General features: G+C 44.0%; 2 protein-coding genes, 1 long non-coding RNA gene and 1 pseudogene across 4 annotated transcripts in view; 1 reads left to right on the top strand and 3 right to left on the bottom strand.

The window, feature by feature from the left end:
• Positions 1-4068: 4068 nt before the first annotated feature.
• Positions 4069-8676, bottom strand: LOC114896238. The gene is made up of 2 exons (XR_003793748.1): positions 8502-8676; positions 4069-5730 (listed from the first exon to the last, which is right to left on the bottom strand). It is a non-coding gene; the product is annotated as an uncharacterized LOC114896238 (long non-coding RNA).
• Positions 8677-45862: 37186 nt separating this feature from the next.
• Positions 45863-54964, top strand: CUNH6orf203 (chromosome unknown C6orf203 homolog). The gene is made up of 4 exons (XM_029223305.1): positions 45863-46168; positions 48498-48979; positions 50603-50675; positions 54679-54964. The coding sequence occupies exons 2-4, from the start codon at positions 48510-48512 to the stop codon at positions 54856-54858; spliced, it is 723 nt and encodes a 240-aa protein (XP_029079138.1). The 5' UTR covers positions 45863-46168; positions 48498-48509; the 3' UTR covers positions 54859-54964.
• A 12401-nt stretch (positions 54965-67365) lies between these two features.
• LOC114895884 lies at positions 67366-71598 on the bottom strand (annotated as a pseudogene).
• A 312-nt stretch (positions 71599-71910) lies between these two features.
• BEND3 (BEN domain containing 3) overlaps positions 71911-72089 on the bottom strand; it is a 51389-nt gene continuing 51210 nt past the window's right edge. For both annotated transcript variants that reach the window (XM_029223450.1, XM_029223449.1), the window contains one exon: positions 71911-72089. This exon is cut by the window's right edge and continues 2298 nt beyond it. The gene's annotated coding sequence lies outside the window, so the exon portion shown is untranslated.

Consider the following 72089-nt stretch of genomic DNA (forward strand, 5'->3'; position numbering starts at 1 on the left):
CCTCCCCTCCCCCACTGACTTACTCTGCTACTAAGGTACGGCTACTGGCTGTTTTACTAACTCAGTATTAACTTAGCACCTACTCTCAGGAATCCAGAAATGAAATATGAAGCACAAAATGAAATGTGCTTCCTGCCTTCAAAGAGCACAGACAGGTCAATGCAATGTCCACACATCCATAAAAAAGAATGCTGACAACAAGGTCCTACTGTCTAGCACAGGGAACTATATTCAATATCCTGTGATAAACCATAAAGGCAAAGAATATTTAAAAAGAATGTATGTGTATAACTGAGTCACTTTGCTGTACAGCAGAGATTGGCACAGCACTGTAAATCAACTATACTTCAATAAAAAAAAATTTTTTAAATAAAATTAATGTAATGAAAAACAAAAAGAATGCTGGCCAATGTTTATCAAGTACTAGCAATGTACCACTCTTCTAAAACTTTGTGTATTAACTCATTTAATTCTCCCAACAGCCTTACGAGATAGGTACCATTATCCAGTGCCTTTACAGACAAGACTCCTGAGCCACAGAGAATTTATGTACATGCCTGTGCTCCTTTCACTAGTCAGAGCTGGGCGGGGAGTCAAACTGAGGCAGCCTGGCTCTAGCATCCATGCCTTTAACCGCTACACTGAGTTGCATGCATGAATGCGTTCAAAGCCTTGGAGGCATAAAAAGACATTGTTGATTCAGAGAATGGTGGGCAATCCAGTGTGGCTAAAAATGGGGCTGAAAAGTTGGGCTGGAACCAGACTATGAAAAGCCTTATGGTCTGTGAATGGGGGTTTCTCTTCTATCTTCTGTGGGCAAAGGGTAGCCAACCAAACTTTTAAAGTTAGGAGCAAAATGATCAGATCTACATTTCAAAGAATAGCCACTGGGTGGAAAGACTAAGGGCAGAGAGGCACAGCTTTGACAGAGGATGCAAGTCAGAGGAAGGCAGGCAGATGGGAAAGAGAGGCAGGATGCCTAGACATTTCTGACTCAGAAGTGACAGGATGCTGTGGCTGATTGGAGATGGGAAGAGAGAGGAAGGAGGCTCCTAGGTTTGTGATGAGACTTGGCAGGTAGGTGCTCTGAAGAGAGAAGCAGTGGGTCTGTGGAGGGAAGGTAACGAGTTCAGTTTTGGACATTGTTGGGTTTCCGCAAACCGGAGCATCCTCCAGTTGCTAAGAGGCCAGTTACACCACCTCAAACCCTCTGAGCTCACAGAGAGATTTCTCTGCGATATCATAGATATGAAAACTTCCTAACGTTTCTTAGAAATGCATTTGGTTTTAAATCGACATGTAATTTGAAGAGAAACTGAGGAGCAAATCATGATGGTGATTGTATTGTTTCAAAAAATGCCATCCTACCAAAGTTAGAAAAAATACTCTCTTTATACTAAGGAAGGAATCCAAAAATATTCACACTAACCCCAGATAAGGTCTATGAGAAACGGAAAACACATACTTTTCAGCTACCTAAGTATTTGAGTTCTATTTTAAGGACAGTGGCATTGGGTATGGGTGTTTAGAATATGTTTAGTTCTAAACAGATTTTTCTCGTCTTAACGTTATGGCAAAGCAGCTATCTGCTTTTCTCTAAATTGTCTTCTTTTGTCTATTAAGGCTCAACTTAGCTGAAGAGACACCCATACAATGGCCACCCGTTACTCAATCTAGCCATTAATTATATGACTAGTATTTCAGCGTGGATATTTAAAGTATAACCCCCAAATCGAATTTTGAGTATTTCTCTAATAAATTTAAAACAGCTCATATTTGTTTAAAGCCATTTCCAAAGAATAGTTGAAAAAGTAATTATATAATAGTTCCTCCTCCATGAGCATGGATGATTACTTTTGAAAAGATATACCCAAGTTTGGGGGACTTCCCTGGTGGTCCTGTGGCTAAGACTCCAGGCTGCCAATGCAGGGGGCCCGAGTTCAATCCACAGTCAGGGAACTAGATCCCGCATGCCGCAACTAAGAGTTCGCACGTCTCAACTAAAGATCCTGCACGCAGCAACGAAGATCCCGAGTGTCAAAACTAAGACCCGGCGCGGCCAAATAAATAAGTACGGTGTTTTTTAAAAATAAAAAAAAAAAGATATATGCAAGTTTTTGGTTGCTTTTCTATAAATTTATATTAGACCAAGGGTTGGCGTCGATTGTCTGTTTTCAGATTTCAGAGCTAAGCCCTGCCATCCTCTGCAGGCAGCAACCCTTCCTTGAGAAACAGGCTTTGGCTTGTTATTGGGCTTAAGACTGAATGCTTGACCACGGACTGCCATGCAACCTGAGCTGCCCATCATGACCTGGGTATGGTCTAACCACCAACCCATAAAGTTGGATGTGCACATCAGCACTCCATTGTCAAATGAAGGTGGCATGAATGATACTGGGCTTGAGCAGGCCCTAAAAATACATACGCGTAAGTTACAGGAGGAAGTGGCCCAAATGCCCATGGGCCATATTCCCGCTACATTACCATCTCTCTCCCAGCCTGTACCTATGTCTTCACGGGGAGTTCCCTATGACCAGTTGACTGAGGAAGAGAAAACTTGGACCTGGTTTACAGAAGCTGCCGCACAATATATGCAGGCCACACCCCGAAGTGGACAGCTACAGCCACACAACGGCATTCTGGGACATCCCTGAAGGACAGTGATAAAGGGAAACGCTCCTAGTGGGCAAAATTACAAGCAGCGCTCGGAAGGAGAAATGGCCAGAGATTAAGTCTATACCAGCTCCTGGTCTGTGGGCAACAGTCTGGCTGAATGGACATGGATAGAATATGATTGGAAAATCGGTGACAAGGCAGGATGAGGAGGAAGAGGTATGTGGAGAGACGTCTTTGAACGGGAAAAGAATGTGAAGATATTTTTGTCCCATGTGAATGTTCACTAAAAGGTAACCTCAGCAGAGGGGGATTCTAATAAAGTGGATAAGATGGCCTGTTCTGTGGCTACCAGTCAGCTTCCTTCCCTGCCCATCCCTGTCATCATCCAATCGGCTCATGAACAAAGTGGCCACAGTGGCAGGGATGGAGATTATGCATGGTCCCAGCCAGTAACGTCGGCTTGTGTCAAGGCTGATCTGGCTACAGCCACTGCTGAGGGCTCAGTCTGCTGCATCAGAGACCAATACCGAGTTCCCTATATGGCTCCATTGCTTGAGGTGATCGGCCAGATGGAATGATTACATGGGACCACATCATCATAGAAGGGGCAGCATTTTATTCTTAAAGGAGTAAACACTTATTCTGAATATGGATTTGCCTTCCCTGCGTGCAATGCTTCTACCAAAACTACCATCCGTGGATTTACGGAGTACCTTATCAACCACCACGGTGATTCACACAACATTGCTTCTGATCAAAGAACTTCTTATTCCCAAATTCCAGCCTTTTTTTGGCTAGAGCTAGGAGTCCAGGACTACACTGGAAGAGTCAAAGAAAAGAACTCAGGACTACTAAAGGAGCAGATGGAAATGACAATCTCAGAAAACCAAAGTGACTTGTGGCCCTCTGTGCAGATATGAATACACTGCCAGTGACTACACAGACTGAGGGACCTAGCACATGCTGTTCCCTCCACCAGGAGTTCTCCAGATCCTCCATAACATAGCTCAAATGTCAAAGACCATCCATCATCACTCAACCATAGCCCACGATTCTCGCTACCCTGGCCTGTTTCCCTCACAGCACTTGCCAGTATACTGCCTATTTGTCATATACACACTCTTTTCCTCAGCTATAGGAAAAGGCCTTGTCCAGCAAGTTCAGCATTCAATCGAACCTTTAGTAACCTGACACGTAGCTGGCATTCAATAGTTGCTGAGTAAGTAGGGATGCCCACTTGAAGGCCTAAAGATGTCAAATTTCAGATGGATTCTTCAGCCAAGACATGCTGCTCGCTGCCAACGCAAAATAGCTTAATTGTAATGTTCTGTTTAATAGGAAAATACTGAGGTATATACATCCCTAATGGTTTAAGTAGACTCACACAACCATGGTAACCCACAAAGAGTTCCTTGCATTGGAAAAACATTCAATGGATTGCTTTCAGCCATCTTTTTATTTACAGTTTGTGTTTAATGCAAATCAATTCCATAACAAGAGAAGTTACTATGAATCAAAGCATAAATACACAAACACAATATACAATCCAAAATAGATGTACAGCATTCAGGCATGAAACAAAAGAGAATGTTCATTCACACACACAGTAGCTTGAGATCTGTTGGATATGGTTGTTCCAGTGTAGATTTCTAAAGATGGAAAAAAAAAATGACTGGTTATCAAGACTACTGTGGCCATATTAGATTTCGGAACATCTAAGCATCAGTGTGTGACCATGCGAACAAAAGACTTTAGGGAGTGTCTATTTTTAAAAAGGTTTCTGTGCATCAAGGCAGTTGTGAAAAGATTTACTTTCCAAAATCAAGCCCATTTTAGGCTTAGGACCAGGTTCTAACTATCTAAAAATATTGAATGATAACATAAAGTGTTCCAAATGTGGCTATTCTGATTCAGTTTAAAAAGAAGTATTTACAGAAAAGAGTACAAAAGTTTTTCTGAGTTTAATGTAAGCAAGCTTCCAGTCTTCCCTTGCCAAATACATTTGATTTATAGTTTAGCTCCTTCACATATTTGCCTTTTTAATTTCAAGATTTGTCAATCTTCAAAACAGATCATTTTTTAAACTGTAAAAAGTATCCGACATACGCAGAAATAAAAAGCATTTTGAATTAGTTGAGATCAATGTAATTCTACTCTTTGTTATCTGTTTAGCTAAATGAATCTACTGCTCTTTTTGAATAAGAATAGTTGATAAATATATAAGCAAAATGTACTCATTATGCTTGGATTTGGGGTAGATTCCAATCCATCATTGCCCTGGTACATATCAATGACTATATAAAAATTCAAATGCAATGTCAAACCCAAACCCCAAGGGAAAGAAAGAGTTCAGTTCCCAAGAGAACAGCGATAGCTCAACATAAAATTTTCTCTAGAGTACATCAGCATTAAATTAGTACTGCTGAAACAACACATTGAGGATTTACAGTAACACCTGGAAGTTCCTTCTAATGTACATATAAATAGAATCACAGAAGCTTTGTTTTACCTCATTGTTTTATGGCCTTATAAATTTAATGAACAAATGAAAACTGAATCTCTGTTCCACATCCCATTCTTTATCTCTAGGTAAGATAAAATCTATTCTCACTTTCAAGGTAGAGTTTTATGTGTCCATACTTCTTAAGCCACATTTAAGGAAATCATCTCTTAACTAATTTTGGATGTCGTCTCTCTTCATCTTGTACAGGAAACTCCAGCAGATTTAATATTGGCATTCGTCATCTAGTCAAACCCTTCACATGCTCTTCAAACCAATCAAATTTGGGATCCTCAACAGTTTCTGTCAATAAAATAAGGTGTGGAACTGGCAGATTCATTCAATGAAGACCTGTTTTTTTTTCCCCTTGTCACACTGGATGTCTGGATGCCATCTGAATTGGGTTTAGAGGATGGGAAGTATAGATGTTTCTTGGCCTGAGTCTCTTAACAGTAGAGATGTAGAAGGGAGAGCGAGATCACCAAGAGACCGGCTGTTGACTGCAGAGTACCGGCACTTGCCTTGGTGGTGGCATTCGCTGGATTGGGGGCAGCTGAGGTATGCTGGGAGGAATTACTTGAAGGCATTACAACAGTTGTTTGATTTGAATAAATCTAAAATATATAAGAAGTTACACTGATCAATTTCCAACATCACAGTTGTCTCCACATACACTTAATATGCAATTAAGATAGATGATATATTCTCAGATTGCTCTGTTCCCATTATTCCCTTACGCACATCATTTAATTCTGAATTTTTGCTTAGTCCCACCAAGATCTTTTAGTTTCAAAACCCACTACCTAGAGATACCTAATGACTGCAAGTAGCAACAACAACCAAAAACAAGCAAACAAAAATGTTCTTCAATAACTACATAACTCCCAAGAGTATGACTTTATCCTTAATTCTTTATAAAGTAATAAGTAACCAAGTTAACTAATCCAGTTTCTGATTATATTAACTGGCATTGCAAAAAAGGTTTCCTCTATTTTCCCAAGAAGGGGAGATTTTAAAGTTGCACAAATAATTTGGATTTTAAAATATGGTAATTTGAGACATGTTATGAGAATTGAGTCGTCTATCCTGGATTTGCTGGGTAACTTTCACATACCCATCTAATACAGCCTTGCGTTTAACTTAAGGGGCCCTGCGTATCTTATCTGCTCCCTTGAAATCTTGAAAATTATATATAACCCATCTCAAAAATGGCCACGATATTCATTTTAAGTTGAAAAGTATAATATAATGAACCCCTGCCTTAAGGCAAAATGATTTCACCCAAAGCATCGTTTAGTCGGAATGACTTCACAACAGATGAGAGGGTTTGGTGTTGTTTTCACCAGCTGCAGCCTTCCTGCCTGGTCACTAAGCTCACCACTGTGGCCAAGGACCAAGGTCCCCCCCAGTGTCCCAGCGCCTGAGTGGCATTATTCACCACACTATTTTTCGAGTCACTAAATGCACAGTCCAGCGGGGCACGTGGTAATCTCTCCTTTGTCACGGAACAAAGGCAGTCGGGAGATTTCAGCTCTCACTGCAAGAGAGGGTTTACAAGGGCTTCTGATTACAGGCGGGACCAGGACGTGGCACCAAGCAGGTCTGGCCACATGTACGTTTGGCTGCCTTATCAATCCAAAGATAAAACCATTCTACCTTTTGTTGTAAACCCATAAGGTAAACCCAGCTCCTTTTGTTATAAAACCCATAAGGACATTAAGCAAGCATTGATTTAAAAATTGGTAAATCCTATCTAAAATAGACTAATTTTTAAAATCTCGATCAAGTCAAATATATTTATTGGAAACCTACCCAATAGCGTGTGCTTCCAGGAAAAAGCACTTCCACTAAAAGGAAAGCATTAACATGGTACATAATTTAAAACAGGGCTCGCTGTTTGGGGGCAAGACTTGTTTTGGGATCCCTGAAGGTAATCTGTTCTTATTCAACAAAGCTTTGGTGCATCAGGTGACTTTTTTACTAGAGCCCAGTGCAGCAATAGGAGAATCAAAGGATCCTCCACAACAACGAAAAAAACTGTTAATATATTAAACTGACATTAAACAAAATTTTCCCTACCAAACTACCAAAGATTTATTTGCATAACTATTAATAAAAACCCTCAAATTTGGAGGTGGGGTGGAGGATCTGGTTGGAAAGGTGATGGAGTGGGCGGGGGAGAGCAGCGTTTCTGGTGGCCGTGCCCCTCCCCCACCGAGGAATGGTGAAAGGCTCGCGAGCGCAGCCGACCCGCAAGACAACAATAGGGTACAGTTACGCAGCCCGCGGAGCGCAAGACGAGGAGCGCTCCGCTCTCAGGCTGCGCTCGCAGGTGAGCCCGGCGGCTGGGTGTCTGGGGACCTGGCGCACCCAACTTTTCGGACGAAATGCTCAGCACTCAGAAAGCCCCAATGGAAGGCGATGGCGAGCCACCCGCTCGGTCACCTCTACCTACCCTCCAAGCCCAAGCTGCTGGAGACAAGTGCCCCTTCTCTCTCTCCCAGCGCCCCCCCACCACTTGGATCTCCCAGGCTCAGCCCCTGGCCTCCCTCGCGGCCGCCGCGCACCCACCCGGCCGGACACCGCAAGCGAGGTCGGTTCCCGGGACAGAGGATCTGGAGAGGAGGCATTGGGGACAGGGACAAAGCCTTGCGGGGACTCGGGACAGAAATGTCCCACCCACCGCCTGCCCAGAGCTAGTCAATCTGGCTAACACGGGGTTCCGTGGTGACGAGATGGACCTGTAAAGTCGTCCCCGGGAGAGCACAGGGTCAGGAGAGGGTCCCCGCCCAGGCCTCAGCCCCGAAACACGCGGGACTGAGGTGGGTTGATAGGGCCAGGTAGCCGCGGCTTCCTCGGGATCCACGAACCAGCTCTGAATGGAGAACGGACGAGAGCAGCGCCCCCGAAGGGTATCGTCCCCTCTCTTTGTGTGGTGCGCTGGGGACGCGAAGACACTCGTAGAGGGAAGCGGGGTGTTCATGGGATCCAGGGACGACCTCCCCAAAAGGCCTGAGGTCTCCAGGCGCTCCAGAGGTGGGGAGCGCACCTTCTCTTCCCCGCTAGCACCTCGGACTTCTGGGTGAAAGCAGGCGGTGGGCGTCAGGCTGCCTGGGAAGGGCTGCGCGGAACCCGGGGTGGGGCGGAGTCCTCCCAGCCCACGCGCGGAGGTGCTTTGTTTCCGGGGCCGCGGAAAGGGTGGAGGCAGCCGCCACGGAGTGGAAAGTGGGCTCCACATTGCCGTCCCACCAGGTCAGATTCTACTAGATTCTCTCTCCGAGTTCGGGCCCGTGGCCCGAGGTGGGGGGCGCAAGCCAGTCCCCAGGGGGCGGCCCCACCCCCCTAGGGCGCGGACCCCAAGCCCCAGCGTGCGCCAGGACCTCACCTGCGTAGGTAAGAGCAGTGCCAGAAGCAGCAGCCCCAGTCCGAGCCTGGCCACCATCGCTTTGCCCATGTCCGCTCCGTCGGTGCGCAGCGCGTCTCACTGGATGCGGGGTACGTGAAGGACCGCTGGCTCCGGGCGGACGCAGGCAAGGTGGGGAGGGCGGCTGGCGGGCGGGACCTTATATACCGGGACAGCCACAATAGCCGTGACGTGGCGCCGCCCGCCCACCCGCGCTCCCCTCCTCCTCCTCCGCCGCCGCCGCCGCCGCCGCCCACCGCGCGCGCCCGCTGGCCGCCTCTCCGCATCCCGGCCCTCGCCTGGCTCCCAGCGCCCTCTCCCTCCGCCGGCCCCGGAGACCTCCGGGCGGCAGGTGGGCGGCCGGCGCTGCTGGCTCCCGGAGGGATGCTTTGTCTTTCCCCGGGCAGGCAGCGTGCAGGCTGGCACAGGCGCCCGGCACCTCCCATACACGACCCGGGGCGAACTAGCGAGCCACACACGCCGTTCCCGGGGCCGAGCCCAAGTTTCCTTTGTTTCCCCGGACCTGCCATCTTACCCCCCAAAAGAAAAGTATGAGCCTCCCGCGCGGCGGGCAGCCTCCAGTCCCGGCTGTGACTACGGCGCGGACCCCGGGGCTCCCTCGGCTAGGGTTTTCTCCGATTTCCGCCCCAGAGGAAGGGGAACCGTGCGGGGTTTGTGGGCGTCCCGGACCTGGCGACGGGAACAGGGCGCCGGCACGCGCGTGCCCTTCCCAGGCTGGTCGGCCGGGCTGGCAGGAGGCGCCCGCGCTCAAAGCAATGTGTGTGTGCTCGGCCCCGCGCCCGTCACGCCCGCCCCTTCCCCCAGCCACTCGCTTTGTTTTTGGAGCTCCTCGTGTTCGCCTGTGAGAGTTCTATGGGGCATCCCAGGTCCCCGGCCCCCCGAGAGGTGGGAGCCGCCCGCCGGGCGCGGACACGCTGCCCGGACACTGGTGACGACTGAGTTTCGGTCCCCGGCGCTCCTCCCTGCCGCCACTGGCGGACGGGGGCGAGGAGACGATAACCCACTCGGAGGGGTGATTTCCCCTCCCCAGCCCTAAAGGCCCCGCCGGCCCTCACCACGCGGCTTTGCTCCCAGGTCCTACCCAGGGAGCGGGAACCTCCTTGGCGGTCCCATTAGAATTCGCTGCCCCAGTGGAATTCCTGGGGACATGCTTCTTTGGTCTCTGTTGCAACGTACTTGCTCATTATCCTTTTAAAGAGCAAAAGCTTTCGGGATAAGGCTTTTACTTTTCCATAGCTGCCATTAGGCGATTTAACGAACTGGTGCATGTAGGAGATTAGTCATTATTCTGCAGATTTGAGTGGAATATATTTTCTAACCATCCTATTGTGAAAACTTTCAAGCACACAGTGAAAGTAGAAACTCTTTTACTGGTGGAAGGTTTTTTATTTAATTTGAGTTGCGGGACATAATCTTTTTAAAGTTTGCCCAAGTGGTTTGCCGTCTTTGAAGCAAACAGAGACCAAACATAGTAGGGCTGTAAATTTGTTTAAATTTTACTTTTGCAGAGCAACCTGGTTAAACAAGGTTTGTTTTACGGAAGCAGAGTGGCAATGGAATCCACAATAGTTGGTCTGTGACTGAATGGGCCTGTGCCTTACTGGTCAACCACTTTAACTCAGTAACTTTCCACGTTTAGTATGTACTGTGCAACACTTGAATTTCTGTCCTGCACCAGCGGATTTTCCTGTTTTACAGTATTATCACCTTGTATAGAAATAACCTAGCCCGTTCCAGGACGTGAATGGTCTGTGGCCCAGAAGTGCCTCGTCCCAAGGCAGGGCCCATAGGAGAAGCTGCTTGTTGAACTAAATGGTGGTATTCATAGGATGCATTAATTTTGTCCTGTATCTCCTTTTTCTATTCCTGGTCCCCTCCTCCTCCCTCCTCCTTGTTATTAATTTGAAGAGATTAACTAATGGAGTGGTTAAGAATAGATTCTAGAGCCAGACTGCCTTCGTCCAAATCCCGGTTGTGCTACTTTTACTTGAGGCAAAAAGCCTCCGTTTCTTCATCTGTAAAATGGAGATAATAGAGCCATTATGAATTAGTTATTAAAGGGTTGTTGTATATAAAGCGTTAGAGCAGTGCCTGCGTTACCCTGGGAGCTCTCAGGTGATATTTGCTCCTGCACTGAAGGTCTCAGGAACCTTCTTTGCAGCTGTGTGATTCATGAAAGACATATCAAGCACCAAATAGTACCCAAATCTGGTAAGGCCCCTCATCACCAGCTAATGAGACTGCATAATTCACGAAGCAAGGCCCTTCATATCTGCCTAGCAGTTCCCCTGGGCATCCTATAAGGGGTGTTACCTGGGGCTTTGACAATTCTGTACCCTGGAGGCTTAGCCCTCCTAGGGAAGTCCTCATTACAAATCCTTCATGCCACTCTATTTCCTATATGGCAAGAAACTCAAGAAAACTGCCTGAATCTTTCTTCTAGTTTTCTTTCTGTGAATTCCTTCTTCCTGTTCATTCTTCTCTTCTGGTTTTCCATAGTCATTTGTTTGCTTTTCCCTTAGTCAATAATAGCTCATGCTCCTAAGACTATACATTGTGAATCTCAATAGTCATCCTAGAATTTTTCTTAAGACACATTGCCAATTTACATTTTTATGAAGAAAGTATTTCATGGAAGGATCTTGTAACTGATGGATTCCATACATTGGCATATGTGTGGAAAGTCATAGCTTTAAGTTTTAATATTTTTTCCATGAGATAGCATGTGACCCAATTTTTTGATGCTAGTTCTCTTATGAGTAAAATTAAGGAAGCAATATGTACAATTTCTTAGTGCAGAACTGTGAGGAGTGATGAAGAACCAAACTAAAGATCCAGAGTCTAGGTAGACTCTGAAGTCAGACCTGGACTTGAAGCCTGCTCCATCACTTTCTAGGGGTCTGACTTTGGGAGAGCTTCCCAACCCCTGACACCTCAGTTTTCTCATCTGGAAAATGGGCTAATAATACCTGCCTCACAGGGGTATGATCTTCACTGAGATAATGTGTATGGTTAGCAGAGTGCCTGACACATAGTAGGGACTCACTAAGCTGCCACTTCTGTTGCTGTAGGATCTATTCATTATAGTGTGGCTTTTGAAATCTTTCATTTGTATAGCAGTTGCTCTTTTTCTCAAGCATCTTTGCAGGTGGTATTTTGTATGTGCACCTATGAGGTCAGTAAGGCAGACCTCATTTCTGAGGCACAGAGAAGTTAAGTAACTTACCCAAAGCCACATAGCCAGTTATGGTACCTCACCTAAAACCATAACCAAAGTTTCCTGACCAGATCCCAAGTGTTTTCTGTTTTGCCAACAAGAGCAGAGACACGTCTTCCTACACCATATCCTCTTCATCAAGCACTCAATCAATGTTTGCTGGCTGAATAGGCTAATGTTAAGGGAGCAGGTCAATTTGCTTTTTAAGGTAAAATAGTAAATCCTATTTTTAGGGGAAGAGAAGATATTACTTGACATTTTTAGAACGTCAACAAAATGGGTATGAAATATATTAATCCAATAACGGATGTTTCTTCTGTGCTTTATAGCAGAAATGGTGGCTGGAATAATTAAATAATTCGTTTAAATTCTATTCTGCAATATGGTGGTGTTTATGTTCACAATACTCTTCCCCCTTATTCCGTACCACCATTAAATGCATTAAATTCCATGCATTTAATATTTTGATCTATCCTGGTTTTTTAGCTAAGCTTTGTTCCAAACCCAGGAACTCCAGCCTGCTCCAACCATGAGATGGCAGTGAAGGTGACCAAGTGAAAGAGCGTTTTTGACTGAGTAGGTTCTAAGTCCTGGGGCTGGAGCTTGTTGAATCAGCAGATGGAGTCGCAGCCTGACTCTCTGTGGGGACGTGCTGCCCTCTGCTGACCATAGGAACCCCTCAGCTCTCACTGTCAAAAAATAAAATAAAACCCCTCCTTTGTGCCGACTATAAAAGCCCTGAATTTTTGAAGCCTTGTAAAGCTAATAAACCGCAATGAGCTTCCTTGACTATTAGTTCCTTTTTTCCCTCTAGAGACTCAAAGAAATTCTCTCAGGTCTTAGGCTTCAATCAAACAAGAAAACAAATGTAAAGTGTAGGAATTGTATTATTTTCAAATGCAAATTGGTAGTAGGATGCCTGCCTCTAAGCATCCTGGGGATTTTTTTCTTAAGGAAATGAAACAAAAAGAAGTAACTCTTAATCTCCTTGGCCAGAATTTAAATTCAGTGTCTCCATTGTGTGTTGTCAAGGATGTGAGAAAGCCAGTCTTCTCATCGACACTGATGGGATTATAGAATGGAATTTGACATCTATCAGTATTAAAAATACATATCCCCCTTAGACCTAGCAGTTCTAATTTTAGTAACTTAGCCTACAGATATACTTGCAGAAATGCAAAAGGGTTTTTGCAGCACTGCTTGTAACAGCAAAGGATTGGAAATCACCTAATTATCCACCGATAAAGCCCCAACTAAAGAAATGATAGCATGTCCGTATCACGAAATATTATAAATCATTTAAAAGAGCATAATATATACTACAAAGAAAAATAACCAAATAAATTCTTCAGTGAAAAAAAGTAAGATACAGAACACTGTGTACACTAAGGTACTATCTGTGTTGAAAGGAAGGAAGGAAGGAAGGGGGAAAGGAAGAAAGAAAGAAAAAGCTAGATAGAAAAAGAGATTATTTCCAAAGGGATACACAAGAAATTGATAGCGGTACTTGCCTCTGAGCAGGGAGCTGGCTGGGCTAGGGCACAGAAGAAGTAAGAGCCATTTTTCATTACATACTGGTTTGTACTCTTTGAATTTTGTACATTACTTATTCACAATATGTACATTATCTATTCATTTATCACAATAGATAAAATCATTTAAATAATGTCAATACATTCTGTGGCTGACTCCCATAAAGCAAATGTGTGGAAAACGGATTTTTTCCGGCCCCCGGGGAAAAAAATTCATTGTACCCCACCCCCACCCCGCCTACTCTCAGGAGCCCTCCTTCCATCATTCACAGGTTCTTGAACAGAAATTATAGTTTTGCCTCAGCTCATCCATCCAATGACAACTGTGAGACCAATTCTCTCGAGTCCAGATGGTACACACACAAAAGCTTTCAGGAAAAATGAAGAACGGAGCTGAAGAAATAATAATGAGAAATCACTTGGCAAATCATCTATTTCATCATTTTATTCTCCCTGTGGTGTCTTGAGCGGCCGAGGCTGTTAGAGGAAGAAGAGCTTGGGGTTGGGGGTTGCTTCACAGGAAGGCCTGAGCTGGGAGGGGTTAGTCCCTTTAAGGGAGCTTTTAAAGATTCCCCTTCCACTCCTGGGCAGGAGATGGAGGCGAGGGCTAATTCGGTAAATCCTAGCGTGGGTGAAACCCTACTTCATCCTCACAGAAATGAATCTTCAGGCCACAAGAGTGCTACATCATTTGCCATTTACATGTGGACCCTAAACGATCCTTTGCTTGGGAATAATGAAACTGGAAGAGTGGTAAAGTATATATACATTTTTCATGCTCCTATGATTTTCAGTCTTATTTCCATATCCTTTGTTTGTCCAGGTCCTTCCTTTTACGTTAGGTTTCAGGCAAGAGGGTCCCTTATGCTACAAGAGATTAGTAAAATTTTAAGTGGCCAGGAAAATTGGATTAAATATTTTTACAAACCTAAATAATGTTATAACATGTAACACAATGGTCCATTTCATAAAATGTGACATTGTGCCGGAAAGAGGAACCACATTTTCAGACTTTGTGAAATAACAGTCAGCCATTAAAATAAGATTAAGTGAATTTTTTTTTTTTTTTTTTTTTTTTTGGCTGCACTGCACGGCATGTGGGAAAACTTAGTCCCCCAACCTGGGATCGAACCTGCACCCCCTGCAGTGGAAGCACAGTGTTTTAACCACTGGACCGCCAGGGAAGTCCTAAGGCTAGGTGAATTTAATAAGCTAGGTTGAAAAGGGATTTCTCTATTGAGAGCCATATCTATATATATAGATCTTTGAGTTTTAAAGAAAAGTCCTCTCAACATTCTTTTACATATTTTTTTCTTTTTCAGATTTTAAGTGTAATATTTTAAGGCCCAATATAGAAAAATTTGGAAAATACAGAAAAGTATAGTAAAGAATATTAAAATTACTCATAGACCCCTAACCAGAAATAACCACTAATAATAAATTTTTTAGTATTTTCTTTTTGATTATGTATATACTTATGTATTTAGAGTTTGCTGGCTTATTTGTTTTGCTGAATTAGGAGCAAATGTGCATAAAGTTTTCTATCTTGTTTTTTCCACTCAATAGAAAACAGTAAAAAAAATTTAATCATAAAATTTGAGGCCACATGACAAGATTAATGAAATAATGGGGTGACCTGTGCAAGCGACCAGCTAGGGTTTCTGCAAGATCCAAATTCACCCAGGTCCTCCTGGCTTCAGTCTGGTGCACTGGTGGCATTTATTTGCTCCAAATATTGATGGGGGTGATTCAGGGTTCAGGGGTTGGCAGGGCTTCCAGGACCGCAGGGTCAATTTCTGGACTCTTTTGGAGCTAGGAGAACACTGGGTCTCTGCATCCCTGCTTTCCAAGAAGGGATGCTCTGTCCCTTGTCCTCCCTCTACATTCCCCACACCCCAGAAGGCCTTTAGTGCAGCCTTATTAGAATTAGAAAAGGGGAGCTGATAAGGATGAGAGCCAATAGCATTGTATCTGAATTTGTGTTATCTCAGGACGTATTTTTGGCAGCCTTTACTCTATTTTTCTTTGTCATTACATGTTCTTCAAAAACATTATTCATAATGACTGTACAAAATTCTTTCTTATTGAATGTTTGTTCCTATTGTAGATAACCTCATAAACATCCTAACACACATGTTTTGTTTTCATTCCTGGTTATTTCCTTAATGGTACATTCCTAGCTTGGATCTTGAAATAAACAGCCAAATTGTCATCTAGAAATGTACACTCACAACAGCAATGTGTGAGATTGCCAAATCCACAAACCTTTGCTGAACGTGAGAATTATAATAGAAAAATATTTTTAAATTTCATAGGAAAAAAATCTCATTTGGACTTGCATTTTCACTATCAGTGAGATGAAGCTGTTTTCAGTTATTTATTAGCCATTTGGATTTTTCTTTTTATGAATTGTTCTGCATACATTTTGCATATCCACAGAAGTGACATGTGTCATGAGTGTGCTCAGGGTGAGGAGACAGTAGACTCAGATGTCATTTGGTTAGGTCACATAGAACCTACATATGGAAAGGATGCAGAAGTAAGTCAGTGCAGTCAGCCGGGCTTCAAAGCAGAGAGATCTACAGTATTTTCCAGGCTAGTCGGAACATGTTTTCAGACCCTGAAATCCTCCTTGGGGTGCACAATTGCAGACGATAAAATCTAGGTGAATGAGGGTGAGATCAGTACTTCAGGAAGCTTACTGGTCTCTCTCAACACCCAGTCTTACATACTTGAGGCTAAAACAGTTCTGTACATAAACTCTAAACAAGTACTACAGGCCACCACCACTGGACCTGGAGCACCTCTTCAATCTTGGAGTTATCATGCTTCCTGATTACAGGGTATGGTGCCCTGAGGCATGAACTGGGTCCTCTTAATCACTTTCAGCCTCAAAGGAGAACACATCCTGGTTCAAGTACATTTTCAAAGTTAGAATATTTACTATAGGTCTTAGTTGTCCACATACCTGTGGGTGTCAAACTAATACTTTTTTTTAAAAAATATATTTATTTATTTATTTTTGGCTGCATTGGGTCTTCGTTGCTGCGCAAGGGCTTTCTCTAGTTGCGGTGAACGGGGGCTACTCTGCATCACGGTGCGTGCGCTTCTCACTACGGTGGCTTCTCTTGTTTTGGAGCATGGGCTCTAGGCGCGTGGGCTCCATAGTTGTGGTCTGTGGGCTCTAGAGCGCAGGCTCAGTAGTTGTGGTGCACGGGCTTAGTTGCTCTGCAGCATGTGGGAGCTTCGCAGACCAGGGCATGTCCCCTGCATTGGCAGGCGGATTCTTAACCACTGCGCCACCAGGGAAGTCCCTAATAAGTTCTTGAACCAGCGAAAAGCCTCTTCCTGTTGTGTTCTTATGTATTGTAAGAACTCTTTACATATTAAGAAACATTGGCTCATTAGAGATTTGAGTGAGGCTTTTGCTCATATGCTTATATCTGACCAGAGTCAAATTAAGTATAAGGACAGCCAGACAGTGCCACGTGTACCAATCTACAAGGGACCCTACAGCATCATCAGAAGTGAAATGAGGAAGAAAATATTTTTTTTTTAAGATTTTTGTTTATTTTATTTATTTATCTTTGGCTGTGTTGAGTTTTTAGTTGCAGCACGCAGGCTCCTCGTTGCCGTGTGCGGGCCTCTCTCTAGATGTGGCGTGCGGGTTTTCTCTTCTTTTGTTCAGACGTGCAGGCTTAGTTGCCCCACGGCATGTGGGATCTTAGTTCCCTGACCAGGGATTGAACCCGCATCCCCTGCATTGTAAGGCGGATTCTTTACCACTGGACCACCAGGGAAGTCACGAAAATCTTTAAAAGTCTTTAAAACCATCCTCTCCAGAGAATTCCATATGTGTTTAGAAGCAATATTTGATATACACTTGGGGAAGTACTTGAATGAAGTAATATCCAAACTGTTAACCTGTTTTCTTGCTTGTTTTGTTTTGCCGGTTAATTTGCTTAAGATAACGGAGGACACGTTGAATGGTGCTGCCATTCCTCTCTCTTCTTTAAATTTCTCAAACTCTCCTCTAAAGAAAGGTAGAAGGGAATTCGCCAGTGGTCCAGTGGTTAGGACTCCACGCTTCCACCTCAGGGGGCACGGATTCAATCCCTAGTCAGGGCACTAACTTTCTACATGCCACATGACGTGGCCAAAAAAAAAAAGGTAGAAATATTTTAAAATATTGAAGGTACAACAATTAGTTACCGTACCCAGGGTACCCAAATGTCTTGGTTACTTTTTACTTATTCTTAGCCCTTTTTTTCTGCCCCAACATGCTAGAGGATGATAGCAACCTACATTAGCATCAATATCTCTGGACAGCAGCAATTCCCAGGGGAGTCATTGGGAGCGCAGGTCTGCTGGGAAATCAGACCCTTCAGAGGGGGTGTGGTTTGAAAGAGTTTCCTAGAGTTTAGAATCACTAGTGATGGCATTATAGCTTTATTAATTAGCAATAAAGGGTGTAGCATAAGTTGTAAAGCGTTAATCAGTAAAAAGCACACATATGACACAATGAGTAAACAAATAATTTAAAATAATTAGTATTTATTCCCTGACTGTGTACCTGCCATCGCAAATAAGGAAGTTCAGAATATAGTGCTTAATCTGCAATTTTTTCCCTTTAATTGCATCTGCCACCTTTTGTTAATTTGAAGCAAATTAAACCCTGAAGGCAGCATCCAAAAGTAAGAAGACTAAGCAGATTTCACTTTTCGGCAAAAATTATACAACAGCTTCCCCATCTTCAAAACAGTGAGTCATTCTTTTCCAGATGTGATAAACTATTTTCTGTTTCAATAGCATGCCCCAAGAAGTGACACGGTGATGCCAAGGATATGACAACCAACTCCCTTCTGCATGCTGGGCTACATAAGCTACATGAAACCCTTATCTCTTTGGGGTTCTATACCAGTGCTGTCCAATATAATTATAATGCAAGCCACATATTTTAAATGTTCAATTTTCTAGTAGCCACATTAAAAAAGTAAAAAGAAACAGGTGAAATTAATTTTGGTAAGGTATTCTATTTGACCCAATAGATCCAAAATATTATCATTTCATCATGTACTCAATATTAAACAATTATTGATGAGATCATTTATATTCTTTTTAGGTTCCATATTAGTTATCTATTGCAGCATAATAAATTACTACCAACTTAGTAACTGACAAGAACACATTTATTATCTCATTGTTTCTGTGTGTCAGGAATCTAGGCATGACTTAGTGGATTCTCTGCTTCCAGGTCTCTCAATCAACAAGGCTGCAATCAAGGTATCAACCAGGGACAGGGTCTCATCTAAGACTCAGCTGGGGAGGAACACTTCCAAACTCACATAGTTGTCGGCAGGATTCAGTTCTTAGTGACAGTCAAACTAAGGGGTTCACCTTGCTGCTGGCTGTCAGCTGGAACCCATTCTCGGTTCTTTGCCACATGGGTCTCTCCATATGGTGGGTTACTTCATCAGAGCCAGCAAACAAGAGTCAATAGAGTCTACCAGCAAGATGGAAATTACAATCTATGTCATATAATTGTGGAAGTGGCATCCCATCACCTTTGCCGTATTCTGTTGGGTAGAAGGAAGTCACAGGTCCCACCCACATTCAAAGATTCCAAGAAGGTGTGAGGCAAGGATTATTGGGAGCCATCCTAGAAACTGTCCACCACAGTACTATCTTTGAGATCCACTGTGTATTTGTGACCTCTCAAGTCAGATCAACCACATTTCAAGTACTCAGTAGCCACTGACTAGTGGCTACCATATTGGACAGCAGTATTCTGTAACAGCTTAAGCCCATACATCTGGGAATTACAGGATACCTGAAAACCGGTGTAAGCAATCATGTGTTTATATGGACAACTTAAACTCAAAAGAATTGAAAGTATAAAATATAGAAGGTTAAAAACATTTTGTTACTTTTAATAGGTAAAGAACTTGGGACTTCCCTGGTGGTCCGGTGGTTAAGACTCCAGGCTCCCAATGTAGGGGGCTCGGGTTGCATCCCTGGTCAGGGAACTAGATCCTGCGTGCCACAACTAAGAGTTAGCATGCCACAACTAAAAACAAAAAAAGATCCCATGTGCTGCAACTAAGACCCGGCGCAGACAAATAAATAAATATTGAAAAAAAAACTCTTATTACTATCATTTTAAATCTGGATCCTCAAAGCAACTAAGGCCAGGAAAACAGTCTTGCATTTGTTTTTACAATTTTATATTATCCTTCGCACTTCCCCTGGCTTACTGGCAAGTCCTATAGGCTGAGAGAAAGAGCTAAACAAAGGCAATTTACAGAAGGGTTAGGTAACCATAATATCAGAGGGCTCCCAGAAAGATATCTTGGTGAGTAATCTTATACTTTTCCCCTGCTTGATTCCTAGCAGGACCACTTTAGCCAGTCAAAACAAAGAATCGATCCTTGCATAATATTTTACCAGAAATAGGAGGCTCAGAGGAGGGATGAAGATGGGGATAGTTTCCAAGCAATTCTCCAGTTTCCCACTTGACCCCTGTGCGAGGCAGCCCTGTGTGAAGAGGAGCTGATCCCTGATAAATTAATTAAACAGGGAGGCCATTAGACTGAGGTGGCTCTCTGCCTTGGCAGCCTACATAAAAGCACACCCAAACCTAAGCCTGTCACTGCCTCAAGATTATGAAATTGAAACCGAAGGACAGCCCATCACAAACAGCCAAATAGGCTTTCCCAAATAAGGCAAACACTTAAGCTCTATAGCCAATCAAAAAACTTCTTTGCGGGCTTCCCTGGTGGCGCAGTGGTTGAGAGTCCGCCTGCCGATGCAGGGGACACGGGTTCGTGCCCCGGTCTGGGAAGATCCCACATGACACGGAGCGGCTGCGCCCGTGAGCCATGGCCGCTGAGCCTGCGAGTCCGGAGCCTGTGCTCCGCAATGGGAGAGGCCACAACAGTGAGAGGCCCGCGTACCGCAAAAAAAAAAAAAAAAAAAAAAGCTTAAAAAACTTCTTTGCTTTGCTTCCGCATCTGTTCTCTAAAAGTCTTGCCCCAGCCCCTATCAGTGGATCTCTCTTAACCACTTCCAGTTTGGTGTTGCCCAATTGGAATGGATGTTTGCTGAAGTAAACTCTTCACAATTTTAATGTGCCTCAGTTTATCTGTAACAACCCCGAGCATGAGCTGGTAGAGGAGTTTGCAGATGGACTGTTTTTTTTACTAAAGCCTAGGCATCCCACATGCAAGCCAATGGGCTCACTCTAGCTCCTCCGAGCTCTTCGTGCCACACAGCACTCAGTTCAAGTGTTCACTCTATATGCAAATGTGCGCTTGTTTCAGCTGTTCACATGATATGTTCATGCATCTGTTCTCATGTCTCCCTCTGTCACCTCTCTAAAGACAGCCCCAAACCTACCCTGACTTCTTGTGGGAATTTCCAGTCCTACCTCCCCAACTGCCTCCTGGATATTTCACTCTGAATATTCCCCTTTCATTTTCAGCCCAACATATCTATCAGCAAATGTCAAACGTTAAATGCCCCTCCATGGGCTACACAGCCTCAGCAGGGGCTGGAGGCATTCTGCAGAGCCAAAGGCAAGGTGGGGAGGTGGGCATCGAAAGCCATATAGCAGCACTGCCCGGGTCAGGGCTGTTTCCACACAATAAATAGATCCTATGAATTTTAAAGAGTTTAATCTTCTCAAGATACATAATCATATAGGTAGACAGGAATGAATCAGAGTTATTTTCCCTTTCTATGTCCCAGAAAGTCCTTGACTCTGGAAGGGGAAGTATTTCCATTAGTGTGCCTCAGTGCGACCCTAGGTAATCCCTGCCCGCATCAAACACCAAGGCTACAGGGGTATCCCCAGTCCTGGGGAAATGGAGTAAAAACCTCCCAAGTCATGGTTCCCCCGGTGACCATAACTGGTAGTACAAAATCATTCTAAATCTTCATCAGTGACTCACAGTCAGATGAAATATAAGATTCATAAAATGTATACTGGAGCCCAGGGCGGAGAAATGATAGCGCCTAATTTGACTTTATGTGACTTGTAGGTAATGAATGGGAAGGATAGCATACTTACACAAATGTCCTTACTCATTAAATTCTTGTAGTAGAAAGAGTAACATCATTTTACGAATCATATAAAACAAAGAGTATCATGATGGTATGACACCATCATTCTCTCCTACTCACCTTTTACCAAACAATTCTGAGGCTAAGATTTCATCATCATCAAGATCTGAGCTAATATATATATTTTTAAATTGAAGTATAGTTCATTTACTGAGCTAATATATTTGTAATAAACAAAATTCCAGACCCGGGGTGCTATAGACTGAATGTATCCCCCTAAAATTCATACTGTAGGAGAGGAAAAAAATTTTTCCCCATCATTCTAAGTTCTTGGCTGGGGCCCCTGTAACAAGACAGATTAACATGAAAAAAATGAGTTTTTTAACATGTATACCTCATGTACACATGGGAGATACCCAGGGAAAAAATCGGTAACTCTCAGGGAGAGTTAGATTTTAAGCTTAGAATTCAGGCTTAAATATCATTTTTCAGGTAAAGCACAAAAAGAAAAGGTGTAGGGGAGGCCAGTTATGGGTTGGCGACCAGGAAAGCTTGGTGCCTTCTCCATTGCTGAGTCTTTAGTGATTTAGAGTCAACCTTTCCTTCCTGGTACAGAAAGGGAGTCACCCTTACAAATGGAGATTTCCTTTGTAAATACAAATTTCCCTTACACAAAGGGAAAAAGGGTAACTTCTACTCTGTTTTCAGAGGTTCTCCTGTGTCTGTTTCTCAAAATAATCCTTATGCCAAAGAGGCATATTTTGTGGTGGCATATTCTGCCATCCTTCAATATGTTGAAACCTAATCTCCAACATGATGGTATTTGGAGATGGGGCCTAGGCAGTTGATTATGTGATTAGGGATTAGTGCCCTTAATAAAGAAACCCCAGAGAGCTCCCTCACCCCTTCTGCCATGGGAGGACTCAGTGAAGACTCAGTGAGAAGAGGACTGTTTATGAACCAGAAAGTAGGAGAAACTGAATCTGCTGGTGCTTTGATCTTGGACTTCCCAGCCTCCAGAACTGTTAGAAATAAATGTGTTGTTTATAAGCCATTCAGGCTATGGAATTCTGTTACAGCAGCCAGAACTGAGTAAGACAAGGTGTAGGCACATCTAGACGTGCCCTTAGACCCAAATTAGGGGGACGTTAGACCCAGCCTTCGCACCTGAGCCTCTAGGATGCATCCACTCTGTAACTAATGCCAAATGCTTCTCCACATCTCTTACCCTCTGTCTTCAAAACAAAGGCAGGGGACTTCCCTGGTGGTGCAGTGGTTAAGAATCCACCTGCCAATGCAGGGGACGATCGCTCATCCGGGAAGATCCCACATGCCGCAGAGCAACTAAGCCCGTGTGCCACAGCTACTGAGACTGCGCTCTTGAGCCCACGAGCCACAACTACTGAAGCCTGTGCTCCACAACAAGAGAAGCCACCGCAATGAGAAGCCCACGCACTGCAACGAAGAGTAGCCCCCGCTCACCGCAACTAGAGAAAAGTCCGCGTGGAGCAAGGAAGACCCAACGCAGCCAAGCATACATACATACATACATACATAAATTTATTAAAAAGAAAAACACAAAGGCAGATGGTTGGTGGTTTGGGCCACCGCCAAAGTGGAAGATGGACATTGCCTTGGGCTGTGGGAAGAATGTGAATGGCACAACCACTTAGGTAAGAGAAAAACTGAATTAATTAACTTGTCAATCCTTCCCTGAGATATGCGAATGCAGTAGGTTCTCACATGATGGATTACAATTTCTCTGGTGTCAGAAGCTGCTTCTCTTCATATTTGTAGTTTGCAATTCTGGAGGGTCTTATGACCGTCCGGAGGGTCATGGAGGGTGGTATTCAACACAGTTGCCCACAGCTGCTGAGGAACATCTTGCAATATGAAATATAAATTTTCATACACATAAACTTGCTGTAACATGCATGAAACATGATGTCAATTCTTTACAATGGAAACAAGATGGATACTGAACACAAGAATTTAAATTGCTTTGCTTTTACTAAACTATTAAATAGTATTTAAATACTTAAAAAATAAGTTCAAGATGTTAGCTTTAAAGAATTTTGATTTAAAATATTGATATTCATTAATAATTTGCTCTTTTTAATTTTAGCAGATAATCTTGACTATTTTAGAAAGTTTTAAATACATATATTAAATAACTTAAAATTTTGTATTGTTTGTATTAATTTTAATATACAGTTTAATGAGACACACTATTATGTATAAAACAGATAACCAACAAGAACCTACTGTAGAGCACAGGGGACTATATTCAATATTTTGTAATAACCTGTAAGGGAAAAGTATCTGAAATAGAGTAAATAAATAAATAAATATAAAACCAAATCACTTTGCTATACACCTGAAACTAACAGAACGTAAATCAACTATACTTCAATTTAAAAAATAGATAAACATACAGCCTGCGTAGGCTATGTAACTGTAAATACACACACACACACACACACACACACACACACACACACACAGAGTTTAATGAAAACCTATTTGAATACAACTATATTTTCATTTTTAATCCTCTAGTCCATTGCTAAAAAACTTGATAACATTATTAGTAATTTTGCTGAAGTGAAAGTACGAAAAATAGATTTACAGAAACACTTATAAATTATGTATGTCTTTTTTGTCTCACCCAGACATCAGTAGCCATCAACAGAACACTGACATGTGCACTAATAATTAGATTTAGTCAAATTTCACCCACTTCCTGTTGTATAAAAACCATCTCTTTAAACACGCTTTATTTTTGTCATTATGAAAGTATATTTATCAATGTAGGAGGTCAAAGCATACTTTATTTCTCAGCTGTTAGCTTGATTTATAGCTTTTAAATACTTAGACACTTGGAATGTGCCTCCATTTGAATGCTTGCCCTGCGTGTTAGTGACCTAGGATGAATCAGGTACCTGTTATCAATCCATCAGAATTAAGAGCAGTATCTGTCTGGCACCTTTACTCATAACTGAAATCCCTGCAGCCATTCAGAAATAAGAGAGCCCTTTTAAAAATGAAGCTATTCCTGAAAATTGTCCATTTATATTGCTGTCTTATGATAGGATGCCACGGACAGAAAAAGACCAGTGACATCTTTTGTAAAGTCATATGCAGAAGGGTCATATATCACAAAGCGACAAGAAAACCTCAGCAGGAGAAAGAAGGCAGATAAACTGAAGGAGACATTTTAACTGTTGTTGAAAGGACCGTATCAATGAGCCCATAATAGATAGGAAGGTGAGATTTTGTCAGACTTAATCACCAGGGAAATGAGAAATCAGTCACTCTTAGAGACTGAAATATACTGTGGACAAGTTGGTAAGAAGCAACTTAAGAGAAAAAGGAATCAAGATTTCTTGAGCACCCCCCAGGAGCCAGGGCCAGTGCTAAGCACCTAAGATACGCTGATGCCTTCAGCTACATGACACACCAGAGTTTTTAACAGGATTTAATACATTAAAGCTATAGAAGGGAGACTACTTAACCCTTAACGTAACCAAGCTATGTGCTCGTGTGCCCACGGCACAGAAAGCCAAACAGCAGCTGTTTGCAACAAAGTAAGGGCTTACTGCAGGGCATCAAGCAAGGGAGTGGGAGACAAGCCTCAGATCCACTCCAGCTTGGTCTTTGAGGTGGGGGTGTTTTAAAGGGGAGGAACAGAGAAGCTCAGGTTAATCATCACCTCGTGATGGTTCTTAACCGTAGTTTCAGAGGTCAGGATACCTACTGTTGATGAGTCTCTGCTCTGGTGATGCATGACCCAAGGGTCTGTGAGTTCATCTTGCCCTGGAGAAACAACCTGAGTCTGTGCATTAACAACGTTATCAACAACAGCAATTTTAGTCCTCTGACTCTGGTTTAGTGTTCAGCTAGCATAGGATTGGGGTCAGAGGGGACAAGACAGGGAATGAAGTTTTGGATAGAGAAGTTAATCATAAATTCAGCAGGGGAATTCGGCTTTAGAGGGTTGCATTAATGCCCGTAGGGCAAAGTTCAAACTTGTTAGTAAGCTGCTCCCCACCTGTGCCCACCTGGCCCTAATTAGCCACCCAGTCTCCCCCTCCCCCAGCATATTGCCCTTCTCACTCTCCCCAGCACACCAGCCATTTCATGCCTCTGTGGCCTTTGCACATGCTGTTCACGTGGCTGGGGGTGCCTTAATCCATTGGCAAACTGCCGCCCATCCTGCAAGCCTCAGCTTGAAACCGAGCAGGACCCTGTGGGACTCCTGGCCATGGAAGCCTTTCTATGTCCCCTGTTTCTTGCTTGTAGGAAATAGGCTTCAGCCTCCATGACCTTCCCTGAGTTCCAAAGGGCAGGTTCAAACAGTTGCTAATCAGGGAAGGGAGGGGATGCAGAGACAAGGGAGGAGCAGTGAGAAATAGTGAAGCCTTGGGACAGGATCCTGGTTCCCCCTCAAGGGACACACATGACAATATCTTTGAGCTCTTCTGCAGAGCTAAAACCCCCAACAAATGGAAGATGTTAACTCCTTGATGAAGCATTCTTCATTCCAGAGAGAAGGTCAGAGTTTGAGAACCACAGGTCCTCAGGAGACCAGCTAAGGCCAGATTAAAGGAATGCAGGCCCTGCACACACCCTGATCCCAATCAGCAACCCCACCCTTGAACCATTGCTAGAAAACTCCTCACCAAATCCCCCCTGGGTTGGGACACACAGTTTTGAGGGCATGAGCCCACTGTGTCCCCCTTTGCCTGGCAAAGCAATAAAGCTATTCTTTTTTGTTTCACCCAAAATTCTATCTCTGAGATTCGATTCAGCACCAGTGCACAGAGGCCGAGTTTCAGCATCAAGCTCAAATGTCACCTTCTCTGTGATGTTTTATCAAATTCTTCCAGGCCCAGCAAGTTTATTTCCTCTGTTTCCATAAAACCCTCCACATCATCATACATATTAAAACATGTTGTGTTGCATTACGATGACCTCTCTTGGGTCTGTCTTCTCCAGACAGTAGTTCCTCATGGACGGTGCAGTATCCCAGCACCTGCACTATGCCTGGAACACAATAGGGATGTAATAAGTGCACACTGACTGAAAGAATAATTGAATGAATGTACACAGGTACTATTTACTGAACAATGACATGTAAACAACAGGCATGAAAGCAGCTAACTAGAATATCTCAGAGTAGCTCACTTTTGTCTTAGTTCAATCTGCTGGATGAGATCTGGGCATTACCCTTCTTTCTTGGCAATATCTTTGAGACACAGGAAGCAAGTGAATGATTCAAATGACACGACTTGCGTCAACATATAATCTGCCAACAATAGATCACTTTAGGCCGGGGCAGAACATTCAGCAGTGATGGAAATATTCTATATTTGCACTTGCTGGTATGCTAGCCACTAGCCAAATGCAGCTACTAAGCGCTTGAAATGTGGGAAGTGCAAATGAGGAACTGAATTTTTAATTTTAATTAATTGAAGATAACCACACATGGCCAGTAGCTACTATATTGGACAGCACAGCTTTAGATAATCATTAACACACAATGTAACAGGGAAGAGCCAATTCTGACTCCATGTTGGATCTGTTTCTTTTACTTTAACCTTTGCTTTTCATCGCTCTTGTTATTATAATCACTGTCTATAGCTATAAGCGTACAGAATGGCCTGCCACAGGGAACCCTGCCCTCTGCCTGACAAAGTGCCTTTGTTCAGCTCACAGAGATGTTCTGACCCTGCCCACCTGTGAGTGGTTGCGGAAAAGAAGAAATTAACACAGCCCCACCTATTTTGCAAGATAAATGGCCTTTTTACTTTACTTCCTCACCTCCCCCCCCTCTCTATTCTATAAAAGAACCTGTCATCCAGACCCCAATAAGATGGTTTATTTGGGGTACACTAGTCCGCCATCTTCTCGGTCTGCCAGCCTTCCGAATAAAGTCGCTATTCGTTGCCTCGACACCTTGTCTCCTGATCTACTGGCCTGTCATACAGAGAGCAGAGCGAGCTTGGACTTGGTAACAACAACATTGCAGGGAAGTTCTACCTCATTATAATTGTTCTGTAAACAAAACCAAAAACTCAGCCACTGACAGGTTGGGTAATCTTAAGAACTTCCTTAACTTTTCTGTTTCTCATTCTACTCACCTATAAACCCAGCAGTAGGGAATAGATGATGTAAGACTGACAGCTTTTCTGTCCTCTGCCCCAGAAACTGAGACATAGTCACATTAAGCTCCGCGGATGTACATCTCTGGGGCTCAGTTCTCTTTGCCACATCAAGCCCTCTGGAGGGACAGCTAATGGGAGCACCCCTCTACCCCTTTCCGAAGTGTGAGGGCAGACGTAGGCTTATGTGCCCTTGTGGATTCCAGGGGTTTTCTCCAGAGAATTACAGATGATAGGTTCATTCCAACCCATGAATCAGAGGACCACGCTGAAAACACCTAAGGTCCCTGGGGGAAATCCCACGTTCTAAACCTTAAAGAAGAATGGGAAAACGCCTGACTAGTGCAAAGCAATGCATCCTCAGGCCCTTTCAGTTCTTCAGGTTGGAGCTGACTAGGGTAGCTCCCTGTGTCGAGGGGTAAAATCATTCAGCTTCTTTCCCTTAGGATTTTGCGCTTAAGAAGAGTGAGGCTTGTAAAGCCAGCTGGGCTTCTAATCATGTGTACTAAGCCTGATTATCTAATTTCCACCTGTAAAAAAAGCACTTTGCAATTCCTCAGCTCCAAGGAGAGAAAATGCTAAATCCCCTTTCCAGGGTCTCTGAGACAACTGGGCTCATGTGCACATAACTTGGAAAGACCTAGCCAGTCCCTTTTTCTTAGAAAGGGAAGGGGGAAGACAGAGAGATGTGGAGAGAGAGAGAGAGAGAAAGGAGAAGGAAGAAGAGGAGAAGGAGGAGGGGGAAAGAACAGGAGGGAGAAGAGGGGAAGAAGGTGGGGGAAGACGAGAAGGTAGGGAAAGAAAGGTGGGGAGAGCTGCTGAAGCTCCAGGCTGGTGGCTCTCGGTTGAGCAAGCATCAGCATCACCTGGAGGACTTGTTAAAACACATCACTGGGCCCTATTCTAGAGTTTCTGACTCAGTAGCTCAGGAGCAGGACCCTATAGGCTGTGCATTTCCAAGTCCTCAAGTGATGCTAATACTGATGGTGAGCCTGGCATCACACTTGGAGAGCCACAGCTCACGGTCATCGCATCAGCCCTCGGCTATTCTTGCAGTTCCGTACAGGGTTTGAGTCAGTTCCTCAAAAGGAAAAGACGTGTAAGTGTGTGTGCTTAGAGGGGACTTGGTTAATATGTTTCCGCATTGTCCCTCCTGCTGCTCAGACAGATGTGCGGCAATGCAGACTGAGGCACAGTGGCCGCTGCAAGTGACAGGAGCCGTTGGGAAGATCTGGAACACCTTGAAGGTGGTTTCGGTCACCTGGCCCGCATCCTTGGCTGGAGAGCATACAGGCTAAGGGCACGCCTGTGCACAGAGGGACAGCTTTCTCCTCAGAGTATCACAGCCCACCTCCCCTCACCAGCCCCCTTGCAGGATGCTCGTCTTATCACCATAACTTGTCAAAGGCCAAATGATAAATAGCATTATCATCTCCTGTCAAGAAAGAAGAAAATCTATAAATGAGTAAGGGCTTTTAACAATGGTCTGCATTGGTCATTTACAAGAGAACAGTTTATGTTTTCATAGAAAGACCATAGATAAGGATGATTAAATTGGCCAGTTCATTGAAGGATGTTAGAGAGATACCCCACCTGTCAGCAAAGATCCAGAGCTCATCTTTCCTTTTTTTTTCTTTTTAGCTAACACATATATATTACTTATCACATGGCATGCACTGTTCTAAATACTTTACATATATTAACTTATTTAACCTTCACCACCATCCTTTAAGAGAGATATACTATTATCCCCATTTTACAGTAAAGGAAAGTGAGGCATGGAGGTTAACTGACACGGCCAAGGTCACACTGCTAATAAGTATCAGAACCAAGATATCTGGCTTTAGAATCCACGTTCATAACCATTCTATAGACTTTTGGTGTTTTCTGTTCATCCCTTTACTCACTTGCCTTGAGAAAATTTACAGCCGAGAATGGAATATTTGTGTGGATGGCCCACCATATATATTTCCCAACAGGAAAGTCTAGTTCAGAAACAGCCTCAGGATATCAGTTGCTGGGAGAAAAGAGAATCAAGGTAAAGTGAACTGGAAGATCTCAACGGACCCTGACAGGCAGCCTCATGCCCCCAGCTTCTCTCACTAACTGGACAGGAAGATTTGTATTGACCAGCCATCCAGTGCTGAAGATGTGGCCAACCTTTTAACCTGGCTCTTGCCTGAATTTCTTTCTACAAATACGCATGTATCCTGCCCCTGCTACATGCAGAACGCTAGACTAGATACTAGATGGTGGGGTGGGGAAAGGAAACAAAACATGGTTATCACCCTCTGGGAGCTGACAGACTGGGAGGGGATAGAGGTAAACAGGCAGTTGTAATACCAGAGTTCATCTTATTATTAGCGAGAGTTCAGTCTGCTGATGAGATTTGTGAGATGCCTTCCTACTTGGACAATATCCTTGATGGAGACGTGGGAAATTGCTTTTCTTTATTTGTGCCAGGAACGATAATGAGCATGTTTACATAGGTAGGGTTGGCAGATAAAATACAAGCCACCCAGTTAAATTTGAATGCATATGTCCCATACAATATTTGAGACATACATATACTAAAAAAGTATTTGTGGTTCATCTGAAATTGAAATTTCATTGGGCATTCTGTATTTTCACTTGCTAAATCTTGCAGCCCTGTGCACAGATTATCTTTAATCCTCACAGTAATTTTTTGTCTTCATTTTAGAGATCCAGAAACTGAGACATAGTCACATTAAATAACTTGTCCAAAGGCATACATCTATCTGCTAACACACATTAGAAACCAAGTTCTTAGGCTGCTTTGTTTCCACCAATGGCCAATTTTGTGCATTTTATGTTGATAACTATCATTATCTGTCTCAAGGAATCCCATTTCCTGACCCTGTTCTCAAATTATCTGAGTAAACCCTACTCACTGACCAACATGTAAAGTCCTGAGTCCTGATTTTCAGAGTTAAGAAACAGATTCAAGTACTATATAAAAGGAGGCTAGGGATAGCATTTACTCATTATAGCAAAAATCAGATTTGTAATTTCTAAGAATGTGTGTTTTAGTGCGGTACACACACAAGGGGAGTGCAAAAAAAGATCAGATACTGGAACCCCATGACACCGGAAGATGAGAATACTACAACACAACAACTAAACTAATCTGGGGGGACAGATGGCAGTAACATTATAAGCTTGTACTCTGGAACATGTGAGTTTGAGATTATTCAAGTTTAGTTCTTCATATAACAGTTAAAACTGCCTGATAGTGAATGAGTGAATTTAACTTGGTCTTTGTGATATCGATTCTTTCTGTCCTCTCTCCCAACTCCCTGTATTGGTCATTTCCCCACCAGCTGCTTAAAAGAAAACAAAGCCCATTTAATAGTGTGCCAGCATTTGAAACGCCACCAATCTTCCCCCTTTAGACTCAAAGCAAGCCTTATTTCCTGATCAGATCCTAATGGTTTATCAAAAGTTCAACATTGAATTAGTAGCCTTGAATTTCAAGGTTTACCAACATACGACACAATTACCTATGGTGGTTCTTTAATCTTCACCAATTTTTTCTCCCTTAGCAAAAAAGAGAGTTTCCAGGGCTTCCCTGGTGGCGCAGTGGTTGAGAGTCCACCTGCCGATGCAGGGGACACGGGTTCGTGCCCCGGTCCGGGAAGATCCCACATGCCGTGGAGCGGCTGGGCCCGTGAGCCGTGGCCGCTGAGCCCGCGCGTCCGGAGCCTGTGCTCCGCAACGGGAGAGGCCACAGCAGTGAGACGCCCGTGTACAGCAAAAAAAAAAAAAAAAAAAAAAAAAGAGAGTTTCCATAACCATGCCATAAAATTTGCTTCCATTCAAGCTCTAAATATACACAATTCAGCCATATGAAATTGCTATCTTTATAGGTTAAAAATGGTTACATATCAGCAATCTCATGTTGTTCAACCTAATATAAGTACACCCAATATACCTGCCATTTGCAACAACATGGATGGACCTGGAGGACATTATACTAAGAGAAATAAGCCAGACACAGAAAGGAAAAACTGCATGATCTCACTGATATGTGGAATCTAAAAAAGTCAAATGCAGGGACTTCCCTGGTGGTCCAGTGGGTAAGACTCTGCGCTCCCAATGCAGGGGGCCCAAGTTTGACCCCTAGTCAGAGAACTAGATCCTATACACATGCAGCAACTAAGAGTTCACATGCCACAACTAAGACGTCTGCATGCCGCAACTAAAGATCCTGCATGCCACAACTAAGGCCTGGCACAGCCTAAATTAATTAATTAATTAATTAAAAATACAAAAGTCAAATACATAGGAGCAGAGAATAGACTGGTGGTTCCCAGAGTTGGGAGGTGGAGGAAATGAGGAGATGTTGGTCAAAGGATACAAAGTTGCAGTTCTGTAACGCGAATAAGTCATGGGGATGTAATATACCCTATGATGACGGTAATTTATAATAGTGTACTGAATACAGAAATTTACTGAGAGAATAGATTCCAGGTGCTCTCATCACACATACAAAAAGACTAACTATGTGAGGAGGTGATATGCTAATTAGCTCAACTATAGTAATCATTTCACTATGTATATGTATATCAAGTCATCATGTTGATGAAACTTAGAAGCTTTTGCACAGCAAAGGCAACCATAAACAAGGTGAAAATACAACCCTCAGAATGGGAGAAAATATTTGCAAATGAAGCAACTGACAAAGGATTAATCTCCAAAATTTACAAGCAGCTCATGCAGCTCAATATCAAAAAAACAAAAAACCCAATCAAAAACTGGGCAGAAGACCTAAATACACATTTCTCCAAAGAAGATATACAGATTGCCAACAAACACATGAAAGAATGCTCAACATCATTAATCATTAGAGAAAATGTAAATCAAAACTACAATGAGATATCATCTCACACCAGTCAGAATAGCCATCATCAAAAAATCTACAAACAATAGGGCTTCCCTGGTGGCCCAGTGGTTGAGAGTCCACCTGCCGATTCAGGGGACGAGGGTTCGTGCCCCGGTCTGGGAGGATCCCACATGCCGCGGAGCGGCTGGGCCCGTGAGCCATGGCCGCTGAGTCTGCGCATCTGGAGCCTGTACTCCGCAGTGGGAGAGACCACAACAGTGAGAGGACCGAGTACTGCAAAAAATATATATACAAACAATAAATTCTGGAGAGGGTGTGGAGAAAAGGGGACCCTCTTGCACTGTTGGTGGGAATGTAAATTGATACAGCCACTATGGAGAACAGTATGGAGGTTCCTTAAAAAACTAAAACTAGAACTGCCATACAACCCAGCAATCCCACTACTGGGCATATACCCTGAGAAAACCATAATTCAAAGAGTCATGTACCACAATGTTCACTGCAGCTCTATTTACAATAGCCAGGAGATGGAAGCAACCTAAGTGTCCATCGACAGATGAATGGATAAAGAAGATGTGGCACATATATACAATGGAATATTATTCAGCCATAAAAAAAACGAAATTGAGTTATTTGTAGTGAGTTGGATGGACCTAGAATCTGTCATACAGAGTGAAGTAAGCCAGAAAGAGAAAAACAAATACCGTATGCTAACACATATATATGGAATCTAAAAAAAAAAAAGTCAGATGAATCTAGGGGCAGGATAGGAATAAAGATGCAGACCTACTAGGGAATGGACTTGAGGACACAGGGAGGGGGAAGGATAAGCTGGCACAAAGTGAGAGAGTGGCATGGACATATATACACTAGCAAGTGTAAAACCAATAGCTAGTAGGAAGCAGCCACATAGCACAGGGAGATCAGCTCAGTGCTTTCTGACCACCTAGAGGGGTGGGATAGGGAGGATGGGAGGGAGTGAGATGCAAGAGGGAAGAGATATGGGGACAGATGTATATGTATAGCTGATTCACTTTGTAATAAAGCAGAAATTAACACACCACAGTAAAGCAATTATACTCCAACGAAGATGTTAAAAAAAATCATGTTGCATACTTTAAATACATACAATATTTATTAAAATATAAAAATAAAAATTTTAAAATACACATGCTATATAAATCAGTGCAATCCTCCTTCATTCTTCCTGGCCATTAAGACAATAATAAAAAGATTCCTAGTTACCTGTACAATATCCACCCAAATACAGATGTTGAAATTGTGGGACAGCAGAAAATGAATGGTGGCAAGGCATGTGTTTATGGAAGCTTAGAACAAATTATAGATTCAGAGCATGAAAGACTGCCCTTCAGAATCTTCTAAATCACATTGTTCAAAGAACTGAGAATTCCACTGGCCAAAGAACTTTTCCTTTTCCTTTTACTAGAAAACTATAATTTTTGGTTTCTCTTTCAGGCTAGGGTAGAGAACAAATAAGAAGCGCATTTATTTTTTAAAAACTGCCACCTAGGGCTTCCCTGGTGGCGCAGTGGTTGAGAGTCTGCCTGCCAATGCAGGGGACACGGGTTCGTGTCCCAGTCCGGGAAGATCCCACATGCCGCAGAGCGGCTGGGTCCGTGAGCCATGGCCGCTGAGCCTGCACGTTCGGAGCCTGTGCTCCATAACGGGAGAGGCCACAACAGTGAGAGGCCTGCGTACCGCAAAAAAAAAAAAAAAAAAAAGAAGTTCTTTTCATTAAAAGACACCGTATGGAAATTAAAAAGACAGCCACAAACTAGGAGAAGATATTTGAAACATCATAATCGATATAGATTTGTAGCACAGAATATATAATAAATTCCTACAAATTTATAACTTAAATTTATAATCTTTCTATTATATTAATTTATAATAGAAAAAAAGAAACTACCTGTTTTAGTTCCTAGGGCTGCTGTAACAAGTTATCACAAACTGGGTAGCTTAAAACAAACAGAAATTTATTCTCTTACAGTTCACGAGGGCAGATGTCTGAAATCAAGATATCAGCAGAGTTGGCTCCTTCTGGAGGCTCTGAGGGAGAATATGTTACATGCCTCTCTCCTAGCTCTTGGTGGTTACCATCAATCCCTGGTATTCCTTAGATTGTAACTGTGTCTTTCCGATCTCTTCCTCAATCATCATGTTGCCGAAAACTCGGCCTCTGTGCGCTAGTGACGAATCAAATCTTGGAGACAGAGTTTTGGGTGAAATAGAAAAGAATAGCTTTGTTGCTTCACCAGGCAAAGGGGGATACAGTGGGCTCATGCCCTCAAAACTGTGTGTCCCAACCCAGGGGATTTGGTGAGGAGTTTTCTAGCAATGGTTCAAGGGCGGGGGGGTTGATGATAGGGATCAGGGTGTGTGCAGGGCCTGCATTCCTTTAATCTGGCCTCAGGTGGTCTCCTGATGAGATTCTGTGGTTCTCGAGGTTATCAAACTCTGACCTTCTCTCTGGAATGAAGAATGCTTCATCAAGGAGTTAACATCTTCCATTTGTTGGGGGTTTTAGTTCTGCAGAAGAGCTCAAAGATATTGTTACTGTGTCCCTTGAGGGGGAACCAGGATCCTGTCCCAAGGCTTCACTATTTCTCACTGCTCCTCCCTTGTTTCTGCATCCCCCCCTTCCCTGATTGGCAACTGTTAGAATCAGCCCTTTGGGACTCAGGGAAGGTTATGGAGGCTGGAGCCTGTTCCCTACGAACAAGGAACATGGGACACAGAAAGGCGTCCATGCCCAGGAGCCCCACATGGTCATGCTTGGTTTCAATCACATGGCCTTCTTCCCTTTGTGCATCCTCTGTGTCTCTGTATCCAAATCTCCCTCTCTTTTTTCTTATAAAGACACCAAATATTGGATTCAAGGCACACCCTAATCCAGTATGACCTTATCTTGATTACATCTGTGAAGACCCTATTTCCAAAGAAGGTCATATTCGCTGGGACTGGGGGTTAGGACTTGAACATATCTTTCAGGGGGACAAAACTCAGCCCACAATATAGCCCAACAGAAAACATAAAAATAGAACCCCCAAATGGGCAAAACAGATGTAGAGGAAACAAAAGTTGCTAATAAACAAATAAAGATGCTCAACCTCATGGGTTATCAGAGAAGCACAAATTAAAAGCACAATGAGATACCAGTCCATATCCACTAGATTGGTAAAAATTGTTGGAAACAAGTAAATTAAATAAATGTGAATGAGATAAGAGTTTTTAGTCAAACTCTTCAATAATTATATTTTATGGTATATCTACTTAAAATAGTTTCTCCAAAGCTTTTTGGTAAATGAAACTTTAGTTTGCTAAGTTAAGTTAAATTACGACAATTCATTGAATGTCTAGATCATTTCCAAATAAGATAAAATACTGAAACATTAATTGCTAAACAAGTCTAACTACTTTTGTCATCTTATTACAGAAAAACTAAAGATGTTTAAGTTAATTAGAAATGTCTTATACCACATTGAAAAAAAAATGCTATGAGAAATTATGATATTGTTGAGGAAGAAGAAAGTTTCCTCTACCCTTCTGGGTTCTTCTGGCTGGCCTAAGAATTAAATGGACATGAGGCAGATTAACAGGAGAAACTCAAAATTTAATAACACATATACATGGGAGAGGCCAAGGAAAACTGAGTAAGTCACTAAAATGGCTGAAGCCCTCACCTTAAATACCATCCTCAGCTAAAGACAAAAGAGGATGGTGAGAGTGAGGGGAGTCAAGGTTACCAGGAAAAGCACAGTAAACAAGCATGATTGTGATGCAGATTTAAGGTAGGGCCTTCTCCATTGATAAGAGTTTCTAGAGATTTGGTCATATTCTTCTTCCAGGCACAGAGAGGGAGACACCCTTACAAATGGAGATTTCTCTTATAAATGTTAATGTTTCTTACAAAAGGGCAACTTCAGAGCCCTTCCCATGTCTGTGGTTTCTCAGAAAATAACCAGCATTTAAAATTATTATGCCAAAGAGACGTATTTTAGGGTAGTAAATTTTGCTCCCCTACCATAGGTATTCATAAGTTTGCCAATCCAAAAAAGAAAAAAAAATACTAGTATAACAAACAGTTTAAAATTGCTCACATATTAGTTTTCACTAGAAATTAATGCTTCTAAGGTTTAAAAATTCTAATTAATGTATGTAATTAAAATTACTAAAATTAATAAAGAAACATTTGTATATGCAAGGAAGAAAAATGTATAAAGAATGGAAATGCATTTTGTTAAAAGAAAGTATTTTTGTCCTAAAATGAGATTAAAGAAAAAAAGGGGGGGGAAGCACAGGACAATCTGAGTGTAAAAAAGGGAGTTATAGAAGGTTTGTGGAAAAGGAACCTTGAGAAGAGAGTTATGCATAGTCAAGATGGCTGGGATTGGAATAAATTTAATTGAGTGAATAAATTTTAATATCAAAAGTAAGCTGGTGCAAAGCTAGAATTTGGTTCTATCTGTTGAGAGGGCAAGGTTTTCTTGAACCATTGATCTGCCTTTGATAATAGATTGTAGAAGGTTCTTTACTTTTTAAGTAATCCATTGTAACAGTCTGTATTTGCCTTTGAAATCTTTTGTCACTTTGTTGGATGGTGTAATTAAATATTGTTTAACAGTGACCTATGATCCTATTTGACTAAGTGTTTTAAAACCTTTTTGATATTTTTGACAAACTCCCCAAAAATCGAATTCTAAATGAAGGGTTATTGACCGAGAAATAACTTTGAGGTTTTTTCTAGAAGCCCCTGGAACACCTTGAGAGATTTGTTTTCTCTCCTTGTTAAAGAGATATTAACTAATTAGGCTTATTTGGTGTTAAATTACACAAGGAACATTGTCAAATGAGTGATGATAAAGCCTCTTAGGTTATATTGTATGGGTAAATGTTATTAATATAAATGTTCTAGAAATTATATGAAATTCCTAGAATTCTGATGTGTCTTGGTGTAATGGTATCAGTCATAATTCTAGTAACATCTTAAAATGTTGTTTGTCAGAGATAACTGAAACCCAACAGGACCCTGTGGGGCCCTCAGGGACACAAATCCTTTCCATATCCCTCATTTCTTCTTTGTAGGAAATAGGCTTTATTCAGCCCCTAAGACCTTCCCTGAGTTCCAAAGGGAAGATTCAAACAGTTTTAATCAGGGAAGTAAGGGAATGCGGAAAGGATAAGCAATCAAGAAACAATAGTGCTGCGATTAAAGCTGGTCCTAGTTCCTCCTCAAGGGATATACAGAACAATATCTTTGAGTTCTTCTACAGGAACTAAGGGGACTTTCCTGGCAGTCCTGTGGTTAAGACTCTGGGCTCCCAATGCAGGGGACACAGTTCGATCCCTACACTCGGCCAAAAAAAAAAAACCAAACCAGGAACCAAGGCCCCACCCAGCTGGGGGATGGTAACTTCAGGCTGAGCACACTCCTGGAATACCACCCTGCTACCTCACCACCAACCAAGCAGAGGAAAGTCATACACCCTTCAGCCCTCACCCCAAATTTTGCCTATAAAAACCTCTCCCCAAAAGCCATCAGGGAGTTTGGGGTTTTTGAGCACAAGCTACCCATTCACCTTGCTTGGCCCTGCAATAAACCTTTCTCAAACTTGATATTTTGGTTTGTTTGGCCTCACTGTGAATTGGGCACCTGAACCTGTGTCCAGTAACATAACCAAACTTCTTTGCCAACTGCATTGTAATTAGATCTTTAACCATGCCATTTTAAGTCTTTTATCATTTACAGACTGTTATAGTTTTATTCTGATGATTTTATAAATTGCTTTATCTTCATGGAAAAAACTCTGAGTACACATTTCTGATAATTTTAAGATCACGACTTTTGTTTGAAAAATTACTGATTCTTTTTAATGTTTTGTTTTTCCAGATTGGAGGAAATTTTCTCATTTCTCTTAAGCTAACTCTGATTTACAGCAATTTGTAAATTATATCTTTGTAAGCAGAATTGAAACATTTATCTTTTTTCCCCCTGCCTGATCCCTCCAGAATTTGGAAACTTTGTGAGTATTCAAATACAACTCTCCAAACTAATATTTCTAATTTTTCTCCCACTTTTGACTTGGAATCATTGAGAGCCAGTGCTGTGCCTTTCCTGAAGCCCTGCAAATTGAAACTGAACAACTTAGATATTAACTTGAGAGAGATCACCAAAACAGTCCATGTTTAGAAAATCTTCATGCCTATTGCTGTGCAGGTCACTCAGAAAGTTTACCCGATCACTCAATGACATCATCAGAAACATTCTAATTGCAAAAGGTGCTTTGACCCCTACATCTAAACTGCCCTCCAGACTCAGACTGAAACAGAGCAGGACCCTGTGGGGCTCCTGGTCACAGAAGCCTCTCTCAGTCCCCTGTTCCTTGTTTGTAGGAAATAGGCTTCAGCCTCCATAACCTTCCCTGAATTCCAAAGGGCACGTTCAAACAGTTGCTAATCAGGGAAGGGAGGGGATGCAGAGACAAGGGAGGAGTGGCCAAGAAACAACAGTGCAGGCTTGAAACACGGTCCTGGTTCCACCTCAAGGGATGCACCTGACAAAATCTTTGAGCTCTTCTGCAGAACTAAAACCCCGAACAAATGGAAGATGTTAACTTTTTTTTTTTTTTTGACAGTACGCGGGCCTCTCACTGTTGTGGCCCCTCCCGCTGCGGAGCACAGGCCCCAGACGCGCAGGCTCAGCGGCCATGGCTCACGGGCCCAGCCGCTCCGCGGCATGTAGGGCCTTCCGGACTGGGGCACGAACCCGTGTCCCCTGCATCGGCAGACTGACTCTCAACCACTGCGCCACCAGGGAAGCCCCGATGTTAGCTATTTGATGAAGCATTCTTCATTCCAGAGAGAAGGTCAGAGTTTGAGAACCTGGAGAACCACCGAAGCTCATCAGGAGACCACCTGAGGCCAGATTAAAGGAATGCAGGCCCTGCACACACCCTGATCCCTATCATCAACCCTGCCCTTGAACCATTGCTATAAAACTCCTCACCAAATCTCCCTGGGTTAGGACGCACATTTTTGAGGGCATGAGCCCACTGTGTCCCCCTTTGCCTGGCAAAGCAATAAAGCTATTCTTTTCTACTTGACCCAAAACTCTGTCTCCGAGATTTGGTTCGGCACCAGTGAATAGAAGCTGAGTTTTCGGCATCAAGACTGGCTTTATAACTTCCTCCAACCATTAACTTTTATTTTCGTTCTGTCTCTGTAGAAATGCTTCTATTAAATACCTAACTGCTTGTACCCTTAGGCCTAACTTTGAGAGCCCCACCTCTCTTTTGAAATGAGTAACTGAACTGACCTAGCGTCAGGACTAAGAGACCGGTTCAGTGAGATGAAACCATCTACCAACTCACCTTCTGGACATGAAATTTCTTAAAAGTTTCAAAGGTGGTACCGTAGGGGAGCAAAACTTGCCACCCTAAAATACGTCTCTTTGGCATATTAATTGTTTTAAGCTGGTTATTCTCTGAAAACAGCAGACATGGGAAGGGCTCTGAAAACTGACTAGGAGTTGTCCTTTCGTAAGAAACATTTACATTTGTAAGAGAAATCTCCATTTGTAAGTGTGTCTCCCTCTCTGTGCCTGGAAGAAGAGGATGACCAAATCTCTAGAAACTCTTATCAGTGCAGAAGGCCCTAACTTAAATCTGCATCACATCACCCTTGTTTACTGTGCTTTTCCTGGGAACCTCCCTTAACTGCCCCTCCTCATCCTCAACATCATCTTTTATCATTAGCTGAGGATGGTATTTCAACCATTTTGGTGATTTACTCAGTTTTTCTGGGTCTCTCTCATGTATACATGTTAAACTTTGATTTTCTCCTGTTAACAAATAATAATAAATTAAAAAAATTAAAAGGCGATTCATAAGCACATTCTCCATTATATCAAAACAAAAGCCAAGAAAAAACCTAGAAAGAAGTCATAGTCCATCAACAGAAGAATAAAAAATAAATTATGGGGCTTCCCTGGGGGCGCAGTGGTTGAGAGGCCGCCTGCCGATGCAGGGGACATGAGTTCGTGCCCCGGTCCGGGAAAATCCCACATGCCGCGGAGTGGCTGGGCCCGTGAGCCATGGCCGCTGAGCCTGCGCGTCCGGAGCCTGTGCTCCGCAGCGGGAGAGGCCACAACAGTGAGAGGCCCGCGTACCACAAAAAAAAATGGTACACTAACACTATGGAGTATTATAAGTGGTAAAATAAATGGGTGAACTACAGTTGCCAGCAACAAAAGGGTATATCTTGAAACTGAGTCCCCCTGAAACTGAATTCCCTTACCAAGTTTATGATTAACCTCTCTATCCAAAACTTTATTCCTGTTCTTGTTCCCTCTGATTACAATCCCATGCTAACTGAACACTAATCAACCATAGTCAGAGGACTAAAACTGCTGCTGTGAATAGCATCCTTTTTTTTTTCTTTTTGTAAACTGATTTGGAACAACTGCTTTATTTTTTAACATTATTTATTTATTTAATTTTGGCTGCTTTGGGTCTTTGTTGCTGCACGCGAGCTTTTTCTAGTTGCGGCAAGCAGGGGCTACTCTTTGTTGTGGTGTGCGGGCTTCTCATTGCAGTGGTTTCTCTTGTTGTGGAGCACGGGCTCTAGAGCGCATGCTCAGTACCTGCGGCACACGGGCTCAGTACCTGTGACACGCAGGCTCAGTAGTTGCAACTCTCAAACTCTAGAGCGCAGGCTCAGTAGCTATGGCACGCAGGCTCAGTAGCTGTGGCACCCAGGCTCAGTAGTTGTGGCTCTTGAGCTCTAGAGCACAGGCTCAGTAGTTGTGGTGCACGGGCTTAGTTGCTCTGCAGCATGTGGGATCTTCCTGGACCAAGGCTCGAACCCGTGTCCCCTGCATTGGCAGGCGGATTCTTAACCACTGTGCCACCAGGGAAGTCCCAAGAGCCTCCTTAATGTACTAAAATTGCTAGCATAGATATTGTCATAAACACATCGACACACATTGTTTCTCGAGGGTAAGATGAGCTCACAGATCCCTGAGCCATGGACCACCTGACCAGAGAATCATAAACCAGAGACATTCTGACTCTCAGAACTATAATTTAAGAAATGTCACAGAGGGAATTCCCTGGCAGTTCAGTGGTTAGGACTTGGCGCTTTCACTGCCATGGCTTGGGTTCAATCCCTGGTTGGGGAACTGAGATCTCAGAAGGCTTGCGGCATGGCCAAAAGAAAAAATAGTCACAGAGATCTCACAAGATGATTAACCCCAACTTCTTTGTTCTTTCCCTTTAAAACATCCCAAACTCAAAAACCAAATTGGAGTATATCTGAGGCTTGTCTCCCACTCCCTTGCTTGGTGCCCTGCAATAAACACTGTATTTTCCTTCATCACAACCTGGTGTCAGTAGATTGGCTTTGCTGCACTTCAGGCAAGCGGACTCAAGTTTCGTTTGGTAACATAGAAACCCAATGTTGAGTGAAAGCACAAGTCATAAACATATAGTATGTTGATGACATATAGCCATCATATGTGTGACATTTAGTATGACACAATTTATGTAAATTTTAAGAACAAAACTTGCCAATACATTGTTTACAGAAACACATGCATGTGACTTTTTAATTAAAAAAATTTTTAAAAAACTATTTTGGCCACACCACAGGCTTGTGGGATCTTACTACCCTGACTAGGGATTGAACCCGGGCCCCCTGCAGTGGAAGCACAGAGTCTTAACCACTAGACCACCAGGGAATTCCCTAAAAAACTATTTTTAAAGAAAGCAAAGGCATCATAGACCCAGATCAGAAGCATGGGTACTATGGCCACTACACTGCACAACCCCAGGGGTGCCATCTCCACTGCAGTTAATTTGAATGGCGCTACAGATGAGTATGAGTGAGTTCCTAGAGTTATGCATGCCCATACGTGGTGGTACTGGCATTTACCTTCGGGACAGGCAAAAGGAAAAGACAACTATTACAAAGAAAAGTGGGCAAAGGATATAAACTGGCAAATAAAAGAAGAGAAACCTGAAGAGCCATCGAATATATAAAAAGATATTCAATCTCACTACCAATCAGGGAAAGTTTACAAATTAAAACAAGGTACCATTTTTCATCCATGAGACTGATAATACTTAAAAATCTGATAACATGAACTATTAAGAAGAATGGGGGTGGCTTCCCTGGTGGCACAGTGGTTAAGAATCCGCCTGCCAATGCAGGGGACATGGGTTTGAGCCCTGGTCCGGGAAGATCCCACATGCTGCAGAGCAACTAAGGCCATGCGCCACAACTACTGAGCCCGTGTGCCACAACTACTGGAGCCCACAAGCCTAGAGACCGTGCTCCACAGCAAGAGAAGCCATCGCAATGAGAAGCCCGCGCACCGTAACGAAGAGTAGCCCCCACTCACCGCAACTAGAGAAAGCCCACGTGCAGCAACAAAGACCCAAAACAGCCAAAAATGAATGAATGAATGAATAAATGAAGAATGGGGAAAAATATTATGTTCATGAGCTTGTGCAAATGTAAATTAGTAAAATTAGGCCATTTTTTAGTAAGATTGAAGAAAATAAAATTACTTTTGGACCCAGAGATTCCTATTCTTTTTAAAAATATTTATTTATTTAGGCTGCACCAGGTCTTAGTTGCGGCACATGGGATCTTAGTTGCAGCATGCGTGCGGGACCTAGTTTCCCGACCAGGAATCGAACCCAGGTTCCCTGCATTGGGAGCTCGAAGTCTTACCCACTGGACCACCAGGGAAGTCCCCAGAGATTCGTATTCTAAGTAAACACCCTAGAGAAAGTTTCAAAGGATGATACCTCCATAAGTAAATTGCTGCAATGTTTGAAAGAAACTTTAGGAAGGAAACAACTGGGAATAATTTATATATGAATTGTATAAAGGAGCCAAAATATATGTATAAACATGGAAGGAATCTCAAAAATAAAGTGGACTGAAAAAAGTATCACTACATTATTTCTATTAAATTTTTAAAATTTTAAATATATCTTAGCTATATATGACATAATCAGAACTCGTTAACATGTTGTGTTTGTGTGCTGGCAGGAATGATATGGAAGAGTGAGAAAGATTCAGGAAGGAGGAGACTCTAAAGAGTAAACTCCTTGAGAAGGTGAGAGAGGGTGGGGTTCAGAGTGGAGGGAGGGGGCTTTGGAACTGATCACGCTTAAAATATCTTTCTTTGGTGATTAGCTAACCTTGAGGTTTGTGATCAGTGAGGCAGTGAAAAGAACTTTCTTCTCCAGGTAATTTTTCTTCATTTAAACAAGGAAACAAATAAATAAGTAGTAAATTGTAAGAGAAAATAAAAGAAAATAAAGCCTATAACAATGTTGAGAGTATGGAAAGTAAGGCTGCTCCTCCTGCATTAAAATATAACGTTAAAGTCACCTACAGGCCCCAATGAAAAGTGCTCTGATTTACTCATCACTTTATGTAAAATTAAATATTTGAGCTAAATTAAAAGCTGGAGCCCAGGGACTTCCCTGGTGGCGCAGTGGTTGAGAATGTGCCTGCCAATGCAGGGGACACAGGTTCGAGCCCTGGTCTGGGAAGATACCACATGCTGTGGAGCAACTAAGCCCGTGCACCACAGCTACTGAGTCTGCGCTCTAGAGCCCGCAAGCCACAACTACTTAGCCCATGAGCCACAACTACTGAAGCCCGCGCACCTAGAGCCCATGCTCTGCAACAAGAGACGCCACTGCAATGAGAAGCCTGCACACCGCAAGGAAGAGTAGCCCCCGTTTGCTGCAACTAGAGAAAGCCTGCACGCGGCAACGAAGACCCAAAGCAGCCAAAAGTAAAAATAAATAAAATTTAAAATTTAGTAAAAAAAAAAGATAGCTGTTAAAAATGGGCAGAAGAACTGAACAGACATTTTTCCAAAGAGGAAACGCATATGGCCAACAGACACATGCAAATATACTCGACATCATGAATCATCAGAGATATGCAAATTAAAATCACAATGAGAGCCACAAGAGGGAGGAGATATGGGGATATATGTATATGTATAACTGATTCACTTTGTTATAAAGCAGAAACTAACACACCATTGTAAAGCAATTATACTCCAATAAAGATGTTAAAAAAAAAAAACCATAATGAGATATTACCTCAGACCTGTCAGAATGACTATCATCAAAAAGAACACAAATAACAAATGTTAGCAAGGACTGGAGAAGAGGGAACACTTGTACACTGTTGGTGGGAATGTAAATTGATGCAGCCACTGTGGAAAACTGTATGGAGGTTTCTCAAAAAACTAAAAATAGAACTACCATATGACCCTGCAATTCTACTCCTGGGTATATTTCCGAAAAAATGCAAAAACACTAATTTGAAAAGATAACATGTACCCCAATGTTCATAGCAACAGTATTCACAGTTGTCAAGATAGGGAAGCAACCTAAGTGTCCAACTTGGAGGATGGACTTGGAGGGCATTATTCTAAGTGAAATAAGTCAGACAGAGAAAGACAAATATTGTATGATATCATTTACATGTGGAATCTAAAAAACACACCAGCTAGTGAATATTAAAAAAAAGAAGCTGACTCACAGATGTAGAGAACAAACTAGCTGCTACCAGTGGGGAGAGGAAAGAAGAAGGGTCAATATAGAGATAGGGGATTAAGAGGTACAAACTATTAGGTATAAAATAAGCTACAAGGATATATTATACAAAATGGGAATATAGCAAATATGGAGTATAACCTTTAAAAATTGTGACTCACTATATTGTACACCTGTAATTTATATAATATTATACATCAACTATACTTCAATGAAAAATAAATTACTTAATAATTTATTTATTTTATTTTTGGCTGCATTGGGTCTTCGTTGCTGCCTGCAGGCTTTCCCCAGCTGTGGCGAGCAGGGGCTACTCCGTTGCGGTGCGTGGGCTTCTCATTGTGGTGGCTCCTCTTGTGGAGCACAGGCTCTAGGCGCGTGGGCTCAGTAGTTGCGGCACACGGACTCAGTAGTTGTGGCACACGGGCTTAGTTGCTCTGTGGCTTGTGGAATCTTCCCCAAGCAGGGATCAAACCCTTGTCCCCTCACTAGGAGGCAGATTCTTAACCACTGTGCCACTAGGGAAGTCTTACTTAATTAATTAAAAAGAAAAGCTTTCTTCAACAATGTGGAATCAATCACTCAGCGTGCACTTCCCGCTCAGCTCAGAGCTGGCCCTGTCCTCTCTCAGCAGCCCTCCCGGCGCAGTCCTCCGAGGCGCGGCTTCCAGCAGGGGTCGCTGTGCCGCTGCCATCGCCGCCGTGCCAGTGCGCACCGCCCAGCCTGCTCTCACCGCGCCGGCGCCGCCGCCGGCGCCGGCGGAAGGGGAGGGGCAAGGGCAGGGCGGGGTGTGGAGTCCGGCGCTCGGCGAAGCCATTGGGGGGGGGGGGGCGCGGGGCGGGGAGGGGGAGAGGCGGTGACGTACAGGTAACTGCGCCCCTGCCCGGCGAGCGGTGTCCACTGTTCGCTCCCGTTGCAAGCACATGGGAAATGCGGGCAGGGCGAGCTCCAGTCCCCCTCCCGCGCTCCTGCCAGGTCTCCGCGTGAGTCTCTGGCGTCCTGCCCCAGCCGGGCCAGCTCGGGACGCCCCGTGGATCCGGGGACTCTTAGGGGCCTTGCGAACCCAGCGGGCCGAGGCCGTCTTCCCCTGGGCCCGGCCGTTCCTGTTGGCTGCAGACGCAGACCGCGAGCTCGAGGACGCTGGTGTCCAGTTTCCCTTGACCTTGAGGACGCGGGAAGGTGCGCAGCCCGACGGGGGTAGGGAGGGAGCGAGGGGAACATGACCTTGTCTCAGCACTTGGTCAGCCTCTGAGGTCTCCAAGAGAAGAGAAGATTTTTGCTTGCAGTTGAACTAAAAGCAGTTAAATCAGGTTTTCCATACGGAGTAGTTAACAGGCCTAGGAACATGGAGGGATTTCAAATGTCCCGCAGGTCAAGGACAGCGTTGCCTCTACATTCCAGTCGTTGCTTTTCTTACAGCCTTCGGTTAGTTCACCGATTTTATGTTTCTCCTGAAGATTTCACTCTAAACCTTCAGTGAAGGAGCCGTGATACTCCCCTTACGTCCACGCTGTCGCCAAAGAAATCTTTTAAAAAGCACTCCTATCAGATCACTTCCCTACTTAAGGTCTTGCTATAGTTCTCATGCGTTCAGGGTAAGTCCAAGCTTTGATAGGGAAGGCCCTTGGAGATCTAACCTCTTACCCATCAGCCCAGCGCCATCATTGTTCTTCATTCTAATGCACCGGTTTTTTTGACCTACTTTCACAGTATTTAATTAAGCACTTACCATGTGTCAGGCACTATTCCGGGCACTTGGGATTGAGCAGTAAATTATATAACATAGCAGATAAGTGCTATTGCGAAAGAAAGTAGAACGGGGCAAGGGGAGATTTGGAGGACAAGACACCTGTTAAATGGAGTTGGAATGAGTAGACCTCATTGAGGTGAAGGTGATTTGTCCATGCACATATCTGGGCTAAGAGTGTTCTGGGCAGCTGGAACAAAGGAGTCTACCCAGAAGTGTGCCTGTTGTGTATGAGGATCTTCAGGAAGGAGCTGAGTGAGCGTGGGTGAGAGAGGCAGGAGATGAGGTCAGAGCGGAAATGAAGGGGATAGATCACACAGGGACTATAGGCCAAGGGAGGGATTTTGCTTTTCTCTGTGCTTTTATAAGGTTGTGAGGGAAGGAGTAACATGATATAAATTACTTTTTAAAAGACTCACTCTGACTGCTCTATGGAGAACACACTGTAATGGAGCCTTTGTAGTAATCCTGGTGATAGATGGTGGCCTGAATCTGTGGTAACAGTGGGAATGGTGAGAAGTCATGGGATACTGGACATGTTTTGGAGATAAGCCACATGATTTCCTGACATTATGGATCTGAGTACGGGGGAAAGAGAAGAGTCAAGAGTGACTGGAAGCCTTTGTTCTCAGGAACTAGAAGGGTGGAGTTAACCATTAACTGAGATGGGGAAGGCCACAGGTAGAGCAGATTTGGGCTTAGAGATATATCAGGAGTTTGTTTCCGGGCCAATTAAGTTTAAGGTGCCTGTTATGCACCCAAATGGAGATGTCGAATAGGCAGTTGGATATCTTGTCAGGGTTCCCAAGACCACCCCTAGGTTCATTGATTTCACTAGGAAGACTCAACAAGACTCAGCTGTGGGTCACGGCTATGATTTACTACAGCAAAAGGATACAACATGCAAGGTAGAAGATGCATGGGGCAAAGTCTGGAGGGAGCCAGGTGCAATCTTCCAAGAGTCCTCCCAGTGGAGCACACAGGACATGTGGCATGTCAGCACCTCTGCCTCAGGAAACAATTACCTAGTTTGTGGGTCTCCAGGCCCCTTCTTTCTCTGCTAGCTACTGCCTCTGTTAAACAGTGGGAAGAAGATGTGAAAGGAGGTGAAATGCAGATCTGTACAATTTGCTCATTCCTAGCTCTGATTTGCTGGAGTTGGAGATTGAAATAAAGTTTAGAGACTCACTGGCTTTCATGAAGTCATGATCTGGTATCTTCTGCAAAGTCAGTATTGTAAGGATGTAATGTATGTCAGTAAATAGTCTTTCTTGTCTTGAGATTTTCCTTTTTAAAATAAATCATTGAGGGAGTTCCCTGGTGGCCTAGTGGTTAGGATTTCTGCTGTGGCCTGGGTTTAATCCCTGGTGGGGGAACTGAGATCCCCGCAAGCTGCATGGCACAGCCAAAAAAAAAAAAAAGAAAAAAAAAATCATTGAGAACTATTGTTAATATTTTTCAGTAGCAGTCAGTACCCAAGCTAATTTGGGGGAGTGAGAAGAGTAGAACCAGTGTTTTCATACGTATTAGTATCTAATTCAACCTTGACCACCCTGTGAGGTCAGCACATTAATTACAGCCGGAAGACTCACCTAGTACAGTGTGCATGGCCCTTGGTACATGTGGACCAACATGGCCTTTTGTAGGAGGAAGCATAAGTACAGTACTAGATGTAAAGTGTTCATGGTGTGTATGGTTTATGTTGTAAGAGTGCCAGGATACCACACTTGGGAAGTAAAACTGAATTATTGTCTGTTTCAGGTCGTATGAGCCATGGCTATGACTAGCATCAGATTGCCCAGCAGCGTTTTAAGAAAGCCAGATGCCTGGATTTGGCTCTGCGGAGCGCTACGAGGGACACCTTCACATAAACACTGTGCTTCCTGGAATCGATACTTATATTTGTCTAGTACCAAGTTAAATGCTTCAAATTTTAAAACATTTTTCCATAACATTTTCTCACTGAGACTCTCAGGGCTTTTAATATCTCAAGAATATATTTTCCCATTTTCCATAAGACTCAAAAGTAATGTAAGCTCTAAAAAATCCACTAAAAAGACTCTGCAAAAAATGGAAGAGGAAGGGGACTCTGATGAAGAGAGTGAGCATCATGAGATGAGTGAGCAGGAAGAGGAGCCAGAGGACGACCCCAGTGCGGTCAGAGACCATAAGGACCTGGACAAAGTAGTGCAGTCTTTCCGATATGATGTTATCCTGAAGACAGGCCTAGATATCGGGAGAAAGTAAGTATATGCGTTTTAATACAAAATCGCTTGTCCGCTTGTTGGTTATTTTAAAGCAGCATTACCAATTACATGGCTTATATTATGGTGAAGAGTAACCATAGATGTGAAAGGATCTTATAGGTAACCTGTTCCAATTATTTCATTCTATAGATGAGAAAACTAATTCCCAAAGAAGTCAAGTGACTGCCTGCAAGTCCCACATGGCATATTTCCTTGATTCTAAGACACAATCAACTTTGTAAGATGAACCATTGATGTAAAAACAGCTTCTTGGGGGAAAAAAGGAATCACCATGTTAGATGTATATAGCAAGCGTAGAATGCACCTGCGTTTCACAAACGCTACAGTGAGAAGGTACCTCTTAGAATCAACAGAAGCAGTATAACATGGTGGTTAAGACTGCAGGCTTTGTAGCCAGACTACTGGGGTTTCAATCCTGGGTTGTGTGTGACCTTGGACAAGTTACTTAAAATCTCTGTGCAGTTTCCTCATCTGTAAAATGGGGGTAATAGAACCAGCTTTAGAAGGTGGTGGCTAGGATTAAATGAGTCTATCTACCTAAAGCATTTATAACAGTGTGTGGCACATAGTGGGTACTCGGTATGTTAGCTATGATGATGAAAATACTACGTGTGTTCATATATAGTGCATAGAGATACTAAGTGTAACTTTCAAGATTTCTTTAATATTCTCATTCCTTCTCTGCTAGACTAATTGTATAAGAATAGTGATCCTCATTGTTCATTCATTCCTTTAGCAATCATTGTGTGCATACTGCATGCAAGATAAGAATTGTGGTATGAATAATAAATTAAGAAAGATTCCCTTGTGTAATTTGTATCTTTATGTCCTGATTTAAAGGCATAGTTCAGTTTTTAACTCTGAACCCACAGGCACCCTGGTCGGGACTTGAATGTTCTCTAAAATCTGGCAGGCTCATGAGGGGCCTCTCCCTCTCTCACAGTAGTAACTGCTGCTGTTCTTATTAGGAGAACCCTAGATGTCAGTCGCCTGGAGTCAGAGCACTAAAACGAAAGGGCACTCGTTTTTGTCTGTATCCTGCCCTGGTCTGGTTGCCCCAGTGATCAAATTCAGAGAGATCAGAGCTGCTGGATTGGAACTTCCCCATCCTCAGTGCAGATTAGCAGAGGGCTTCTCAATAGCCCCACCATACATGGGGTGCCTGGTTTTTCTCACAGCACGTGAAGGGAAGGGAGTGCCCACTCATTATGGCTGTCGTGAATCACAGGCGCCACCACCTCTAAGGTGACTGATGTAGGGGGAGTCACGTGGAGAGCACCGGGCCCATCCTGAATGCGCTAGATGCGGGTTCCAGCCCCCTTGGAAACCCCAGCAGGGCGCTGGTTACCTGCCTGCTAGCGCTAGCAGGTCTTTGCAGCAGCCAGCATGTACTCGGCAGTGCCCTTTGGTCTCCCTGTTTAGATATATATGGAAGCAGTTGACTTTCACTTTCCCAGCACCCAGAATGGAGATTTTGTGGGGAGGCCAGTCACTGTCAGGATAAGCATTACAAACAGCTGGTACTTTTCTCAAAATTATATAATTGTTTTGAATATATTTCTATTTTCAAGCACTTTGATTTTTTTCTTCTTTTTTTAGCAAAGTGGAAGATGCATTCTACAAAGGTGAACTCAGGCTGAACGGGGAAAAATTATGGAAGAAAAGCAGAACGGTGAGTTTTGTTGTTTTTTTTGGCTGTGTTGGGTCTTCATTGCTGTGCGCGGGCTTTCTCTAGTTGCAGTGAGCGGGGGCTACTCTTAGTAGCGGTGCGTGGGCGTCTCATTGTGTTGGCTTCTCTTGTTGCGGAGCATGGGCTCTAGGTGCGCAGGCTTCAGTAGCTGTGGCACGTGGGCTCAGTAGTTGTGGCGCACGGGCTTAGTTGCTCTGTGGCGTGTGGGATCTTCCCAGACCAGGGCTCGAACCCATGTCCCCTGCATTGGCAGGCGGATTCTTAACCACTGCGCCCCCAGAAAAGCCCACAGTGAGATATTATGACAGCCAGATATTTTTGTCTGTTGTTCTTCCAGTACTCAGTTAATGCCTCCCCCAGTTTCCCCCGGGGCTCCTTCTTTAGGGCATCAGTGGCTCCTCGTGTATGTCTGTCTTGCCCCCTCTAAGGTCTTCCTCAGGCCTGGTCACATAGCTTCAGTTACGCAGACCACTTGCTCTTTGCAGCCATAATGACTTTGAGATGAAGCTTTCCCTTTTTAAAAAAAATTTTAAGACAAGTCACTATCAGAACTGGCAAAAATCTATTAAACTTCTAAGTCATTAATGTTAGCCCCCGTGAAATCGTAATAATCAGGCTAAATCCATGTAGAGGTTTCTTTGGCCTGCTGTTACCTGAGCAGATGTGCAGTTCTGTTCAGCTCAGCAGTAGCCCCCAACCCCCAGTACCTGCTGGATACACTGCTCTGTGTGCAGGGCAGCCATCAAAAATAAGGCTTCATATTTCCTGACAGCTCCATATCAGTACTATTGTTAAGTGAAAGAATCACTCACAAGTGTTATAAGAAAATGTATTTTTAGTATCCAGTGTTATAATAAATGATATATATATTCTTTTAAAAATGAATTTTTGTAAAAAGTTACATATATACATACATAGAATTAAAATATTAATACTACTAGTATTTATCTTTGAGTGGGGCACTGTGGGTTATATGTTCTTCATGCATTTTATTTTCTGAATTTTTTACGAGTATGTTTCACTTTTGTAATTGGAAAATATAATGATAGTAAAAGTTAACAAAACAATTTTTTAAAGTATATGACAGAGACCCTTAAAAAGTTTGGAGGACACAGACCTATGAGGCATTGGCAGACATAATCTAACTCTTAGTCAGTGTCCAGGGAATAAATGTTCCAGGGAAGTGAGACACACTTTTGAAGGTTGTTTTTATTTTAGCTTCTTTCATATTTCAAACACTCCTGGGATTGGAGGACCTGAGCTGCATCCTGTACCCCTGGGACATGGGAGGGCGTGAGCCATTGGCCACGGACCTGGGTGAGCACTGAGGCTGTCTTCAGTCTCTGCTCCCCAGACTCAGAGTGGTTCTTGCAGCTGAGTGGACAGGAAGGGGGATCCCCAGTGCTTGTCTTGGCCGCCAAGTCACAAGGCCCAGATCCCTCTGATGGCACCTGACCTGACAGGTTCAGACTGCAGGTGTCAGTCCTTGCTCAGTGAGCTGTAGGAAATCAAGCACTCCAGACATGCACCTGGAGATCAGGTCCTTCTTGTCCCTTAATTGCTTTTTCCTGCTTGTAGCCCAACCCCCTTCTCACCAGCCACAGTGTTCCAAAGACAAGATCTGTTCTTGGTGCACAGTGTCTCTGCCAGGGCCTCATTTACAGACACCATAAATCTATTTTTCTCCCTGTGCTTTGAGATATTGTTAACTACAGTCTAATTGCTGCTTCTTCATTCTGCCTTGGGTGTTCTGTTGTCTTGGCTGCCTTCCAGATTTCTCCTGAGGGTCAGCAAAGGAAGGGGCCAGCATTAACACTCGGCTGCCTTGTTACTAGGAGGCCTGGTAGCCATAGTAACTGCAGCTAAGGGGAGATTGGAAATGTAGATGCTTGGAACAGCCCCTAATTCCAGCCAGTTTTGCTTTGTGCCTACTGTGCCGTCTCCCACGGTAGAAGGGACAGGGCTTTGCAGGGAATGAGGAACACCTCCCCTTCCGTGGCCTGCTCCGTGGGGCCTGAGCCTGGCTGCTGGCTGAAGGGTCAGGCGCCTGTCTGATGCTGCAGCTCTAACCCTGGCTGCCTGCAGCTGAGCAGAGCTTTTCTGTGAGGTGCACACCAGATGGGGCCCAGAGTGCTGTGGGTGCTGGGTAACTGTTGACCTAAATAGAGGGTGTATGGAGCCCAAATATGGGACTGAAGCCTTCCTAACCTCACCTCTCCCTGGGATTCACCGGGTAAAGGAGAAACATTGCTTCCCTATTCTCTGCCCTAGAAGAAAGCCACCAGAACGGTCCACTCTCCTCTTAAGGGGCAGACATCACACATAGTATATCCACGAAAGGGTACATGAGAAGGGTTGCCTTTTTCTCTGTATACCCTTTTATACCTTTTTTTTACGTATTGTATCATGTGCTTATATTACTTATTAAAAAATGAATTTTAATGACACGAAGTTATGCCAAAAAAGGTAAAGCAGAGTTCCCACGCCGTGTATTTCTGAACATTGATTTTAAATGTCTACACAGTTTGGGCAAATGGTCATTTAAAAAAAAAAAATTGAATCCAGCAGAACTTCAGGAGGACTGACCGCCCTTCCCCGCGACTCCCCACTCCCACCTCTGCCCAGCCCAGATGATGCCTTCAAACCCACAAGGAGAAGCAGTCTTCATGCCTCGCTGTGGTTTGAGTCTCTCTGCTTCTCAGCCCAGAGGGGAGAGTTAATGGTTTAAAGTCAGCCCCTGTGAGTTTTACATCCAGCTGCCTGGATTGACCAGTGTGGCATCATGGTGAGCAGGCGTGCATTCCCACGTTGTAGACTTAGTATTGGGCCTACGGAAGCCTTGAGTGGGTGGCTTGCCCTAGTGAGGTACAGATATCCCAACAGCGTGAAGTTAGACTGCCTCAGGGCATTCATCGACAAATGAGGCAAACATAAGCATTTGGCACCATGCTCCTTAAACACAAGCCCCCAAGTAGGCTTTTAAATGGGTACCTGTGCCCACTTAGAGTCCATGGCCCACACATGGAGGTCTGTCCCTGTCTTCCTGTCCATCTCTTCACCACTGCCCCCATCCTTGGCTTGGAAGCGGTGGTGAATGGTCTGAGACAGCCTCTGGTCATCCTGGCTTGTGTTCTAGTAGAAGCATGTGGCACCTGGGTCGGTTTACCCCTTCCTGAGTTGCTGGGCAGATCCCCTGGGATCCTGAGCTGCCAGGACCAGGTGTCTCATGGGCTGTTTGCACCGTGGCAGCACTGATGTGACTGCCCCCAGGGCATGTCCTGCGCTCGCTCAACCCAAAGCTCCCATCTGGACAAAAACGGGTTTGACCTCAGCCCTTTTAACCCAAGTCAGCATCCAACTCGACTCGCTTTTCTGTGGCATTCCATCCTTGTGCGTTGAGTCCTGTCTCCTTGGTGATGTGGCATCACTGGCGCTAGCCAATGCTGGAAAGCAGTTTATTTACTTCGATTTCTTTAGGAGATGCAGCTGACCGTTGTTCCACTGTGACAGATTTCCAACAAATTGTGCCCTGTCCCCAATGATGTAGCTTAACTGTGTTGAAATCAGTGAAAGTGTTACACTGAAAATTGTCTTCTCAGTGCATGTAGTAATTACTGTGCTCATAATCTCTAAGGTTGTGCCCTGCTTCATCTTTTGCCACTGTTACAAAATAAATGCTTCCATTCAAGTGTTTCCTGAAGTCATGCAATAGACAAAACTGAAGCCACACAGGCCCTGTCCACGAGCAGCCAGTTGTCTCAGCCTGAAGGAGGGACACTGGCCCCTATTGAGCCACATGGTTCTGAGGCATCTGCCCGGAGAGGGGGGCCCTTTCACCTGGAAGCACTAGGGAGAAGTGACCATTACAGAGGAGTCACCTGTGCCCCGGGTGGTGGTCGCCCAGTGAAAACTCAAAGGAGAGATGTTTGCATTGGCCGAGTTTCCCAAAATGTAATGAAGGTTCTGTTTTCTTTTTAATTTTCAGGTGAAAGTGGGAGATACATTGGATCTTCTAATTGGAGAGGATAGAGAAGCAGAAACAGAGACAGTGATGAGGATTCTCCTGAAAAAAGTGTTTGAAGAGAAGACCAGCAGTGAGAAATACAGAGTGGTGTTACGGCGGTGGAAAAAGTTAAAATTGCCTAAAAAAAGTACGCTCAAATAAATGGATTGCTTTTTAGCGATAAAGCTGCTTTCTAGTGGTGGGGGAAGGGGCCAGGTTAAAAAGAGGACGTTTTTATTAAAATAAGGTTCTCCTACCATTTGTGGAATCTCCTGAGCCAATTTTGTGGAAGTCAGCATTCGTATCGTGGCTCCTATAGACGCTTCCCTTAGCCTGGATTTCCCTCCCAGCCTTGATTTGTCCACAGTTTGACCTTGTGAGCATGAGTGAGACATGTGCTGAATGAGCTAAGCCCAGAGAGGGTTTTCATGACCAGCCTGCTGTTTCCCACGTTATCTACCTCAGGAGGCAGTGTAAAATAAATTGGCCTTGTTCTTAGTGTCATTTCAGTTTTATCCCTATCAACCAGCTTCCCTGGGTTCAGGCTTCTTAAGGCAAAACCAAGCCAAGTCAAGGTCCCCTTTATCTCCTTAGGGGAGCAGCACTGGGAGACCCCTTTATCCACTGGCCTTTCTGAATTACCAACATGTTGGCCTTAGTTCCCTTCAGTTTGTCTCCAGAAGTCTGGATAGTAAAGTTGTTCCAACTGATTCCAAATGGGCTAGTTAGGGCCCATTTAAAATTAATTGTTTAGGGCATGGGGTTGATAGACTAAGGCAGCTGGAGGCCTTTTGTATGGCATGCAAGTTAGGAATGCCTTTTACATTTTTATTTATTTATTTATTTTGTGTGGTACGTGGGCCTCTCACCGCTGTGGCCTCTCCCGCTGCGGAGCACAGGCTCCCGACGCGCAGGCTCAGTGGCCATGGCTCACGGGCCCAGCCGCTCCGCGGCATGCGGTATCTTCCCAGACTGGGGCACGAGCCTGTGTCCCCCTGCATCGGCAGGTGGACTCTCAACCACTGCGCCACCAGGGAAGTCCGGCTTTTACATTTTTAAAGGGTTGTTTTAAAAAAAGAGAAAGGAACATATGGCAGAGACCTTATGTAGCCCACAAAGCATAAAATATTTACATTGACCTACAGAAAGAATGTGATGACCCTCCCTGATTTAAGCGATGGTTTACTTTTCAGGTGAAAGTAGAAAATACACAGATTTTATCAGTAAAGAGAATAAAGCATCAGAGACTAATTATTCTAATTCTCAAGAAAGTGTTATAAAAGGGACTAAAAAAATAGAGTAGTAATAGAAAGGACACACACATAATACACATCATCTAAGAAAAGGGCATCTGCATAAATAAATTGGTTTGTAGATTCCCAGGAGCAGTGTGCTAGCACTGGAAGGGTTGGCTCAAATAGACTTATTAGACTCTTGTGTCATAAAGACCGACTATGTCTGGGTCCTTTTATTTGCCCTCCAGGAATTCTTGAGAATTCAGGTTAACTGATAACAGAAGGGAAACTTCTGTAGCCCAAAGCAGTGAGATGTTTGGTCACATGAGTCTGGAAGTCTTACCAGCTCAGATTTCAGAGGAACTCAGGAAAATTGATTTTTATTTGAAAGCTTAAATCAGCTCTGAGGAAGCAATAATATATACTGTGCAGTGTAACAGAAGGAATTTTTCTATTTTACCACTTGTTAATTAGGCTTTTACATCAGTGAAAATAGTATAATTAATTTCAACATGAGTTAATTATGAGTTTTAATTTAGGAGATTATAGTAATGATGATGCTTTTTCTCATTTTCTTCACCTCTCTGTGCCTTTCTGTCTCTCCTTCCCTGCCACCCTCTCTCCCTCCCTTCTCTTGATTGCTCTTTGGAAAGTAATAGAAAGCCAAATAAGTCTTGCATGGTGAGGGGCAGCATGACCTAGTGATATATGTCAGGGGTCCTAGTTTTTAGGCTCTGTCTTGCCCTTAGCAAGTTTGGTTACCTTGGTTATATTCTGGCCTTAACCTCTCTGAGCTTCAGCTTCTTCACTGGTCAGGAAGGGATCAGGATACTAATTTCCTTACCTTGTTGAGTTCAGTCTTCAGAAGAGTTAAAATGTGTTGTGTGAGGCAAGATGAGTTGATAGTAGCTAGAAAGCAGGAAGGCCCATTTGAAAGGCTGTTGGAAGCTCTATCGGTAATTAAGTACCTCAACTTAGCTGGTGGGATTTGACCCATTACAGGCTTCTCTGTTTTTAAAAATCAAAATAAGCAAAAAGACGTCTGATGGTGGAGAATGTTGGTTTGGTCATACCACATGGCAAAAACTGATCTCTCATAGTTGTCTACAGCACAAGGGATTTAGAACATATTAATGAAACAGCAGAAACAAAAGCAATTCATAAAGATTTATGGAATTCTTGCAGTTCACTCTATGATAGCTGCTTTATAAATGCCATCCTGGCAAGGCCTCCTCAGTGAACATGTGACCAACATGATGAAAAACTTAAAAGATTTGGATGTTTCTAATTCAGTGCTTCTCAACCTGGCATGATTTTACCCCCTTGGGGACATTTGGCAATGTCTGGAGATATTTTTGTCTGTCACAACTGAGGGGGAGGGGGTGGGATGGGCATCAGATGGGTAGAGACAGGTGATGCTGCTAAACATCCTACAGTGTACAGATAGTCCCCACAACAAAGAATGATCAGACCTTAAGTGTCAGTGGTACTGAGGCTGAGATGCCCTGCTCTAATGGGGTGACAAGAATTCTTTTTTCAATAGGTCTGGCTTTCACAGCAATCAGACAAAAAAGAAATAAAACATATCCAAATCGGAAGGGAAGAGGTAAAACTGTTATTATATGCAGATGACATGATACTCTCTATACAGAATACCCTGAGACTTCACACAAAATCTATTAGAACGAATTCAACAAGATAGCAGGATACAAGATTAATATACAGAAACCGGTTGCATTTCTTTACACTAACAATGAAATATCAGAAAGTTAAAAAAAAAAAAAAATCTCGTTTAAAATCACTTCAAAAGAAAAACAAAAACACGCAGTGGTTGAGAGTCCGCCTGCTGATGCAGGGGACGCGGGTTCATGCCCCGGTCTGGGAAGATCCCATATGCCGCAGAGCGGCTGGGCCTGTGAGCCATGGCCGCTGAGCCTGCGTGTCCGGAGCTTGTGCTCCGCAACGGGAGAGGCCACAACAGTGAGAGGCCCGCATACCACAAAAAAAAAAGAAAAACAAATACCTAGGGGCTTCCCTGGTGGCACAGTGGTTAAGAATCCGCCTGCCAGTGCAGGGGACATGGGTTTGAGCCCTGGTCCGGGAAGATCCCACATGCTGCGGAGCAACTAAGCCTGTGAGCCACAACTCCCGAGCCTGTGCTCTAGAGCCCGCGAGCCACAACTACTGAAGCCTGCGTGCCTAGAGCCCGTGCTCCGCAGCAAGAGAGGCCACCACAGTGAGAAGCCCGTGCACCACAACAAAGAGTAGCCCCCACTTGCCGCAACTAGAGAAAGTCTGCGCACAGCAATGAAGACCCAACGCAGCCAAAAATAAATAAAATTAAAAAACAAAAAACCCACAAATACCTAGGAATAAACCTAACCAAAGAGATTAAAGACTTATACGCTGAGAACTATAAAACATTGGTAAAGGAAATTGAAGATGATTCAAGGAAATGAAAAGATATCCCATGTTCTTGGATTGGAAGGATTAATATTGTTATATTAATATTGTTAAAATGGCCATACTACCCAAAGCAATCTACATATTTAATGCAATCCATATCAAATTACCCATGACATTTTTCACAGAACTAGGACAAATAATCCTAAAATTTATTTAGAACTACAAAAGCAATCCTGAGGAAAAAGAATGAAGCTGAAGGCATAATCCTTACTTCAGACAGTACTAGAAACCTACAGTAATCAAAACAGTGTGGTATTGGCACAAAAACACATATAGATCAATGTACAGAATAGAGAGCCTAGAAATAAACACACACATGGTCAACCTTAAACAAAAGAGGCAAGAATATACGATGGAGAAAAGACAGTCTCTTCGGCAAGTGGTGTTGGGAAAGTTGGATAGCTGCATGTAAATCAATGAAGTTAGGACACACCCTCACACCATACACAAAAATAAACTCGGAATGGCTTAAAAATATAAGACATGACACCATAAAACTCCTAGAAGGTAACATAGGCAAAACATTCTTTGACATAAGTCATACCAACGTTTTCTTAGGTCAGTTTACCAAGGCTATAGAAATAAAAGCAGGGGCTTCCCTGGTGGCGCAGTGGTTAAGAATCCACCTGCCAATACAGGGGACATGGGTTCGAGCCCTGGTCCGGGAAGATCCCACATGCTGTGGAGCAGCTAAGCCCCTGTGCCACAGCTACTGAAGCCTGTGCGCCTGGAGCCTGTGCTCCACAACAAGAGAAACCACTGCAACGAGAAGCCCTTGGCAACTAGAGAAAGCCCGTGCACAGCCACGGAAGACCTGATGCAGCCAATAAATAAATAAATAAATAAAATCTATTTAAAGAAAAATAAAAGCAAAAATAAATAAATGGGGCCTAATCAAACTATAAGGGTTTTTTAAAATATTTATTTATTTATTTATTTGGCTGCGCTGGCTCTTTGCTGCTGCATGCGGGATCTTCGTTGAGGCGTGCAGGATCTTTAGTTGCAGCATGTGAACACTTAGTTGCAGCATGTGGGATCTAGTTCCCTGACCAGGGATCAAACCCAGGCCCCCTGCATTGGGAGCGTGGAGTCTTAGCCACTGGACCACCAGGGAAGCCCCCAAACTTTATTTTAAATTAATTAATTTATTTTTGGCTGCATTGGATCTTTGTTGCTGCACACAGGCTTTCTCTAGTTGCAGCGAGTAGGGGCTACTCTTTGATGTGGTGTGTGGGCTTCTTATTGCGGTGGCTTCTCTTGTTGTGGAACATGGGCTCGAGGCACGTGGGTTTCAGTAGTTGTGGCATGTGGGCTCTAGAGCGCAGGCTCAGTAGTTGTGGCGCATGGGCTCAGTTGCTCTGCGGCATGTGGAATCTTCCCGGACCAGGGTTCAAACCCGTGTCCCCTGCATTGGCAGGCAGATTCTTAACCACTGCGCCACCAGGGAAGTCCGGGAAATCCCCAGACTTACAAGCTTTTGCACAACAAAGGAAACCATAAACAAAAAAGGAAAAGACAACCTACAGACTGGGAGAAAATATTTGTAAATGATGTGACCAACAAGGGCTTAATTTCCAAAATATACAAACAGCTCATACAACTCAATAACAAAAACCAAACAATGCAATCAAAAAATGAGCAGACCTAAATAGACATTTTTGCAAAGAAGACGTACAGATGGCCAACAGGCACATGAAAAGGTGCTCAACATCGCTAATTATAGAAATGTGAATCAAAACTACAGTGAGGTACCACCTCATACAGGTCAGAATGGCCATCATTAAAAAGTCCATAAACAGGGCTTCCCTGGTGGCACAGTGGTCAAGAATCCTCCTGCCAATGCAGAGCACACGGGTTCGAGCCCTGGTCTGGGAAGATCCCACATGCCACAGAGCAACTAAGCCCGTGTGCCACAACTACTGAAGCCCGCGTGCCTAGAGCCCGTGCTCCGCAACAACAGAAGTCACCACAATGAGAAGCCCGTGCACTGCGATGAAGAGTAGCCCCCACTCGCTGCAACTAGAGGAAGCCTGCACACAGCAACGAAGACCCAATGCAGCCAATAAATAAAGAATAAAATATATTCTTTAAAAAAAAAGTCCATAAACAATAAATGCTGGAGAGGGTGCAGAGAAAAGGGAACCCACCTACACTGTTGGTGTGGGAATGTAAGTTGGTGCAGCCACTATGGAAAACGGTATGGAGCTTCCTCAAAAAACTAATAATAGAGTTGCCATATGATCCAGAAATCCCACTCCTGGGCATATATCCAGAGAAAACTCTATTTGAAAAGATGCATGCACCCCAATGTTAATTGCAGCACTATTTACAATAGCCAAGACATGGAAACAACCCAAGTGCCCATCGACAGATGAATGGATAAAGAAGTGATATCTATATCTATCTATCTATCTATCTATCTATATATATATACACAATGGAATAAGATTCAGCCATAAAAAAAGAATGAAATATTGCCATTTGCAGCAACATGGATGGACACAGAGATTATCATCATACTAAGTGAAGTAAGAGAAGACATATCACTTGTATGTGGAATCTAAAAAATAATACAAATGAAATTATTTACAAAACAGAAACAGACTCACAGACATAGAAAACAAATTTATGGTTACCAAAGGAGAGGAGGGGCAAATTCAGAGTATGGGATTAACAGATACAATTTACCATACATAAAATAGATAAACAACAAGGATTTACTGCATAGCACAGGGAAATACATTCAATATCTTGAATATATATATATATATATTTGGATCACTTTGCTGTACAACTGAAACTAACACAATATTGTAAATCAACTATACTTCAATTAAAAAAATAATAAAAAATGTCTGGCTTTCCCAGGAAAGTCTGAAAATGCTTCTAGTGTATGTTTGCAGTTTTTTAAGGATGAACAAGTTAAAGTTATGACTATTTTTGTAGAGCAGGGGTCCCCAACCCCTGGGCCGCAGACTGGTACCAGTCTGCGGCCTGTTAGGAACCGGGCCGCACAGTAGGAGGTGAGTGGCGGGCGAACAAGCGAAACTTCATCTGCCGCTCCCCGTTGCTCCCCATAGCTCGCACTGCCACATGAACCCAACACCCACCCCCCTGGCCGTGGAAAATTTGTCTTCCATGAAACCAGTCCCTGGTGCCAAAAAGTGGGGGACTGCTGCCGTAGAGGGCTATCCAATCCTTTTACCAGTAATGGTTAATCCCTTCAAAGAAATAGCTCTCCCCTGGGCAGTGTGACGCTAATTGCATTTCTCTGCCAAATAGCATTTACCATGTTCCATGGAAAATTATATAGACGGCTAGGCAATAGTTTCATTATTTTTTTAGCATTTTGGGGAGAAAAGTAGACATTTGGGGGAAAATTCTTAGGTCATGGTTTATTTGGTCAATAATGATTGAGGGAATAGAAACTACCATTTTTCAAGAAACTAAAAACAAAACAGATTTCCTTTGGAGAGGTGGTGTATGTTCTATGAACTTTCTTAAAGGGTGTGCAATGTATACGAGGCAAGTAAAGAGACACTCTACGGAAGTCCTGCCTTATCTTGGTCGTATGTATTTTGGCTTTCAGAAAGTTACTGTCAGAATTAGATAGATAACCAACAAGGACCTACTGTATAGCACAGGGAACTCTACTGAATATTCTGGGATAACTTAGAAAAGAATCTAAAAAGGAGTGAATATATGTATATGTATAACAAGCACTTTGCTGTACACCTGAAACTAACACAACATTGTAAATCAACTATACTCCAATAAAATAAAAATTAAAAAAATAAAAAGTTACTGCCAGGGTTATCAGTCGGCTTACTGACCATCTTGAGAAATTAGAAACTCCATCGAGCAGACTCCATAGAGCAGAATGTGAGCATCTCCCAAATGGCTTCCGAGTCATATGGGTGGCTTAAGATGAGCCATGGTAGCAGGATTTTCACCTTGGAAATCAGCAAGCACCGTGAAACAGAATGGATTTTTCCCTTGGAGAGCCAGTTGTCACACATTGACCAGCACACCCCTGGGTGGAATGGGGAGGTGCACCCACAAGAGTTTCCACTGGGAGATGCCGGGGCACCAGCACCCACCCTCCAAGTTCTTCTTTCAAGTTGTCTTTTCTCTTTTCTTGCTCTCACATCGTTCCGCATGTCCTCCTCCCTTACTTTAGCTAATCATTCTAATGTGCTTAGTGTGTATCTTTTTGTGGGTACGCAGTCTTATAAGATGTCTTGTTGTTCTGTGCACATATTATAAATATATTTATATATTATAATTATTATATTATAAATAAAATAAAATATATTTTAAATTTCATAAATGACATTACTATATATTTCATTCTGTATCTTACTTTCTTCGCTAAGCCCATCCACGGCACTCTAGGCACATCGAATCCATTGCTTCTCACTGCTGCATAATAAATACTGAAGTACATCCACCACAGTTTGCCCACCCACTCTCCCAGTGACATTCTCCCACCCAACTCCCCTCACCACAAAAAACACAGTGCTGCTTTCTCTCCAGGATGGCTGCACCAGGCTGCCCTCCCACCAGCAATACGCAAAGTACCTATAGACTCATAGCCTCACCCAGCCCCTGGCATGACCCAGCTTTCTAATTTTTGCCAGTCTAATTATGAGTATAAAGAGATACAGTTAGTTTGACATACACTCTTCGTAAGTTCTCTCCACAGCCTGTGCTTCTGCCTTTTGGTAGCTGCTACAACCAGTCTGTGCTTGGCATTTCTCTGAGGGCTCTGAAATTGGACACAGCTTTCTGAGACGGCCACTCTCCTGTCCTCTCAAAGACACGCTTGATGGCCCTTTCTTGTTTTAAGATTTTTTTGTTCGTTATTAGTTAACAGACCAGGTATATCAAAAGATGGATGGTGAAAGTCAACAATTTTGCAAGATCCTGAGGACATGGGTCACTCACAATGCACTTCTTGATTCCCTTGTGGAGATGTCAACTGTATCCAATGGACCTTCGATCCTGGGAATTTATGCTTAAAGTTGGAGGAACCTTCCCCAGGCCAGACAAGTGAAGGCCCAAAGACTGATTGCAGTCAGAGTAGAACAGGAAGTATCTAAAATGGGCAATTTCTGTTTAGAAGTCTGGACTGGTAAAGCCCATTTCTGGAGTCCCACTCAGAGGGGTTGCTTATATTAGATACTTCCCCACAGAATGTGTAGGGAATTTTCTTTAGGATTGTAGGGGAAATCCCTTAACTCTTGATTCTGAGACAGATAAATCTATGGTGAGGCTACAGTAATAGCAGCCAATTCTTTGGACTCAAGCAATCAGTATTAATTACCTGAAGACAAGGCAGCCATCACCATATTCTGAAGGATATGCCTTGTCATGCCTGGCACTGTGCCTGCACTGCGATATCGGCTGGTCAGATACAATGGGGAGACTTGGGTTTAATACCTCACGTCAGAAATAGCAGGATACTTAGCAACTGTGTTTCAGCCTGTGAGAGACAGAAGAGTCAGGAACCTGCACTCCGGCAGGTGTGCCTCAGACCAAAGCCTGACCCTGTCCTCCTGCCACGGCCTCAGCCGTCTGCACCCGGGCAGAGCCGATGTCCTCAGCCTGCTTATACCCACATGCATCTTGAAAATCAACCGAAGGCAAGAGGCATCATGTTTTGTACTGTTTACCATCAGAACCTTCTCTCCAAGCTCAAACAGGCTTCGTACCTACCAACGAACAAGGCTTGCTAGAATCATGAAACGGTGCCCAGGAGATAGTAGAGGTTACAAATATTTTTGCTAAACGAATGAACTTCCTTTAGAGGCAGAGATGATTCTTACTGCATTCCTTGTTCTATTTCCTGTGGCATTGAGAGGTTTCCTGAGTCAGATACTCTGACTGGGGTGGATCCAGAAGCTCAGCGACTGTGGACAGTCAGCAAAACCCCAAGTTAAACAGCCGGGAACCACCAGGCAGACAGACGAACAGATTTAGTCCACACAGCTACATAAGCGGCAGCGTGGAAATCAAGAGCACAAACTGGGGAGTCAGCCTGGCCATCACTAGAGGCTCCCAGCTCTGCCAGCATTGTGACCTTGACCAAGTTACTTAACCTCTGAAAGCACCCCCATCTGTAGGATAGGGAATACAAATATCTATCCCACAGGGTTTCCGTGAGGAATAAATGAAATAACGTATGTCACCTCCCTAGCACATTCCTGACCCATTGCAGGAGCTTAGAGACTGGGAGCTCTTCTGAAAAACACAACTCCCTATAATTTAAGGCCCCACCGTCACTTCTGAATACACAGCTGCCACACCGCAGAAGCTTCTGAAAGGAAAAGCTGTGGCATTCCATGTTCTCAACCTCTGTCAAGGACACAGTTCACCATCTGGACTACACACTCTAGAAGAACAAACAAATTCCTGCTCTTTAAAATAAAAGCAATGGGGCTTCCCTGGTGGCACAGTGGTTGAGAGTCCACCTGCCGATGCAGGGGACACGGGTTTGTGCCCCGGTCCGGGAAGATCCCACATGCCGCGGAGCGGCTGGGCCCGTGAGCCATGGCCGCTGAGCCTGCGCGTCCGGAGCCTGTGCTCTGCAACGGGAGAGGCCACAACAATGAGAAGCCCACATACCGCAAAAAAAAAAAAAAAAAAAAGCAATGGACAGGCCTCCCCCTGCAGAAATGTTCTGGCAAAAGCTACCACATTGGGCCAGTGACCCTAAGCCCTGATGCTGAAGCATTTGTAAACCTGCCTCTTCCCACTGACCTGAAAGCTAAGATTTCATTTATCACTAGTTAAGAAGTCAGGATGGCAAGGTGGCTAGACCAGCAGAGGAAGGCAGCCTTACTGGGCTGAGAAGGCAGAGTTCAACACGATTGTATCAGAACAGAATATTCCCCTCCCTACTTAGAACAGGTGAAGAGTTTCTTCTTTTCGTAGGGATCCAAGGACAATTTGGTGAAAACAAAGTCATCCAGCCCTGGACTAATTCTGCAGGTTCACGAAACTCCTCCTCCTCCTCTAGTTCCAGCCCCATTGGCTTCCTTTTATTGTTTCCTAAGGGGTTCTTCTTGTACCCCAAAGCTTGTTTGCATGCTGAACTTTTCACCTAATTAATTCCTCATTTTCAAATCTAGGCTAGTCATCCATTTCCTTGGGGAAGTTTTTTTTTTTTTTTTTTTCGGTACGCGGGCCTCTCATTGTTGTGGCCTCTCCCGTTGCAGAGCACAGGCTCCGGACGCGCAGGCTCAGCGGCCACGGCTCACGGGCCCAGCCACTCCGCGGCATGTGGGATCTTCCCGGACCGGGGCACGAACCCGTGTCCCCTGCATCGGCAGGCGGACTCTCAACCACTGCGTCACCAGGGGAGCCCGGGGAAGTTTTTCCTGACAACTCCAACAAGGACCAGTCTACCTGTTTCATAGTATTAAGTACTCCTCATTAATAAACTTATAATTTGTAATTTTAAAAAAGGTCAGTTTTATTTGAACACAACAGGAAACCACTTATTTCAGCTCAGATCTATTTCTACTCATCAGTAAAGTGCTAAGCCTTCAGTTTCTGAGATGTACACAGTGTATTTTTCGAAGTCACTGTCATGCAGTGGTTCTGCAGCCCCTGGACACAGCACCAGTATGACCTGGGAACTCTTTAGAAATGCAAATGCTTAGGCACCACCCCAGTCAGACAGAATCAGAACCCCTGGGGTAATGTGCCCTCTGGTTGTTCTGCTCCTTAGTGGATGCTGATGGGAGTCCCACCCAGATTCCCTTTCCAGCGCACCCATGCCCTTGCTGCTGAGAGCCAGCTAACCACTCACAATGGCCCTTCTGGAACACTGCCCTTGGCAAAGGGAGCCACCCTGCCAGGCGAGCTACCCCTTTCCCTGGAGAAGACCTCACCGACCAACTGGCCCCTTTGCTGCACCTGGTACTAATTCTGCCAAACAATTCATGTTCTAGGGCCTCCCAGTGGCTGGCAATGAGGCCGGACTGCAGAGGAGGCCACACTCTCGCTCACAGCCTTCCCTGGGCCCGTCCTGCTTCCCATCTCCTGGGAGCAGGTCCTCAATCAATTGCACAAGAATCCTAGTCTCAGGCTCTGCTCCTAAGGAATCTGATCCATGGCGGTTACTTTCACTATCTCAAAAAATTTACTCTTACCAGAACATGTCTGTCCACAATTGCCACAATTATTTCACCCAGGGCAGTTTGAGAACCGGCACCCCCGTATCTAAGATCAGACAAACTGGGGCTTAGAGGATGTGGGTGACAGGACACCACTGACTTGTAACTGGTTTCGGGTCTGAATCTCTGTGTATTGTGTGTGGCCCGGGGGTGTTTAGTTTCTGAGATGGTACGGCGGAACGAGACAAACTTGGGTTCAAATCCTGGCACTGAAGTTTGCCAGTTGTGTGAACTTGGCCGGTAAACCTTTCTGCTACCTCACCACAAAACGGAGATAATGGCATTGCCCAAGACACTGAGTTTTTATGAGAATTAAATGAGATAACACACATACCCTTCAGGGCCTTAGCTTTCTTGTCTCAACCGGCTTAATTAGGGAACTTACGTCACAGGGTTCCGAGATGATTGCAAGCCATGATCCAGGTGCAGCTCTCAGCAGCGTGCCTCGGCGCTGTTGTATATACTCAATGAATGTTAGGTATGCCCAACACTGCCGTCACAGCAAGCAGACAATGAATGTTCGTTCCCACCACTGGCCGAAGGATTTTAGATTTCTCTGGAAGCTCTCTTAAAGAGCCCATTGCATCCCACCGTTCCAAACTTCAGGATAATTTGGTGTGGCGCTCTTATTTCTGAGAACTGCTTTTACAAGTGAAACCACATATACTGAAATTCTCTGATTTTTTTTTTTTTTTGCAAGACCAACAGAAGCAAAGCAAAAACAGAAGCAAAGAGTTCAGCTTTTTTTTTTTTAACAGTTCAGCTTTTTGTTAAATGTGTTACGTTTAGTAAAAAAAAAAGCCTGTGTCACCATCAGACTCCTCAGATTCTTTGCTTCTGCTTTCTTCTCCTCAGCTGGGGCAGCGGCGCTGGAGTGGGCAGGACCGCCTGCTTCTCCTGCTGGACCGGTCCGCCTGCCCCCCACCTTGCAGATGAGGCTCCTGAGGTTGACACTGGCCAGAGCCTCGGCAAACAAGCCTGGCCAGAAAGGCTCGACATTTACGCGGGCTGCTTTAATGAGGGCATTGATCTTACCCTCCGTGGCCGTCACGTCACTCGCCGTGCAGACCGGGGGCCGAGTAGATGCAGGCGACCTCGGAGACCGAGGCCGTGGCGCGGGCGAGCGCTGGGCGGCGGGGTGCCGGCCGCGGCGCCAGTCGCGGCTGAAGGGCGGGCCTCACCCCCGTGCGGCCTCCGCTTCCTCGGAAGCACCGAGCACCCTCTCGGCAGCTGAGGAAAGGCACTTTTTTTTTCTTTTGGTCGAAAACAAAGATACCCACAGCCAGAACGGACCTAAAGAATTTAGTCTTCCTTCAAGTCTTGCTTAAACCTGCTCACGGAGTAAATGTCTGAGGCTCCAGCCCCGACCAGCCCTGACCTGCGCGAGGCTTACAGCACAGGTGTCAGGACTCAGGACTGAGCGCTCACGCCCTGGAGGCGGCGGGCTCCAATCGCAGGCCACGACTCACTTTAGGCCGCGCGAACCCCGGGTCCAAAACAGTGTTGCTCTGATAGCTTGAGTCCTTATTTTCACTGTGAAATAGTATTTAATGATTTATAATTCGCCAAAGAGGCGAGAAAAAAACATGCATCCTTTTGTTACCAGTTAATAATACGTTAGCTTTGAGGAACGAAATCTCATTTAATCCAAAGTGGAAAAAAAAGAGTGAACTGAAGCTCTGCTAGTTTAGCAGCAGGGCGGGTCTGGCACCCGACCAGGAAAGGGGGGCAGTCAGCCGCGCCCCTACTGCATGGCCAGGAAGCGGTTTGTGTGGAGACGTCTCAGTCACTCGGCTGTGACAAACCGCACCCCGATAGCCAGAGCGCGTTAAGTCCGAGAGGCCGAGGTGCCCCGAGTGCCCGCGCCCTCCCCGGGGACGAGGCGGGAGGGGGGAGGTCGCACGCAAAGACAGACAGACCCAGACGTTCCGAGAGACCTCTGCCTTAAGAAAATAAGATGTTACGAGACCATATATTTTCTATTTTTATAACATTTTATATAACTCATAAAACAGTGCTTGTATAAAAATTCACACAAAGTTGCTAGAGAGCATACAATTTCCAAAAATGTCCTGGGTTTTTGTTACATTCAGTTTTCTAAGGATGCACTCAAATCAATGGTAAAATGCAGACATTATGCGATATTTCATTATCTTTGGTAAAACTATACTCATTATTTTGTCTCCTCACAGTATTAATTCTGATATCCACTTTGTGCAGGGTCTGCTGTCACTAGGATGTCAGAAGAACATTAAGGCTGGATCTACAAGAGGCAAGTATCTCCACGTGACAGTCGGAGCCCCTCGGCCCCCACCCCCTGCCCACTCCATATCATCCATCTACACAGCGAGGCAGGGTAAGAGCCCAATGGCCTCCAATCCGGGGTCTCGAGACCCTCCTCCTCAGTCAGGCAAGAAGTAAACATTTGGGGGCAAAGGTGAAAACTGAGGCCATCTCTGCAGGAACCCGAGTGGCCATGCTGTGGTAGGGTAGGCCAGTGACTCTTAGCATTTAAACAGCTAATCCATTCACCACTAAGTAGATCCCATTGGTTGGTTGATGATTGCTGCTGAGGTGGAGCCCCTCCCCCCAAACTTAAAAAGAAAGGAAGGTTTGGAGCCAACACTGAAGGGGGAAGGGGCACACTAACACCCATGACACTGGACACGACTTTATTCCCTGTCAAACGTGTGTTGTCATGTAGACACAGCCCAAGTGAACTGAAGCAGGATTAGAGCACTTAGTACATTCATGACTATCTTCATACATTCTTTTAAAACTTACTAACAGAGAAGAACAAGGGACACTACCACCTATTGTGACCTGCTATTTTACTCAACATCAGAATGTATCTGTGCTACTTCTTTAGTCCTCTGGACACGAGGGGGGAGAAATTCCAAAAAAAGCAAACAAGTAAAAATCAAAGAATTTAGATGTGGAGGGAGAAGGGGTTTTGCCAACAGATTTTATGGAAAACATTAAATTTTGAAAAAAAATTAGTATTTTGTACTTCTATTGCTTCGTGTAAAAAAAACTGCCCCTGGAGCCCACCTGTGTGGCTGGAGCTCTGAGGACACCAGAGACAGACACGGGACCCACAGGCGGTTCCTGATGAGTCAGTCCAGAGAGACAAGAAACAGCTCACAGAGTGTGTCCACCTCTCTTCACTGGAAGGGACTCTAAGATTTGGGGGGAAGAAGCCCTACAAGGAAAGGTATTAAGGAAACCACCAAAACACGGTTTCCAAAAATTGAACATGCGTTAGGTTCTAAAGAGACATAGTTCGTTCCTAGAACCTTGTTGATGTCTCTATCGTGGGTAGATAGGATGATTTTTTTTTTTTTTAATTATTAAATGATTGTGCTTCTGAAGTTGCAGGGTCACATTCCACCCTCTAGAAAGCAGGGCAATTTTCACATGGCTTGGAATCCTCTTGGATACATCCTAGAGACCAGAACAAATTCCATGGCACCCTCCCGCCCACAGGGCTGGTGAGTGAGAGAGTGCCACTGCCGTCTTTGGGTGTGTGCGCGCGCGCAGGCATGCATTTATGTGCTGGAGAGACTAAGGCATAGAGAAAGGCCCAGGAGAGGGGGAAGTGAGTCTCTGGCTGCTCCAGTCCTCCTCCTTTCCAGGCACAAAGAGGTTGAGCTTGTTGTTCATGTCGCTCCCCTTCCTCTCACTTCAGTTTTCTAAGAAATGTGGGTGTGCACATGTGGGTGTGTGGGGAGACAGTCATTTATTAAGTCCCTGTGCATTTCTAAATTGCAATAATTCAGGTCTGCAGTTTCAATAGAAATAATCTGTAAATGACATTTAAAAGCAAATTTACTAAAATTAGATCAGCAACTTGACACTGCTCAGAATCTTGTCATATTAAAAAAGAAAACTGCCCGCTGGGTGCAGGCAAAATTCTGTCATACAGCCACTGAAACTGAAGTCCTTATCTGTATGAAGAAAAGTCATAGACTGTTTCTATTATTTCTGCATTTTAAGGTAGCAAAATGTTAAGCCATTAGATTATTAAATCTGTAACATTCCACAAGGGTTTTAGGACTACCCTGTGTGATTCAATTCATTTTCTAGCTTTCTGGTATGATGTACTGTGTTTGGGTTAGACTGTTTCCTTTCCCCCTTAGGCACTGGCCCCCACAGTCAGGTAGGTAAAAGTATTGTTTTTATATTAAGGACTTTACCTGTTGGGGAGTTTCCTCCAGGTTGGAATCCTGGAGAGCATGCCGCTGGCCTGGAGCAATGTGACCTTCCCAACCAGGGGAGAGAAAAGAGGTGTCTCATCCCGAGGCCAAGGGACCAGCTAGATGTAGGACAGCAGGACCTTCTGAGGGCCCAGAGGGAGAGCTCTGAGTGGACCCTAGAAAGGGATATGGGAGCCCCATTTGAGATGGTCTGTGTCCTTCCAATACCGGGTATCCCCAAGAGAGCCCAAGGCTTGGGCCCACCCTGAGGAACAAGGATGTGTACTGACTGGAGGAGCTGACACTGAGGTGTGGTGAAGTCACCATACAGCTCCCAGAACCCAGGTTTTGTTTTGTACAAATACACACATGGAAAGTAAACAGTTCTTGGTGAGCCCAAAGGGGCCCATCCTTAAATCAAACAAGATATCCACACACACACTTCTCCAAGGTAATGTGTTTGCCCCTCCAACAGCACCCTTGCCCAGAGAGGAAGGGGGGCAGTGGGAGGACACAGCTCAAATGAAGACACCGTGAACGTGTTTCCACGTCTCTCTACATTCATATCATCATCATCCAGTGTTCTCGTCTACAGAGCGAGCACAACGTTCTGCCGGCACGGCAACGTGGGCCAGGCCGCCCCCTAAGCCCCTTCCTCGGCACCACAGTGGGAGGGAGGAGGTGACTGGCCATGGTCAGAAAGACATCGCACTATTCCAGCCCCTCCACCGCCATCCAAGAGGCATCCTGACTCTTCCAAAATCCAATGTAAAAGACAAGGTCAGTAAATCCATCTCTATGCCACCTGAAGCTATTAGCCATCACGCATGATCATGGCACTTCTAAAAATTTCATTTATCTGAAACCGTCTTAAAAAAAAAAAAAATTCCCAGCAACTGAAGTCATCTTACAGTACTTCATCTCAAATATTTAAAAGATTTTTTTCTAGGTAAAATGGCCTCGACAGAGCCCAATGATTTTCTTAAAAAAGGGTTTCTTTTTAACTTAAAAAAAACTGATAAAAGTGGAAGATGTAAAACGTGGGAAGAGGACCAAGAGGGTTGCTCGATTTGCATTTCAAATTGTGAGGGGACTGGGAGGACACTGCCAAGGAGAGGGAACCCTGACTCCTGAGGCCTCTCTGCTATCACAGCTTGGCCCTCCCCAGACTCTGGCTGTACCACCAGGAACACAGGACAAAAGTCGTAAGTACAAGAGGCCAAATGCGAGGCTTCTTTCTCGCGGCCGTGGCCGGCGGGGCGGTCACGTGTGCAAATGCAGCAGGCCACTCCCCGCCGACATAAGGTGCGCGG

This window comes from Monodon monoceros, unplaced genomic scaffold, assembly GCF_005190385.1.
Source record: "Monodon monoceros isolate NGI ecotype Baffin Bay Population unplaced genomic scaffold, NGI_Narwhal_1 Super_Scaffold_15, whole genome shotgun sequence".
In the NCBI taxonomy this organism is placed as follows: domain Eukaryota; kingdom Metazoa; phylum Chordata; class Mammalia; order Artiodactyla; family Monodontidae; genus Monodon; species Monodon monoceros.

Bases quoted from the DNA above. Each gene is read 5' to 3' on its own strand.
- CUNH6orf203 (XM_029223305.1), top strand. From the start codon at position 48,510: ATGGCTATGACTAGCATCAGATTGCCCAGCAGCGTTTTAAGAAAGCCA. The intron at 48,980-50,602 runs GTAAGTATATGC...TTCTTTTTTTAG, and splicing joins GGCCTAGATATCGGGAGAAA to CAAAGTGGAAGATGCATTCT. The intron at 50,676-54,678 runs GTGAGTTTTGTT...TTTAATTTTCAG, and splicing joins TATGGAAGAAAAGCAGAACG to GTGAAAGTGGGAGATACATT.